Here is a 50,796-nt window from a genome sequence, read left to right as displayed (position 1 = left end):
AGAAATGATGGTCCATAGTAGGTGATGATATGGTAAACTTTGTGATCTATATGCTTCGTCATAACTACATAACTCCACACATCAACTCTACATTCATTGTTCTGGTGCCTAAGAAAACTCGTGCTTCAAAAGTAATAGTGACTCTCTCAATGCTATAAATTAAGTAATCACAAATTGGAAGTGTACCTAGGTTTACCTCTAGTCTCTTCTAGATTGAGTAATCACAAATTGGAAGTGTAATCACTTGAGTCATGCTAGTAGACTCCAAATCATTCAATTTATCCTTTAATCCTTCCACTCTTATTGGGCAAGAACATTCCTTTTGTCTAAAAATGTACTCTTGCAGATTTCAAAGGTGTGCATTAAATTCTATGGTGTGGCCCTCAAATGGCGAACAAAATGCATCAGATTGACTAATAGAGCAAACTTACTCTATAACAAGCAAAAAGGAGGTCTAGGCATTGTTGATCCCATTATATGGCACAGAGGAGCATTATGTGGTATGGTTTTCAAACTGGCAAGAAAGGGATAATGATTTATGGAACAAATGGATATGGAATGAGCAGATCAAACACAAGTTTTTCTGGACTATGAATATACCATCTAACTGTTCTTGGTCTTGAAGATCAATTCTAAATCATAGAAAATATACCCAGAAGTTCACAAGATGCATTATAGCAAGAGGGTGTCAAACTTTCCTATGACATGACATTTGGTGTGAGGACTCACCATTGCATATGAACACTGTAGCGAAAGCTCTTATCACTCTCCCTGATGATGTAAGATCGAGTATTTGAGTTAATTAATCAAGGTAAATGGAATGACACCATCCTCAATCTACTTGATCGAAGGACATATCAAGAACTCCATCTTGAGTACTGACATCTTTAATGAGCTTTCTAAAGACCAAATTATATGGACCCCAATTGCCTCGGGTGATTTCTCCACTAAGTCAGCTTATGATGGTCTGAGAAGAACAAGAGCAAAAGTAACTTGGTATAGTCTAGTGTAGGGAAAACTAGTACTTCCAAAGTACTCCTTCAATGCATGGCAACTTTTCTCTGGGAGTCTTCCTACCCACGACAAGTTAGTATATAAGAAAGTTTTACCATCATCTTCTTGTTGTCTATGTCAAGGAAATAGAGAAAACTCAAAACACCTTTTCTTTGACTGCCTATATGTATGTACCACTATATTCGTACCCCTATAAACATAATTTGTCGAGTACCACTATAGCGCCACTCACTACTAGGTGCGATGCCCAAAATTATGGCAAGCCAGTACCGCCCATAATTATTGCAGGCATGTGTTGTCCAAAATTATGGTGTGCCTGACTTGCCCAAAATTATGGCGTGCCCTGCCCAAAATTATGGCGTGCACCTGCCCTGCCCAAAATTATGGCGTGCCTGTGCTGCCCAAAATTATGGCACCATAAGCTAGATATGGCAGGTTCAGATTTAGAAAACATATTTGTCAAGATAGGCTTCCATATTAAGACTTTACATAATTACATTAGATTTTCTAGCAATTAAGAAAAGGATATTTCTCATTATTATCCTATAAATACCCCATTCCTTTAAAACAAAGAACTACGTTCATTTGAGAGATTTGATTCCAGAGAACGATTTGGATATGTAGGCAGCCATTGAAGGTACAGTCTCAACAATTCTACAACAATCTCCCTAACAAGATCGTTAGTGTGTTCGGGTGAGTTCTTACCCAAACATAATTGGAACCGTCTGCGGTTCTTATCAATGGGCCCTCTTCCACGGTTTTTCTTCAAGCTCCATTAATGGCGACAATTACAAGATCTCAAGTAAACAACCAGGCAAGAACACAACAGTCCGATGGAAACAACTTAGCAAATCTTGAAGATCCAGTCAATCAATTAAATTCTACCATACCAAAAGGCATCACCTTTGCAGCTTCAAATACCACGAAAGCCAGATCTAAACTTCCACGGTCTCACTAGCCAATATCTTCAATTCTCCTCATAATGGCACAATTTTGCGAGATGTAGATCTAAAAAAAATATGGAGACAGATGATAAAAGCCTGACCCTAGAAGTGTTGCGTCAAAGGCTCATAAAAACAAAGAAACTTAACGACAACTTGTAGAAGCAACTAAACAAAGGGAGGCTAGTACAACTATCAACAATGGCGCGGTGAAAACACAAGAGAATTTCCACAAGTGCTCCAAGATGTTATCAGATCTCACGCCCTTACAAAGAAGAACACCGAAGTTAACCATGGCAGAAAGCAGAATGAAAAAATTAAACAAACATTCAAATTTCAACTATCAGTCGAAATAGATTTACTACTTTCAAGTTCCATCAACGGTTGTTACTCGATATCAGACAAGCAGGCAAACAAGAGTTCATCAGTTTAACACAACAACTCGCTAGATCAAGAGACTCTATAAGCCAAAAGGCTCAATATTAATTTGCATCCTCTACCGCCTTCAATAATGGCCACCACAATGCAGATCCAGACCTTTACAGTCTAAAGTTTCAATTTTTGCTTTTCACTTTTTCTTCGTTTAACTCTTTTGTTACCATTGATTTTTGTCCTTAGGCTTCATCAATGGAAAACATAACTGCACACAAGACAATAACATCCCATTTGAGGAGGCGATCCAGATCTTGAAATTGTAGGAACCGTTATGGTTGCATCGAATGACTACGAACCACGAAACACCATGCGCAGCAGAATAAAGGTGTTCACGGTTTGGTTAGAAATGATACCTTTAGATCAGCTATGATAACTCTGAGAATCCAAGCTCTACGAATCAGCAACCTCTTGATCTTTTGTTGTATTCCTATCCTTAGAATGGACGTTGTGTGGGAAACGATCTACCACCCTCTTCTTTCCTTCTTGGCATCTCTCTCTCACAAAATTGAAACCGATTTTCGATCTACTTTTCTTGAGCAAAACCTTGAGAAAAACAGCCAGAGAAAGAGGTTTCTATTTATAGGCTACAACAAGGATCATGAGGAGAAATCAGGGTTAGGTCTCCTAACGGGCTTGGGTTTCCCATGTTCCCCCAGAACACACGTCCCAAGTCCATCAACAAATGGCTTATTCCACTAAAGGCCATTGTTGCAATACGACCCTAATCCCAAATTACGTGTTACGTTTATGGGCTCCATATTATATACTCGTTGATCTCCCCGTGTTTAAGATATCGAATGCCCGTTGATTAAGTCAAGTTACTGACAACTACATTAATCAACTTCTTATGTCCTTGAGTAGTACCACTCAACCTCATTATCATGTCAGATTAAATCCACCTACAGGGTTTACATGACAATCCTTATGAGCTCCTCAAGGGGACATCATCAACCCGACTTTCTGCGGGTCACGGATTCCTTCTATAATCAACAGCACACCCTACATACAATGTCATTATCCAATCCATCGAGTTTGTTGATTCACAAATGAATCTCACTCATTGATGATTTAAAGCAATGTACAATGCACTTAAGTGCCCGTTCTTATATCCGAATTAAAAGGACAAGCATCCATAATAACAGAGGTGTTTGTTGTCTTATATAGTCAGTATAAAGAGAAACAATCTCACTTGGTTCTGTTCAATACACACAAAGTGTACTAGTGTAATCTTGTAGTCAAGATAGACTAATACCATATTATACTACAACCGTACCAATGGTTTGTCCAAATCCATCTAGGTTGTGAACGTTTACTTATACTTTATAAGGTACTGATGATATGATCTTCTATGTGTCACCACACACCATATCATCTACAACATAAAGTATTAGGACGATGCATATAACTAATAACATATATAATATGCATAACATTTGCCTATATGATTCTCATTCAAAATATAAAGAATTAGAGTTAATACAAAAGTAATGCTTTTACTATATAACCCTATCAATCTCCCACTTATACTCAAAGGATTGCTTTTTAGTATACTACTAACAGAACTCCCACTTATACTTAAAGCTATGCTGCCAAGCATCTGATTCCCATCCCCTCAACATGCATGTCAAAAGACTTAGCCGTTAAGCTTTTTGTAAAGGGTCCGCTAGGTTATCTTCTGATGCTATCTTGGTAATAGTAACATCTCCTCTTTTTACGATTGATCGTATCAGGTGCTTACAAGAAGTTCTGGAGCCAAACTGACTCTTTGGCTACCTCAATGGCTGCCACATATTCAGCTTCCATGGTGGAGTCAGACACGCATTTTTGCTTGACACTCCTCCATATTATGGCTCCACCTCACAAGGTAAACATACAACCTGAGGTAGACTTACTCTTGTCCCTATCTGACTGAAAATCAGAATATGTATACCCTAAATGAACCAAACTATCTGCATGGTATACTAACATATAATCCTTAGTCTTTTTCCGGTACTTCAGAAAATGTTTTACCGCAGTCCAGTGCCCTTGTCCTGGGTTCTTCTGATATCTGCTAACCATGCCAACGGCAAAGCAGATGTCTGGCCTCGTGCATAGCATGGCGTACATTAAGCTTCCTATGGCCGAAGCATAAGGAACTACTTTCATGTCATCTATCTCTTTTGGTGTCTTGGGATACATATCCTTTGATAGAGGAACTCCATACCTGAAAGGCAAGAAACCTTTCATGGAGTTTTGCATGTTAAAACGAGTCAACACAGTATCAATATAGGTAGCCTGAGATAAGCACAACATCCTTTTCTTGCGATCTCTTATAATTTTGATCCCAAGGATGTGACCCGCTTCTCCCAAGTCCTTCATATCAAATTACTTTGATAACTATACCCTTATGTCTGACAACACTTTCACATTATTTCCAATGAGTAATATGTCATCCACATAAAGCACAAGAAATACCACTACGTTTCTGTCAAATTTCTTATACAAACAAGATGCTCTTGACCTTTTTCAAATGAATCCTTCTGGTTGCTTCATATAGATGGTTTCCTCAAGACTTCTATTAAGGAAAGCTGTCTTGATATCCATTTTATAGACCCACTTGCATCCAATGGGTTTTACACCATTGGGTGGCTCTACAAGCTCCCAGACCTTATTAGAATCCATAGATTCTATCTCAGAATTCATTGCCTTTTGCCAAGATTCTACATCTCTATCTTGGAGTGTTTCATTGTAGGTCCAAGGATCAAGATCTTGGTTATTAGTGGTTATGTCTGAAGACATTTCCAAACCAATCCACTTGTCAGGTTGTCTAACAACCCTCCCACTACGATGAATCACCTCTTGTTTTTGTACGTCATTAGTGACACGTTGTGGTTCCTATTCTTGCACTATTGGTACTGAAGGATTTTAATGTCTCTCCTCTCAATACTTCTAGAATAATACTACTCGGGGTAATAATTTAATGCACTGTGGGTGGAATAAGATTAATGATGTATAAATTGCCTTCTAATGCACCAGAACAGATAAAAAGTTTATTTTTCTTAATGACGATCTTGTCATTTAAAAGAAACAAGATACCCATCCTTAATTAACATAGAAACTGAAATCAAGTTCTTTCTAAAATTAGGCACATAAAGACAATTCTTTAACACCATAGTCTTATTTCTACCAAAAGATAAACAAACATCTCCCACTGCAATAGCTACTACTATCGTAGCATCCCCAAAGATATGGTAATCTCTCTAGTACTAAGTTTTCTTATTTCCTGGAACCTCTGCAATGAAATGCAGACATGGTTAGTGGCTTCCGTATCTATACACCAGGTACTCGTAGATAACACCACTAAACATGTTAAACGACTAATGCATGAGACATACCTCCATTTTTCTCTTGGTTAAGAAGAGGACAATCTGGCTTCCAATGTCCTGACTGCTTGCGGCACTTGAAACACTTGCCCTTAGGCTTTTTCACAGCTCCTTGAGGTCCCATGCCCTTCTTTGCCATATTCATATGCTTTTGAACATTATTCTTCTTCTTACCGCCATTAGGCGTAGAAGTAGAAACCTTCTTAGTAGCATAAACCTGAACATAACTCTGCTTAAAGAGACTCTCAGCTAACTGAAGTTCTGTCATAAGTTCCGCCAAAGAATACAACCTTTTGTTCATGTTGTAGTTAAGGTAGAATGGTTCAAATCTTTCAAGCAGCATCATGAGAATAACATCGACCTGCATTTCCGCATCGATATCAGATCCAAGGATCTCCAACTCATTCAGATAAGCTATCATCCTGAGTATATGATCCCTTACAGGAGTCCCTTTAGTCATAGTTGTGGTCATCAAGTTTTTCATGGCAGTTTGCCTAGCAGCCCTATTATGGTGTCCGAAAAGTTCCTTGAGATTGGTCATCATATTATAAGTCGTGGTCATGGCCTGATGTTGATTGATAAGAGCTCAAAACTGTAGTTTTAACCCTTTAACAGTCATACTTTTAGACCAATTATGTGAGTAATAATTAAGAGTTAACACTGATTACGTGTTTTTATGCATTTCAGGCTTCAAAGTCCATTATGTGCAGAAATGTGCTACTTTAGCGAGATAGAGGAGCAAAAGTCGGTTACTAAGGAGTTCTGTGATTAAAGGCCAAGATTCAAGAAGACAAAGCCTTTCTAAAGCCCGGTCAAAAGCTGAAAAGTCGACGCGGGCAAAAACAGCACACAAAGTCAGCAGAACTTCCGAAGGCCATATCTTTGGACTCAGACCTCGGAATGGAGCCTACCTTATGTCAAAACGACCGGCTCGGAAACAGATTTCCAATGGTCTAAGGCTTGATCCAATCAGAGGAGCAGAAGTGGACGAAAAGTCTGTTGAAACCAACTGCAGCTGAAGAGACCTTTTTGGACTGAAAGAATTAGGTTTTGGGCCTGATTCTCTGGACCAAAACATGGCTCCAAGCCCATGCACGATTTTTGGATCTGAAAGTATAAAAACAAAAGCTTAGCTCTTTGTTAATGGTAGATAGTTAATGGTAAATAGGTTAGAGTAAAAAGTAGCCATTAAAATAGCTTCTAGATCTAGTTTTTATTTAATTGTTTTTAATTAAGTTTAATTTCAAATCCAACTCTTGTTTTAGATTAAATTATTAGAATCATTGTTCTTAATTAGTTTGATAAATAAAATAGCTAGTTTGTCAATTTCGATTCTTGTCATTTACATTTGTGTTAGATCTAATTTCATTTATTACTTGTTATTCAATTCTTAGTTATTAATTAGATTTTAATTATTGTTTAAATTAGATTAGTAAATTGCAATTCTTTATATCATGTTTAGTTTAAATTTAATCGAAAATGATTGCGGAATGATTCTCAGCTAAACCTCCATTTGAGGGGGTTGAGAAGCCTTGATGAAAGCTTGATTCCGACTATCGTAGAATCGTCGTAATTTCCTTTCCACTCTAGAAACGATTAGTTCACCATGAGAATGAGTTTAATTGTTCACATGCTAGTTATGAATTGGTAGGAATGCCATGTGTAATTAGGGATTAGGAAGAACCAATTGTTACAAGCGATTCAATTCGGATTCTGACGATTATTCGTCGTTAATAGGATTAAGTCGAGTTGAGGTGGAATCAATCCCCCTCTAACTCCTTATCATAGAATCAATGTAGCATTCCCTTAGTTGTTCTGATAGTCGACTAGTGCATCTTGTGGGTAGTTGCATCGTAGTCTAGTTACCTTTTCGTAAATCTCTCATTAGACTTAGAGATTGAATACTTATACTTAGAGAACATTAACATGCGGAAGGACTAGGAGTGGAACGAATCACTCTACTCCACTATATCTCATAGGATTGAGAGTAGAAATCTTTGATAAAAATAGACACATAAAATTAGTTTTAGTTTTACTTTCGTATAGAGTTTCATCGCTTTATTTCGTAGGTAAGACTATTCAATTTTATCTTTTATCAAATGGCGCCGCTGCCATCTTAGTTGCACTTTCGCATTGTTTTCGTAGTGTAAGTACCTTTTTTAAAGTCCCATTAAACCTACCCACCCTTGTTTGATTCATACTGTGGTTTTCGATTGGCGTTGAAAAGTTCGAAAAAAAATACACCGAAGCGACCGACCGCCTATAAAGGGCGCACCACGCTCTATAGCTGGAACTTCGAAAGTGCGACCGCCCTAAAAACACTGTAATTTGAAAATTACACGGAGCGCGACCGCGCCCTATGATAGCGCACCCGCGCCCTTTGTTAATTTTTCCGGAATTCTATAGTTTTGACTCGAACTTTGATTTTTCAAATTTTTCAGTATTCTAACTTGTTATATACACTGAACACGCGTAAACAAGACGTTATTCATAAGCGAAGCAAGGACGCAATCAGGTATTCCTTTCTTCCACACCTCGTATCTCCTGTTAGAGGTTTATACTAGTATATCATAATTGTTTGGAGTGTTGATGTGTTTAGCTAAATTTGGTTTTAGCCTTGTATGAGATTAAAGTCTGGCCGAACAAAAATAGCGAACGTAATTACACAACAACGTCAACAAACAAGTCTATCTAGTATACCACCCACTACACCTCTAGCTACTATTTCACACACATCACCTGACACAATGCCCCCGACGAAGAAGAGACTCCTCTCTCTGACTTCTACAAAGCCTTGAGCGATAACCCCAAATCTTGCATCGTTCTAGCAGACCCAGTGGGGGATTTCCGAATCCCCCAAATATTTTAATTTGTTACCCGCTTTTCATGGATTAGACTATGAAAACCTTATCAAGACATCGTGGGATTGAACAAGTCCTAACAACATTCCACCATCCCTACGGTTGGTGCGGAACAAATTAAACTCGGGGTATTCCCTTTCACCTTAGCCGATAAAGGCGTCTTGGTTAGCGCCCAAACGCCTAATTCTCGTGGACTCGTGGGCTAAACTTGTTCAATTTGTTTATGGAACATTTTACCCACCCCTAAAGACGGATGAGATGTTTTCCAAGATTCATTTCTTTCGACAAAATCCTCATGAATCATTTTCAGAGGCTTGGAATCGTTTTCACCGATCTCCTTATAGAGTGTCCACATCATAACTTAGCTTAAAGACACGTTAGTTCGTGCCTTTTTCAAAGGACTTCTACACCACCATAAAGAAGTCCTAGACATAATGAATGGGGGTAGTTTCTTAAGTAAAGGAGCCGGAGGCTTATAAATTTTTAGAGGATCAAACTAAAGCGAAATAACAAGGGGGTAGTGATGATATCCACCGCTCGCTAGTTCATCAAATACTGATTAAAGGCCGGTATGTTTGAAATTAAACACGATGCCGAGCTTAAAACTCTAATCGAATCACTCACTAAAAAAGTAGAGGCCATTTCTGTTCAACAAAAGTCTATCCCCGTGATGAATGTAAATTCAAATCCATGTAGTTTCTGTTGGAGCCCTGAGCATCCCGACTCCCACTGTCCTATAGCCTATGAACAGGCTTGTTCCATTAATAGTTAACCTAACGCCCCTTGGAGATAAAATCCCAACTTCGGTTGGAGAAATAACCAACACGTCACACCTCCAGGGTACAATAATCAATATGTTAGGCCAACACAAAGTTTTAACCAAACTCCACCACGACAAGGACAGGGTTAGGGTAATTTTAATAATTATAACAACCAAGCGCAACCTCGACAAGGTCAAGCACAAAGTCAAGGTAGTTATAATAATTATAATGCTAATAGAGGTATCGTTCCGGTAAATAATAACTATCAAAATCTACCCATAAATAATTCACGGAAATAGTTCGGTCCACACCACCCGTGACTACTACACCCACACAACCGGATCGTCTTAACACCTTCATACAAGTGAGCCAAAAACTTTTCCAAACCATGGCTCAATCTAACCAACAGCTTCTACAATCCATTAATAATTTAACCCAACAGTTGGCTCAAGATAAAGCCCAAACCAAAGGTGTGTTGCAGTCACGCAATACCTAATCCTAAAACAACAAACACAGCCTTTGAGGTAACTGATAATACTAGTAATGAATATGAAAATGTAGGTGAGCTAAAGGCCATCACCACTCTCCGTTCTGGCAGAGTGGTTGATAACAAAGTAACTATGCCTATAGTTACCCCACCAGTAGCCCCTACACCTGCTATTTTACTAGATACTGAAATAGAAACTGAAGAGCCTACCACTGTAGAGGTACCAGTTACAACACAACCTAAGAAACAGAAAGCCACGGTTAAACATCCAGGTGATATCATTGCTAAATACAAACAGAAACCACCGTTTCCACAAAAATTAGCCGTGTTAACTAGGGATACAAATTATGAGGAGATTAGGGATGTTTTCAAGAATCTAACTATAAACCTTCCCTTCCTCGAAGCTATAAAAAAGCTACCACACCATGCTAAGTTTCTTAAGGAATTGTGTACTACTAGCTTAAAGACCAATATACCAAAAGACGCCTTTTTAACAGAACAATTCCCAACTCTATCTGAACATAATGGAATTGTTAAGTACAAGGACCCTGGTCGTCCTACCGTATAATGCACCTTAGGAGATTCTTATACGACGACCGCGTTATTAGACTTGGGGGCTAGTGTTAACTTACTCCCGTTTTATTTGTATAGACAAATAGGTCTAGACGAGATGCAACCCACTAAAATGACGTTGCAATTAGCTGATCGGTCTATTAACTATCCTAAGGGTGTCGTCGAAAATGTTCTGGTAAAAGTTCAGGATTTTTACTATCCGGCTGATTTTGTCATCCTCGACACAGAAGTCGTTAACGACTCTGTCGATCATCTTAGGCGTCATTTCGGCGAAAACGCCAATGCGCTCATTAATTGCCGCGATGGTTCAATGTCCATGTCTTTTGGCCATCTTGTTGTTGAAGTCAATGTTTTTAAAACAAAGACACAGTTACCCGATTCGTCTATGGATGGAGAGGTAAACATGATCGAGTGCTTTGCTCGAGATTATTTCAACAACACGTTCCCTGATAATCATATGCCCAAATTTCTTTCCTTTGGAAGTTCAGAGTCCAACATTTCCATCCCTACACTAGTCGATACACATATTACGGATGAGGATGAGATAGATGACTTTCTCAAATATGTAGAGGACTATCATAGTAACGAGGATATGACCAATCTAGATGAGCAATTTGATGAGTTTCTTAGAGCAGGTGATGATTCACCCTATCAAGAACTACTTTGCATAACACCCACCTCGACTCCCCTCCTTCCACCCTTTCAAAGGAATCTCGAGTTTGTACTCGATCCTTTTGTTTCTTCTGTGCTTCATAAGTTTTTAAATCCACCTAGTAAACAAATACTTCAGAAGACAAAAGCGTTTGACACCTTCATTTTCGACCGAGAGCGGTCCTACCTACACTATGAATGAGTTTTGTGCTAAACCCACATCCTCATTTTTTCCATGTTTTCCTTCTACAACTTACCCATATCCACCATATTCTCCACAACCATTCACTCTTTCCACACTTATTCACTAGAACACCCACTCATTCAAAAATGAAAAGAAGGTGCATGCTAGGTTACATAATAAGGTTATCCGATTTCGCTTTCATTTTACTAGGTTGCGTCATAGGAAATTTTGGTGCTTGATTGTGTTTGGATATATTTTCTGTGATATTTATTTATGGAATGATCCACAATTATTTCGGTTGTTGATATATGATAAACTGCATGTTCATACATATGTTTATATAAGTCTCGACTATCTGACTATAAACGACTCAACTTTTGTGTTTGGTGCATTTTCTTTCATTTCCATATATTGGTGAGTGCACCATTAAGGTAACCGGGCCCTCCCTATGGAGTGTGTGGCTATAAGTACCGGATCCTAAGTCCACGTTTAAACATAATTCACGTTTTCCACTCTTGCATGTTTTCTCGGATTTTTGAGTCATGTTTCTCTATGGGGTGAATTATGTCTTTCTTGTTTATTGTTTTCTTTTTAAAATTAAAAAAATATATATATATATATATATATATATATACGGTTTGTCTAGAGTGCCACTCTTATAGTGACACTCTTATCTCACACTTCTTCTGGTCCCTTGGATCTCTTCTCTAGATCATCAGATCTAGATCTAATTCAGTCAAAAATCACGAAATTTCAAAATTTCAAACTATTTCAAAAACAAAAAAACGAAAAAACGCAAAATTTGTTTTCTTCTTCATCTCGGTCTTCTTCTTCTCCAAAACCCAAACCCTCTCAGCTCGCATTACAAACAATCGAAACTTTCAGCTCATTGGAGTTAACTCGTGTTTTAGTTCACAATTTTGTTCGTATCAAGTAAACAAAATTAGAACATTATGAACGAATGTGAACAACGAGATGGGAACTCATCAGGTCATCATTGGATTGCGGTAAGTTAAATGCATCTTACTTGTTGGTTTTGATTCATGTGCAAAGTTTAAGGCTCTGTTTTCTGTTTTAGATGTTTTAAAGTAGATAAAATCGTGAGCCAATGTGCCTCTAAACTCTTTCAGCAGTCTAACCTGGGTGTGTGTGTGTGTTTTCCCTCCTAGATTAATGACATGATTATAGAGGATCCACAATACTAGGGTGTCGTTCATATCTCGGCAAAGGCTCTAAACATCACCTGGGGAAATGATAAAAGATTTTGGCAATGGATCAATCTATGTAAAGAAGAAACTATGTGAGCATTCTCCTAACATTCTCTTCTTATTTAATCAAGTATTTGGCATTGCTTAAATTTTATTCAAAACTCTTTGATTCATTTGTTCACTAGTTCAAATGATATTTTATCTCGTCGAATATTTGATTCTATATTGGTCCCCGATGATGTTGTGTCATGGACTTCATTGATGTCCGGACTTGTTAAGAGTGGTTTAGATATGGAAGCCTTGGTAACTTTCATGTCTATGGATGTTAGGCCTAGTTCAGTAACACTTGTTACAGTTTTATCAGCTTGTTCTAACTTAAGAGCTCTTAAATTTGGAAAAGCTGTACATGGTTACAATTTAAGAAACTTGAGTGGAGAAAATAACATATTTGTGAACAATGCAAAATTGAGTTTGTATACTAGTTGTGGGTCTATCACAAGTGCACACAGCCTTTTTGAAACAATGGGTAAGAGAGATGTTGTCACTTGGACTGCTATGTTGGGTGGTTATGCACAAAGAGGGTATTATGAAGAGGCAGTTAGGATTTTTCAAGAAATGTTACAAGGAGGAGAAGTTCAGCCTAATGAAGCTACTTTAGTTAATGTTTTACATGTGTGTGCTTCACTAGGGGACTTAAGTTTAGGGAAGCGGGTGCATTCTTATATGGATAGTAGGGATAACGTTGAATTTTGTTTTTTTGCAGGTCTTAAAGCTACAACAAAAGATTCAAGCTCTCCAAGCAGGAAAGGCAAAGATTCAAGCTCTATGGATTGATTTACTGCTTATATTAGGGTTTCCAATATTATCCAAAGTTCCTTTTGCATTGTGGGTCGTCCTGTTTCTGGGTTTGGTTTTTAGAAAAGGTCATCTACTTGCATAAATTTGTTAGAACATTTTCTACTGTTAAAATTGTGAGACTTTTTACTGTCGATGTGTATAATATGGTTTAGATTCCTTTGGTTGATGACTGAGGTAGAAATTATTTTTGTGAACTTAAGTTTGATTTTTGTTTGGGTATTGAGTGGTTAGGTACAATGATTTCCAACTTAAATATCCTGACTACATCCTTCATCATTTTGGTGAACTCTGTCAGAGTTTTAACTAGTATTTTCGGTGAACTTTGTCGAGTTCATCGAGTTTTAACTAGCATTTTCGTGAACTCTGTCGAGTTTTAACTAGCATTTTCAATTGAACTCGCCGAGTTTTGAACTAGCATTTTCGGTGAACTCTGTCAGAGTTTTAACTAGCATTTTCGGTGAACTTTGTCAGAGTTCGGTGAACTCTGTTATAGTTTTAACTAGCATTTTCGGTGAACTCTGTCAGAGTTTTAACTAGCATTTTCGTTATGAGACACTTTCCAAGATGATATTCCTTACCTTATGGAATCAAGCTGCAACGGCTGTCTTGGCAGTTTTGAGCCTGTAATTTCATGACAACTGGAAATAAGACCAAAGAACCAAACCACCATTAACTTTTATTTTTATTAACACCAAATCCAGACCCGCTGCTAGTAAACATCATGTCAAAACTCAAAACCCGCTAGTTGAGTTTTAGTTCGGCTTCTAACTTGGAATTTGTAATCACAATTACTGTTTTTGTTTATTCTGTTTTGAAGCTCATTAGAAGTGCGCTGGGGACTAATAAATCTCTATGGCCTTTGGATACTAAATTTTGATGATGTAAATATGTAATCAATAGAAGTTGTATTACAAAGCGTGACTTGGAATACTAAAAATTCATAATAAGATCAACACAAGTTAAAAACACCAATGAGATTGCATTACGCGTATGAAAAACCTTAATATTCCAACCTGAATTTCACATGGTAATAATATTTCAAACACACCATAAACAAATGAGAATGCCAGTAAAAACTTGTCTCATCAAGTATCTAATATAAAGCTTAACAGTGAAGATGAGTTCCTCCGATCAGTCAAAGTATGACAGCATCTTGATTAAAAAACAATTTACCATACCATTCAAGGTTACGAAGGCCAGGATGAAATTCCTTACCTTCTCACATAAGAGAATTCAGAACAATCAAAACAAACACTCCCTACTATACCAAGTCTGGCATTTTAAAAGGTACCTTACATTACATCAAGTATTTATGCACCTTCAGAGTATTACAACACTAAGTATTACAATCTTTAGTATGTATCTTCAAAGTATCTTCTAGTCTAGTCTACTCCAGTCCGAGTTGGATCCTTAGTTCTTCTGGCAAAATACACTGGTAAGAGCTGTCCTAGAGGTTAATGAGGCCTTGAGAATGGAGCGAGCCTGCATTAGAAATCAACTGGCATTAAGCAATCTTCAATAATATTTGGTGACAGAAAGCTTTCAGATACTCAAACTAGACTATTAAACAATAAGCTTCCACTCAGGATATTCCCTTGAAACAACTCTGTAAGTCAGAGTATAACAACCTACCATAATGCAGATGTTGTTGGTTTGGTACAGTGTGAAACATTGCAACTGCAAAATCCAGATACACTAATTATGTAAGGGAAACTAATCTAATCGGCTTTGTTTTGATTTCTCTGGGATGATCTAGATAGCAGTCACACTATAATGTACATACAATCTCATGATTATGTGTTATGTTTATATATATTGCAACTACTGGCTACTAAAAATTTAAATAATTTATGCAAACTCAGATTCGCTCATTTGCCATCTGCCAATGTTGTGAGTTGAGAATTCTTATACTAGTATCCCATTTACCAATCACTTTTGCAGTCTACAAAGCATGGTGGCAATGCAACATTTACTCAAATTGTAGCATAACTTAAGTTATTGCTGATATATATAGAAGTAAATACTGAACCGCTAGTGCTTTCGATATAGGAAGCAATTGGCGCTAGATACAAGTATTCTCAAACAAGTTCATAGAAAAATTATGTTCACGAAATCAAGATCAAAGAACACAAAAAGAAATTGCTATTTCAAAGTATAGTGAGCCTTCTTATACATATAGTATTCCATTAAGAGAACTATACGAGATTAAGGGAATAGCATTACTTGACGTCTTGACCAGTATATGGAGAGAGTGTGTTATTCACTTATCCATTTCATATAATACATGATTAGCTGGGCAAAATAGAGATTCTGATATGGATGAAATTTGAAGTTTACAAGTTAAGTATTCTACAAGTAGATGCATTTTGACACAAATCATTTCATATATGCCAAATAATTCAAAGAATAAAATAATAATTTTTAGTGATTCACATAAATGAATCCAAATCCTCCGCGTGGAGGGAAGGTTGGAATGCCCTCATCCTTCAATGAAATACATGCGATAGTTGGGGAACTTGGTGTATTAACAGATAACACGAAATAACAATGGACAATTTCACTTGTCCACAAGGATTTCTAAATTCAAGACCCAACCAAAAGTTGCACTTTAATCAAGTTTGAACAAATAATTTCAAGAGAGAACAAATAATTTCAAGAGAGAACAAATAATTTCAAGAGAGAACAAATAATTTCAAGAGAGAACAAATAATTTCAAGAGAGAAGTGATGACACAATATTTACCTTTTTTCACCCATTGTGACAATTGTTCCTCTAAACAACCCGGATTTCTTAAGAAATCCATTTCCTCTTTAACAATCAGATCAAGAAATTTTGGGTTTCCTCTTTTAACCAATTTGTTTGAATAATTTATGAAATTTGTTTGAAGGGTTTTGGTTTTGGAGAAGAAGAAGACCGAGATGAAGAAGAAAACAAGTTTTAGCGTTTTTTTCGTTTTTTTTTGTTTTGAAATAGTTTGAAATTTTGAAATTTCGTGATTTTTGATTTGAATTAGATCGATGATCTAGAGAAGAGATCCAAGGGACCGAGAAGAAGTGTGAGATAAGAGTGTCACTATAAGAGTGGCACTCTAGACAAAATATATATATATATATATATATATATATATATATATATATATATATATATATATATAATTAAAGAATAACATAGTAATATAGGAAGTCTCGGGAATCGACTTTAAAAGACCCCATTTACTAAAACAAATTTTCTAAGCTCCATTGTAAAAATTTGTTTGGGGGTGGGGTGTTAAATGTTTCCGCCCTAGAATGTTTATGTCCCATTACAGATTGCTTAGGCCGTTTAATTGTATTACGATTCGGGTTGACATAATCCATGAATTTAGAGTTCAATTGTTAGCATAACGTACGTCATGCACGCACTTCGAGATATTTTCCACTATCTTATATGTCATCCACGGTCGGAATAGAGTGTTTTATGGATCATTGGATTGGAAATTCTCTCTTGATCATTTCCATATCTCATTCGCAAAAATCGGACCTGTAACGAAGCGGCAATTTTGATTTGAAGTTTCGCGAAAAATCGAAAAAAATCACAAATTTCGATTTGGGCTTGGGCCCAACCCGCGCCCACCGACAGCGCGACCGCGCCCTTACCTTAGCCCAACAGTCGCGATCATCTTCCACAAACCGCTATTAACGCCAAAGCTTCAAACAAAACCTAAAAAATAAATAAATAAATAAATAAATAAAACAAAAAAAAAAAAAAAAAAAAAACAAAACCAAATTAACCCACGCCCCAGTTCAAATCGATTTCAAATCTAATCTAAAAGCTTTCCACCACCACCACTGTTTGCTTCAGTCGGTCGATTCAAATCCCACCACCACATCCCATTTAAACCCCCATTACATTCCAAACTTCCAATAGCTCAACAAACCGAATTTTACCAGAAGCAAGCTTTTTTACAGCGCGACCACTTCGCTACCGCTTTACAAATGATGTGAAATGATCAGTCGAGACTGGAATAGCTTGTGGTACTCGACTGAATCCTATTACCATGAGGACTTAGTCCGACGGTTCTACAATACGAGGGAGTTGGAAGGGACTAGGATTTTTGTTGTGGTGGCGAAGAGGAGGAAGGAAGTGACGACGGGGTTGTTGGCTGAGATTCACTACACCATAATAGGATATTTGCAACACGCACCTTTTTTGCTTTGCAACGCTTATTTACCGTTAGTAAATTGCCAACGTTAAATAAGCGTTGGCAATGTTGTAAAGCGTTGGTTTATTTGAGTGAATTTCCGGAATTAATTGCTAACGCTTAAAAAGCGTTGGAGAAGTGTTACAAATCCAAAAAACCAAAACAACTTCGAAATTTCAAAAATAGGGAAACAAAAAAGAAATCGCCGTCGGTACGTCAAAATAGAAAACTTCTCTTTCTCTCTCACAGCCGCTGGGTTAGGTTAGGGTTAGTGCGCGATGAGAGATAATAATAATAGGAAGTGGGCGGTGTGCAAAGTGTAAAAGGGGTGGGAAAAGGGTGATTCTCTAAAGATGTTCTTCCACATAGTGTTGGAACGAAATATGCAATTGCATCCTCGCCATTTCGGCCCCAATTTGCGCGAAAAGCTTGTTGCTAAGCTTATGAAAGATGTGGAAGGCACTTGCAGGTATTATTTCTTCAAGCTCAAAATAAAATACAATAACAACAACTAAAAACCCAAGCCTGCAATCTGTCTTTTAACAGGTACATCCTCAAAATTTGATCTTTTACATTATCATCACAATTGTTGTTGTTGTTGTTTTTTTAATATCATTATGTTTACATGTTGGGCCTTTCAATTCAACAGTTTTTTGGTTCAGTATCATGCTTTATGCTTTTTAGCTGATTGGGTGTCTTGAATTGATTAGTAGTGCTTAATTAGCTTGTGATTTTGTACCAAGATCTACCCTTTGAGCTAATTATATAATTCTACTGACGAAATTCATGATTATGATCATTGGTTTAGGGGAAGTAATATATATTGGTGAAGAAAAGAGAGAGGGGGATAAGTATGGCTAATAATGGCCTGCCTCGTGGTCGAGAGGGCAACTAGTGATATGCTGATTGGTCCAGATTGGGGGTTAAATATTGAAATATGCGATATTATTAACATGGAACCTGGGTATGTTTCTACATTTTGTATAATTCAAGTTTATTTGTTATTGATCATAGCTTTACTTATGACAGTGCTGATGATCTAATTGTAATTTGTTTTATTGGAATGTTTTGTTTTGAAATTATAGGCAAGCAAAGGATGCTTTGAAGATACTTAAAAAGCGGATCGGAAGTAAAAATCCCAAGATACAACTTCTTGGTCTTTTCGTAAGTTTACAATGGTTGCTCATATATTTCTTTCTCGGTAAATAAAAATAATATCTATTCGTATAAGAAAGTTGGAAGTATAGTTCTTAAGCCATCTTTTAGCTAAAGGATCAAAGAAGATACAAGACAAACCACTAGTGCCCTGTGATCAAATTTAACAGATTAGGTTCCCCATTTTAAAGAAGAAATCATCTCATCTAATTTATTAGAATTGCAGTGAGGTTTTCTGCATTGTGAAACACTTAATTGATGTTGATAGCCATCCTACATAACCACATTTCTACCTAACTCATATGCTGTTAAGTTTTGTACTGCTCCCCTTCCATACAGACCATAAGTTGGCAAGTGTTGCATAACTTAGAGGCACGATGAAAGATGCTATATATGTTGCACTTGATGTACATTACCACTGTTAACACGGTGGAGAGCTAGGTCTTTCTAAATGTGAGATAATGATGCCTAGAGAATTTGGCACTGCATCTTTTGTGAGATTTCTTGTCGTGGAGCAGTCAAGGTGGTTTTGTTTCAACACTGGAACATATAAGACTCCCATACATACTTTTAGTGACTGGGATGTATGAGGTACCCCAAGAAGAGGGTTGAAAGCTCACAAGAAAAGGCGCATCCAACTCAAAACCAATTGGCAATGAGTGGAGTGGTTCCGTGATAGTAATTGGATAGGCTTTAAACTCACGATGTGGGACTAATAGCCTCAACAATGTTAAATCTTTTTAGCCTCTCTATACTCTTTGAGCTAAGCTATTCAAATAATTTATCTGAGCTAGTTTAAGCTATTATAAGGCTCCCACTTGGTATAGCTATTATAAAGACAAGTGTAGGGGTGAGACTGAGAAGGTTTGGATTAGTCCATGGAATGCCCCTTCTTGTAATCAATTGTTGCCTATAAGAAACATACAACAATCAAATAGTTTAACAGAGAGCAAAATTGCTGACGCCTAAACCCATTTGGCCGACTTGTGCCGTTTTCTAAAAGGTTTTAGTCTCATACATATATCGATCTCCTCTCAGATGAGTAGGTGATACAAATCAACTGGTTTTGGCACATTAGTAGATCCTTATATGCAATCATGACATACTTCTCGTCTTCAGAGTTTATGAATGATGTTACTTGTTCTTGAAATGTCAGGTGTTGGAGACCCTCAGTAAAAATTGTGGAGAGAGTGTTTATCAGCAGATAGTTGAGCGTGATATCTTACATGAGATGGTCAAAGTAGTGAAAAAGAAGGTGGTGTGATTTCTCCTTTATCTTATTCCTTTTGGATTTGCTATTCTTTTTTTTCTTCTTCTGTAGATTTGGTTTCTCTTTTCTCATTTCTTTTTATCAATTTTGTAGCCTGACTTGAATGTAAGGGAAAAGATCTTGATTCTCATTGATACATGGCAAGAAGCTTTTGGGGGACCTGGAGGAAGGTATCCTCAGTACTATGCTGCATACAATGAACTGAAGGTGCTTATTCAAGAGTTTCTCTCCTATTTTTAGTTTGTCTATGCGACACTTATTTCTTATAGCTAAATGTCATAGACCACTAATGGATGCTTGTTTAACATCCAAAAAGTTATTAATTGAGTTGTCAGTATGGTTCTTTTCGCCCCAAAAGAATTAATATTCCCATTTCTCAATTATTGGCAGTCTGTTGGAGTAGAATTCCCACCTCGTGCAGAAAACAGTGTTCCTTTGTTTACTCCACCACAAACTCAGCCTATACTTCACCCTGCTTCAACATTTGAGGATGAAGCTATTGAGGCCTCACTCCGGAATGATGATTCTGGTATCAGGTACTACTCTTCGTGCAACAGTAACTGGTATTTTGGTGGTTCCCTGTGGGTACTGTTTGTAGACAGGAGCAGCTCCTGAAAAATTTGGCCCCTAGGTGGGACCATGGGATCCCAAAAGGGGTACTCAAATGAATTACGCTATGTAACGTGGTCAAAACAATAAAAGACCACATTTCCATAGAAAAAGGAATAAAATACGAAGTTGCTATTCTTTGTTGTTGTTGGGAATAATGAAGAGAGGAAATGAAGAGCTAGGGGTTAATAAAGTTATCAAAGATAAAAAAGAAATGAGAAATGAACTGAGCTCGGAGAAAACTAGATCTTACTGGTGTTAACAGACTAAAAAAACACTAAAAGGCATCTTGGGTTGTACAACTATGAGCCCCCCTATAGGATCAGCCAGCCATGAATATATGTAGTACTTGCTTTCGAGGTGCTTGTGTGGTTAGTGAAGCCCATGCTTAATACAGAAGTTTGTCGGGTACCAGGGTAGCTTTTTAGATCCCATGTATAATTACACACTAGTCCAGTTTTACTAAAATAATAATTGTGATTTTCCAGAAATAGTTTATAAAAAAGCAATCACTAGTCTTTTAATAGGAGTTTTTGTGTATTTCTTTGTTTGTGATGAAAGAGTTTTTGTTACATTTGACCTTTTCTCCTTTCTTTATTATTATTATTATTATTATTATTATTGATTTATTTTCTTTTAAATGCAGCTTGGAGGAGATTCAAACTGTTCGGGGATTAGCAGATGTGTTAACAGAAATGCTTAGTGCGTTGGATCCTAAGAGTCCCGAGGTAATTGTTCTTTACAGTTTTTGTATTTATAATATATTTTTTTGGACTTTTACCAAGCTGTACTCATTCTTTCCACCCTACTTTTGTCCTAGAAATATGTGTCTGCTACAAGTGTTGTACAAACCGGAAAAAACCGCGATTTGCAAAACCGGAAATGTACAACATGTGGTTTGTATCAAATCGCGATTTGAAATTGAAATCTTACGGTTTGGAGAGAGAGATGAGGGGGAAAAACAGTTTTTTTTCAGAAGAAAATTTGGAGAAAGTTAGAAATAGTTCTTATTTACATACCTTTAATTTAATTTTCTATTTTTGGTTTTGAGTTTTTCCATCGGGTTGCCATTGATGGCTTGTGACTCTGCTGGTTTTGTTTCTCCAATCTCCACCCAATGGAGAAGAAAGACTTTGCTTTGTGCACTCTTGTGAAGCAGGACAATAAAGTTGGGACCACTTTAGTTAAAAATTTAGAACATCAAATTGGGGTGGGCCTAACGTTCCCTTTATATTATTATTATTATTATTATTATTATTTCATTAGCTCCTTTTCTTGTGTAATGTGCAAATGGGCCACTTTTGAGGACAAAAAACAATTTATTATTACTTGACTAGTCCCCTTTTCTTGTGTAATGTGCAAATTGGAAAATTTTTAAGGACAAAGTTCAAATGAAATGGATTGAAATTACATGAAGTTAGAATAAAAAATATTCTAACGCATTCATACTTGAGAAAACAATCCAACTACTTGCATTAGATGCATTAAACTTTAGTTTTCTTTGTCTTTTTATGTGTAAAGAACCATCAGTTTTTTCTTTTTTCCACACTTACATTTAACCTTATCTTTTTGAGTTATGTTTGAATTTGAGGGACATTGGGCACTTGTAAATGTTTTTGAATCTGCAAAGCAATGTCCAAGACCATCTTCTCCATTTGATGACCTATCAAAGCAAGGAATAATTTATGAAAATCATGTAACTTCTCCATTTGATGCGTAGTAGTTATTGGAAAAGAATAACTTTTTTTCTCAGATGTGTTTAAAAGTGGTCGGCATGGATTTGTGGTAGCGACATCGGTGTGGATAGCATCGGAAAGGGCTAATTCGTGATGGAGCGGGGTTCGATCCACGTTCCCTCGCCAAGTACCAATGTGTGGTTTTTCGACCTTTTAAAGGAGAGATTTTGGATTTGTGGTTACCATGGTTAATAAGGTACATTCTTTTCGTTATTTTCACCAAAATTCAGTTTGTATGTTTTTGTGTATCACGGTAATTTGTGTATATCTTGAATACTTGCAGATGGGTTTTTTTTGGGGATCCAGATATTTGTATCTAATCCGTGAGTGATTTAACAAAGATCATCATTTTAATAGTTTAACATGTTTATAGTTAAAATGTCCAAGATGTTAAGGAAAGATAATATCATGAAGTATAATTTTATAAAGTTTGGTATTAGATGACAACCAAGATTGGAGGTAGATGTCTAGCTTGCTAGTTTCAGAACGGATGAGCTTAGCAGTTTAGAATGAGTTATGTCCGCAACCAAAAAAAGAAGAAGAAACAGGTTAGACTATCTATCGAGGATATTCTCGCTCTCCAATCATCATCGCTACTCACCTTGACTATCAACATTATTTTCAAGTCTCCAAACAACTACAAGCATAGATAGTCTTATCGCATCCTTGGCTACCCCGCAACGTATGAAAACTTGAATCTATTTAATATAAGGATTGGGATACACATAAATACCAAAGATTGTATGCATGATGATGTGTACCATATATGTGGGTGTAATACTTATTTTGTTTCCATTTGTATCGCGTTTTCATTTTTAGTTGATACCGACGATATGGAGTTCCACCGGTGATATTCCTAATTACACAACATCGGATGGATCGGTAAGTCTTACTTTTGATATCATTACACGCTTTAATACGTTGTAGTGTACACCGTGCCACTAGAGTTTATCTTTTGGGCTGATTGGGTTAAGATACGAAAGAGAGCGAGGTGCGTTTTGAAGATAATTGGAACTCGAGTCGATGCCACGAAATTGTATGCCTTCAAACACTTTTTTCTTTTAGCATGAAATTGCAAACCGATGAGTCCAAACCTACTTAGAGTTATACAATGCATCTTTGAACCTATGGCCCTCTGCTCTACATTTTTGATTGCTTTTGTACTTTCGCTCTACATGATCCCTATGATAGAAATTTATTGAAAATACTCTAGATCATTATAACTTGTTTTTGACATGCCATTTAGAAACTAGATTAGTTATTTAGACGTTCATTATGTCTATTATTCATGTCATTTAGGTATTGGATTGGTGATACAAGAAAAAGTTCCAATAAAATAAATTAAGTGAAGGTTGTTATCCATATACATTATGATTTCATGATTATTTTTTGCTTGAATCTATGTAGATCCAGAGTGTGTTTACTTGTTTTATGTAGTAGTAGTATGTCCCGAAGACATTAAGAGGCTAGTTATGGAACTAGAAGTCCGAAACCTGTTTTCAATTGTAGGGACTATAAGACTATTTAAAGCACATTAGGTCGAGATGGGAATTTTCTTGATTGTGTAGAAAGGACTTCTCACCATTAAACTTTCACTCAAAGATCTTTTGTGACATAAGAGTTGGATGACTTCTCCAACTTTTCATATCCTTCTTCAATATTTTCATATAGTATTGTTTTTGTTTAATGTATTGCATTGTGTTGCTTGGGAATTGTCTTGATTGTGTTTGATTGTTGTTAGTCATTTTTCACTAATGGTGTAACCTTATAAAAATAGATACCGATCGGACTTGGCTACCCGCGAATGGACATGCCCGATTCTAATATTTGCAGAGTTCAAACTTTGGTGTACACAATGGAAATCAACGATTTAGAAGTGAAACTAAGATATCCATCCATTTGTAATTAAGTCGGCTAGATTACAGGTTGAAAATTAGTTTCATAAATCATAATATAATAATTATGTTGATTGTGGGTTGAGTTCCTTAATACATATTCTATGTGCCTTGAATTGATTCGGCTTAGTGAGTTCCTTTTAATCTTATGGTGGAATAATCTTGCACGCCGCAGCACTTATCCGCTTAGTGAGTTCCTTGTAATCGCGACACCCAATATGCTCTTTATATTATAACGGTCACCGTGATGTTCAAGTTTCGGTGAACTTTTGTGATAAGTGAATAAAGAACACACGTTTAGATATCCCTTACCCATAGGTATATTCGTCTCAATATAATCACATAAAAGTGAGAGTGGCGAACCCACGGGTTATTACTAGTTTAAAACATTATGCAAACCTACGTTCCATGATATGAATTCCTTTGATCTAACCGCAAATTGCAAACCGTGAGGTTTTCCTTTAAGCTCGATAGGCCAACTATATATCATATATTTAATTACTCCAGGAGGTAATTATTGCGGTAGGATGGAGCTTAAGTGTTGGTAACGTTTAGACTCCATCCAACCAAACATTGATCTTCCGTTACCTTCAAAGATCCGTGGTCATGAACATGGTTGTTGGCGAAAGTGCTCCCTCGAGGAGTTACTTTCTCCTTTGGTTTGTTCTATATATCATATATTTACAATTTTTATAATTGAATCCTTTTGATTATCATCGACATTTTGTTATGCCCTTGCAGCTCGCATTGGTACCATAAAGGATGATTTCTTGGGTGTCATCAATGATCCCGAGCGGTGATAGTGGATCTTTTGGTCGACCTTTTTTATGTTGCATGGAGTGACAAACCGGCAGGTATCTTGTTCCCTAATTTGTATCTTGTAGTCACGAAAAAACAGGCTCATCCATTTAGACTTCTTTCCTTTTCCTATCCAAGTGAAATGATGTCGTTGCTTTCGGTTATATGTTCGGTAATGGCTATTGAAATTGAAACAACTATTTTTTAGCATGTTGACTGAATTCGCTTTAAAAAAAAACAGGTTCATTGTCTTTTTTCCTTCTAAAAATTCATTTAATTTGAAGTGGAGATTCCTCATTGTTTTGGTGTTGTAATGGCAGTCGGTGGAGAGCTTTCCAAAATTTAAATTTCTACTACTTTATCGGTTCAGCTATTTGAATCTCGAATTTTACATTTCTTTGCTATATGTTTGTCTCATGTGTAGAATTTCATAGAATAAGGCGATGCAATTTTTTACTTGAGTTTAAATGTTGAAAGCAAGTTGCTTTAAATTTTGGATTTTAGAATTTTGATGAACTTGAGTTGAATTTTTGCAGATGTACTTAGAATGTTTGGATAAATGTTTATATATGGGACTTATTGCATCCGTTTTCTCGGGCAATTATTCTATGTTTGATAATGCATGTTGGTAAGGGATACCCCTATTATTAGTTGCAATTAGGGTAAAGAAATAGAGAGAGTAGTAGGGTATCCCCCGACTTAAATTAGTTGGTCGAGCTATGCATATGAAAAATTGTTTGTTTATTAGTTTAGACTTTGGAAAATGCTAAAACTACTAGTAGAGAAAATTTTGTATTAAATGTTACACGTAAGTTTGCTCCAAAACATTGTATTTTTCCCTCAAGTCAAGTGCATTAAATTAAAGCAAACCAACGATGTGGTTGTTATTTTAAGTGGGCTAATTATACATCTATGATACGTCAAATTAATTTTTCTTTGTATTGTTATTTTCTAATGACTACTCATTGTATTGATAATCCAGTCGGAGAGTGCATAAGGAGATGCTACTGCTAGAGCGATGGGTTGAGGGTGGTATGGGCGGGGTTTTCGTGGCGTGGGAAGGGAATGAAGGCATTGAGCTTTTTGGGTTTGAAGATGCCAAGGACTTCCTAGAGTGAAAGGAAGATTTTGAAAGCAAGGGTGGTTTGTTTCGTGGGAAGTTTGCTTTTTGTCCTTAATTTTGTTTGCTTTAATTTGGAGTGAGTTTGTAGCTATATATATATTTGTCTAAACCATTCTTGTATTCATTGGATTCTTGTATTCATTGGTTATTGTAGGTTTAGCTGGTCTCCCTACAAAATATGAGAATTTTTTTTTTTTATTAGCAACCCATCAGCAACGGTTTATAACCGTTACAAATGAATTTTAAATTTTTTTTTAAATTAACTAACAACTTTGCAACGGTTAAAACCGTTGGTAAAATTTTAACAAATTACCAACGCTTAAAAAGCGTTTGTGAAATTTCTGTTTGCAACGCTTTGAATTTCTGTTTGCAACGCTTTTTAAGCGTTGGAAATTTCTATTTGCAACGCTTTTTATTTCCAACACTTTACCGACGCCATATTTGCAACGCTTAAAAAGCGTTGCAAAAATTATTAGCAACGCTTTTTTGCCGTTGCAAATAGCCTGTTATGGTGTAGTGATTCTAGGCATTCCGCCTAGAATCCATCTGGATGTCACGTTGCAGGAGTCCCAATATAATGGGGTAGAGAGCCATTGATGAGCGTGGACGGTTACGTGAAGGGAACTACAATGCGAGGTCGCGATTGTGTTCGTCCGCTTTCTTCCTTAGAACCAACCATACATTTCGATCGGGTTCGGAACGCCCCGGGAAGGAGAAGGTCACGACATCGGCCCGAGCGCCTCCACATCTTATGGATATAGAGCGTAAGTATGAGTTCTCGTGATCTTGAGTTTTTTACTTAGCATGATAGGGGAGTAGGAAGTCCATTTGCACCTCTCCCCGCGGTTGATAACCAAGATCATGCCGAAGTTGAGAGAAGTACTCGTGCATCCGATAGGTCGTGATATCACCCTACACCAAACCCACGATGGGAGTGTGTCCAACGAGTTTGGAGGTTACCGAGGAGAGAAGAAGAAGAGGAGGATGGTGGAAATGAGAATGCCGAGGAGGATGGGGAAATCGAATGCCCGGAGGATGAGGAGGATTTGACTTGTTTTCACGCGGATGCCTTGGAGAGGTGTTGGTCGACGCAGTAACGCATGGTCTGGATTCATCGCGGGCACGCGTTCGCTTCAACACTATCTGCTAAGACCTCCCGGACTCGACAGCAACGATTCATCATAACTTCGAGGTCCGTACCCAGAGAGAGGACGAGAGGTGGGAACAGATGAGGGCCGAGCTAGAAGCTCAGTGCCAGTTTCGGGCCGAGATGCTTACACGATTCCCACCTCACAGGGATTCTCCTTCTAAGGACACACCAACGAGGCACGAAGCCGTCCGTGAAGGACGGATGATGGTGCCGGGCCCATCGGGGAGCCGGGGAGCCATCTCCGGACCGTATACACTCCGCTACCAGTACCGGAGTTGTTAGGGATAGCATCGTTTGATGTTCTATGTTTATTTGTAGTTTCATTATTGTCATTTATTTTAATGTAAGTTTTATTTCCGTAATTTGAATTTTGTAGTGAAATGTACTTCGAATGAAAATTTTAATATAATGCGGTTATTTTCATTATGCGTGGTTGTTTAATATTGATCCCACCTTCCCAAATTGTTTGGGGGTGGTTTTATCTATTCCAGCATGATTTTTATATGACCCTCGTTTTAGAATTTATTGCGGAGTCAAGGTGAAAATATGGTCGTTTAGGCATATCTATGAATAAGTATCATGGTAGGATGAAATATCAATTAAATAGGTAGATTCTATCATAAATTCAACCTAAAAGATACTAGGTTTGATTTAGAATTAAGAAAATAATTTGTTTCCGTTTTCGGGTTTGGAAATTTTAGGATTTTCGGAAACTGCCGTAAATACTTTTTGGCAACTTCCCGATCCGTTTTAGCAACTTAAAACCTATATAAACTTCATACATTCTACACTCACAACTCACACTACACCTAACCTCCATCACTCACCTTTCACTCCCACGATTCCCACGTTTTGGCTCATTTTCCGAAGTTTCAAGAACTCCGAAGGCGACTTCAAGGCTTCTACAGAGGCGCGACTCGCGGCCTGATATTTTTTCTGAATTTTTGTCGAGCGCGACTTTCGCCGAAAGTTCGAAGCGACCCGCCAAACACCGGAAATTCCAACTATTCAGAGCGACTTCGCTCTAACTTCCGTGGGACCGAAAAATTTCCGCTTTTTGCGGGAAGTATCCGGATCATTCGCAGCTATTCCAGAGCGTAAGTTTGAGATGACATCTCCAACATTGATACCGAACAGTCTTTTCAAGATTTGTTCCAAAGCACTACTTATGGTGCTTTGGTTTCGGGTTCGATCACATACGCCGGGCGGGAGCCGCTTTTATGGTAAGACGATGCACTTTATTCTCCAACACTAGCATCTTATTTTTACGATAACTGCATTTTCTTTGAAAGACCGGATGGAGAACAAGTGTCTCCATCAACATTGATAATGAACCAATGGAAATTACCGTGTTCTTGCTAGCATTTGTTCTTGGACTTGCTATGCCCAATGAAATACAAGACCCATGGTGCTATTGGGTAGATAATATGTATGTCTACACTTACGAAGTTTTGCATGAGTCGATGGGCGAGGCATTTTTTCCGTGATCGAGGACCCGCGGGACTATAACGCCGCTTTTGGTAGCTTTGTCCATGAACATAGGAACTGTTATGTTTTGGATCATGCTAAACATTTTAGGGAATGGCATTTTTTTCTTACGTGAATGATGCCACCAGCAGCCGTCTTCCTTGCTTTAGCCACGGACGTATGTGTCATGACCTCCCCGAACCTTGATGTCTAGTTTAGCTCGATCCCATATAGCATGAGGCATAAGTACCTTCTTATGCCCGTTTCTAATTTCCGTGATTATGCTATGTTTCTTTCCTTTTTTTTACACGCTTCACCGGATTGGATTACGGTCGACACTATAATCGACCCACCAATAGTATTATTTGATCCTTCCGCGTAATGACTTGGTAAGGGTGGAGGATACAACCTCATCAGGTTGCACCCTACACCCCCCGCCGGACCAAGTGGCTCTTAATAGATTAGCAATAATAGATGATAAATGGGGAAGCCCGGCAAATTATCATGGCATGGCAGACCTTGAAGGAACCTCACTTCTTTATAGAAGAAGAGGATGAGGAAGATGATAAGTAAAGCGGGAGATAAGGTAAGTTTTAATTCTAGTTAGTATCTGCTTATGTCCCAAGCAATTTCATTCTTGTTAACCCCATAATGGGTAGAACTCGTATAGAGTTGAGTCAGTTTTTATTTCCTATATTAGTACGTTCTAACCTTGTTTTGCAGATGTTTCTAAATTTCACGCGATTCAATGGTATTTTTCCTACCCTCTTTATTTAAAATGCTTTGAGGACAAAGCATGTTTCTTGTTTGCGGGGGGCATAGAAACACGTGTAATTAAGGCATCTGTTAGGATATAGATAGAGATAATATGCATTTGTTTTCTAGTTAAAAATTCAAAAATATAAATAAATAAGTTTATGCTATACACTTAGGAATATTGGTATTGTTTTCTTTCTCCATGCTCTTAACAATCTAGAAATCTCACGTAGCTTTTGCATCAGAATAATTTTTAGAAACTTAGGTTAATATGTAGGTAATAATCTTTTCATCTATCTATAAATATATTACATGAGTATCTATGATTGTTAGCAATAAGTTTCTGAAATGTAGGCTAGAGTACTTATTCTACAAATTCTGTGAGAATATAGCCTAAAGCCTTATATGAGCGAAACATTTGAGAAATGACACAAAGGAGAAGTAAAATCCGGATAGAGATATCACACGTCCACTTGCTTGATCACTATGCCATATCCTAAGCGAGAATTTAGGCCCTCTTTGGATCGATACAGCCAGAAATTCAAACCTATGAATTATTTTCCGCTAGTTAAGCCCCTCGAGCCTTTCTTTTAGCCTTTCATAAACCACAAATCCTTTACCCTGTTACAAAACAAAACAAAATAAAAAATTCAACCTACCCAATTTAGATAAGTCTGAAAGTAGAATGAGGAAGAAAGAAGAAGAGAAAAACTTGTGTAAACAAAAGTTAGTTAATGGCTTCAGAAAATAAAGAAAAGAAGTTTCCATCCAAAGAAAAGAAAAATAAAAATAGAAATAAAATAAAAACTCCAAAAATAGAATAAAAGGGAGTCAAAAGCCAAAGAAAAGAAAAAAAAAATATATATGGCTAAGGATGGAAACAAAGTATAGAAGAAAAAGAAAATAACAAGGTTTTCTCTAGTTACATAATCTGAAGACTCTATTATCTCAGACTTGTCCTTTTTGAATATCTATTTCCTTCCTTCTTAAACCATCTCCTAATCCCCGTAACACCTAATAAAGACCTCTAGCTCAATTAGGAATAGGTTAGTGTGATAGTAAGTGGCAGATGTATTTGATCGACTCCGGCTTCCTTGTTGTCATTGAGATTATAAGGTAAAGTGTGCCCACTGCACACTAGATAAGGGTGGTAGTTTTGTACACGACCCGCTAACCCGACACGAATCCGACACGAAATTAGCGGGTTTGGGTTGGAAAAAAAGGCTTTTGGGTCATTTAAGGGTTGACCCGTCAAACCCGTCAAATAAATGGGTTGGGTTAGGGTCACACATGTTAACCCGGGTAACCCGTTAGTATACCCGATTAGTTCCCAGGTCCAATGGGTCAGGTCATCAACCCGTGACCTGTATGACCTATTTTAAGTCCTTAAATATATATGTTTCCGAATTTTATTAAATCTCATAATCCCAATTACCTAAAAGAAAATACTAAACAGAAAATGATCAACTAGATTTAGAAGGATAAGCCAGCAATCCAACATATAGAATATTATAGATTCATTCAATAAAATATATTATCACGTACACTAACATTGAACCCTTACCCTAGTCTCAATTATATAAAGAAAACAATGAAGCCGTCAAAGTCACAATAATATTTGCATTTATTTAATAATAGGTTTGCCCACGAAGTAGCAAAATGGATAAACTGGACATGCATAGTTGTTGTTTCTAATTTGGTTATATTTTTTGTTTGGCTAACAGGTTGTTTCACTTGTTTGGTTTAGGCGTTCAGCAGATGCATGTGCTTCAACAACTCTGCGCACTTTTGCACGTTCTTTTTATTATTTAGATTAATAAATATTCTTTATCCAAAAAAAAAAAAAAAAAAAAACTTACGGGTTATCTGTTAACCCGATCCAAAATTGACCCGCTGGCTTAGCGGGTCACCCGTTGGGTAACCTGTTATATATGTGGGTTGGGTTTGGGTTTGACAAATTTGACAGGATTAGTAATTGGGTCGGGTTTGGGTTTGCTCTCCTAACACGTGACTCGAGTATGACACGACACGAACCCGACCCAACACGACCCATTTCCACCCCTAACACTAGAGTAGCGAAACTTGAGTGGAAAAATCAGAGTGTTGTATCTTGACTATTATTGAGATAACCTACTTAAGGACGCTTATTCCGAGTTTCAGAAACGGACCTGCTATTGCATTTCATAGTATTACTCATTGTATATATGTTTATTGAAGATGATTGATTATTATGCATATATTAGCTTAGGTTTCGACTTGATTACTCTATATGCATTGCTAGTGAGAGGTATAGTTAATTTAGAGCATGAATAAGGAAACAATAGTTTTCTTTCTTTGTGGATAAGATATAGATGAAGTTTGTGAGTACCTTCATCGAAAAACTCTCACGAGGCTATAACTTCGTCCACTAGGGAATTCCTAGTGGTTTAAAGGCCTTGTTGCATATGGTCAATGCAATCGCGACTCAAATAAACGAGAGTAGTTAGAACTACATTTTTGGTCACTTATTCTAATTTCTCATCTTTGCTTGAGGACAAGCAAAATGCTGTTTGGGGTGGTTTGATAAGAGCCCAAAACTGTAGTTTTAACCCTTTAAATGATCATACTTTTAGACCAATTATGTGAGTAATAATTAAGAGTTAACACTGATCACGTGTTTTTATGCATTTCAGGCTTCAAAGTCCATTATGTGCAGAAATGTGCCACTTTAGCGAGATAGAGGAGCAAAATTCGGTTACTAAGGAATTCCGTGATTAAAGGCCAAGATTCAAGAAGACAAAGCCTTTCTAAAGCCCGGCCAAAAGTGAAAAGTCGACGGGCAAAAAAAAAAGACACAAAGTGAGAACTTCCGAAGGCCATATCTTTGGACTCAGACCTCGGAATGGGGCCTACCTTATGTCAAAACGACCGGCTCGGAAAGAGCTTTCCAATAGTCTAAGCCTTGATCCAATCAGAGGAGCAGAAGTTGACAAAAAGTCTGTTGAAACCAACTGCAGCTGAAGAGGCCTTTTTGGACTGAAAGAATTAGGTTTTGGGCCTGATTCTCTGGCCCAAAACATGGCTCCAAGTGTAACGCCTGTATTTTTAAATACGTATTTTTCTATTTTATTAATTAATTATTTATTTATTTATTTTCAAAATTCGTCGGATTGGACTCAAAATACGTGGGCCTGGTTTTTTGGGCCCGAGTCGGTGTTGGGCTTGGGTTTCGGACCCAAGTATATAAACACATTTTTCTAGAAAATAGGGTTCAGAGAAAAATAAGATATTAAAAATGGAGGCAGAGAGGTTTCGGGTTTGTCGAGTTGTTGAGCCGAATGACGAATCGGGCTAGGAGGATTCGTCGAGCTGTTCATACAGGTGAGTAGCTATTTTTGCTATTTCACCGGATTTATAGTTTTCGGGTATACAAACAAGATTTTTACTGTCTAAGGTTTCGTTGATTTTCTGTAGTTATTCTCTATAATGTCCGAGTGTTAAACGGGCTAATGTTAGCATCGTGTTGTTTTTTATTATTGATTCGAACCGCCAAAGGTTTGAAGAGCAAAGCTTCGAGGAGCCGCAATGGGCTCCTCCGTCGCCCTGCGTGTCTGTTAAACTTTGATGGGTTGTTGGGGTTGGAGTACGGTGGTTGGGCTGTTGGGAGCCTTGAACAGTCGCCAATGGCGCCGAACGCCCATTACCGCTAAGCATTCTTGAAATTGTTGGTTGTGAATTTATTGGTGCGGGTTTGAGCTGTTTTGGTATGGTGGGTTGGTCTATGGATGGGTGTGGATGTTGGAGTTGTGGGAGGGCTGCCGGAGGTGGTTGGCGCCATCAATGGCCGGGCCGCATCGGCGATCCCAAGAAATCGCTTTTTTTGTTTATGTTTTGATTGTTTTGTTGATTGTTTTGGTTAGTGTTGGTTGGGGTTTGATGTATGGGTGTGAGGGCTGTTGAGTGAGGGCGGTGGGGAGCTTGAACCAAGCTTTAATGGAGATCGAAAATTTTAGATCTAGATTGAGGAGTATAGGAATTGAATGATTTGGGTTTTTGTGTTTGTTAAAGTTATAGGGTTTGTGATTTGGAGTCAAACCGCCAGGTTATTTGGGGGTGACGATTTGGAATTTGGGGTGGTCGATTTGGGGGGTGGTGGTGGCTGTTGTTGGTAGCTAGAAGATGATGAACGATGTAATCCGAATTTGGGCTTGGGCGGACGGTTTGGTTCAGTTCAATGGGGCGGTTTATTTTGGTTTTGTTTGGGCCGATTTTGTTTGGGCGGTTCTATTATTTCATTTGGGCCGAAATCTAATTTAAGTTGTTATGGGCCGAAATTTAAATGTTTGGTTGGGCCCGGATTGTGTTTAGTTTGGGCCGGATTAATCCTTTGTTTCGGACCAGTTTCATATTATTTTGACCAGTTTAATTAAGTTTTGTTTAGGCCTTCTCCAATACGTTTTTGGGCCAGTTCAGTAAACGTTTGTGGGCCCGTTTCTAATATTGTCTGAGGCCAGTCCATAGGACTTAAAATAGATCCAATTGGGTCAGGTAGAATAAATAAGTGGACTTCTAGAGTTTCGGGTTCTAAGGTTTGGGCTTGGCCAGTTGGGTCCGAACCAGGACCGTGGTCATGAGCCCATGAGCCATGCACCTTTGTCCTTAGCCATGAACCATGGCTATGACCATGAACCTGTCGAACACGAAAACGGCGGTTTGACTTTGACTGACTAGACAGTTTGACTTTGACCATCGAACCGTTGACTTTGACGGTTGACTTTGACCTTTGACCATGGACGGTTGACTTTGACTTTGACTTTGACTTTGACGGGACATGTTGACTTTGACTTTGAGTTTGACTTTGACCAGGACATGTGGACTTTGACTTTTGACCAGGACATGTGGACTTTGACCTTGACCATGACGTGTTGACCGTTGACCATTGACGGTTGACTTTGACCATTGACTTTTCCAGTTTTTCACATATTTGATCATATGGATATATATAGTAAGAAAATATTGTTGATATTGTATAACTTGGTTGGTCATTATCTAATTAAGATTTGGCGTGAGTAGTGTGTGTAAAGTATATAAATAATTGGGCTTTGATTGTAGACTTTTTTGACCGCCTAATTGTGCTAACGTTTTATGTTGTATATTGTATGGACAAGCCATAAAATAAAATGGTACGAAAACCTCAAGATAATTGGTTAGTCACCGTCTAAGAAAGATTTGATGATGATGTTGTGTATTTTGACACGTGACGATATTGAGATGTTAGGAGACATTATATTCCTAATACGTTATAATAAATAATGTATCGCGATAATGGAAGCATTGTGACATGACATGATATAATACGTTATAATATATTGATGCAATATCTTGGAGAAATGTATATACACTCCATTATTTTATATGTGAGATGCTAGTATAGCATCGGTGAATATTTGCCCACGGGAGTGTGGCGCCAGGCAATAATATATTGGCACGTGAAAGAATGAAAGTGAATATGAGATATAATTGAGATATTTCTAGATATTATGGCTTAGTGCAATAAGGTAATTGACACCGACGTGATATAGTAGAAATGTTTATGAGTCATTAATGTATGACACCGAATAAATTACATAACGAAAATCCTAGAACCCCGACTACCACAACTCATGTGATTGGCCCTTCCGGGTTTTTAAGCGACTGAATGGCCTTCGGCTGCCCTTCCGGCGCTTCGCTTAAGTTTGAATGGCTTTCGGGCCCTCCGGCGAGTCTAATAGTGGTTTGATTATTCCGTTAAGAAAAAATAGAACGATGATGCGCAATATTTTATGCCGAATAGTGGGCAAGTGCTTACATAGATTTGGCTTCCGTGTGAGGATTTACGGTATGCATCCCGCCAGTGGTGGTTACGCACGGAGTGGCTCATTATTATGTGGGAGGCATGTGGATGTACATGTACATGTTCGGCGTTGGGTAGCGATTGTGGTAGCAGGGAAACTAGGTAAGACATAGATACGACGGATTTTAGGGACACACAAAGAAAGCCTGAAATAATCTAATTATGGTAATATGTTTGGTTGGTTATTTGTTTAGTTAAAACCTAAGGCCTCGATGGAGGAACTACATGCCTTATTTATGATCGTATTATAGTATGTTGTGTGGTTAGTGGGAAGTTAAAGGCCTCGATGGAGGAACTACCCGCCTTAATTATTGTACTTGAGTATGTTATATTAGTCGTTGAAAGTTAAAGGTTTCGGTGGAGGAACTAACTGCCGTGATGGATTATGTATATATTTGTATAAGTATATGTTGTTTTTAGAGCTACTCACACCAGCATTTTTATAATGTCAACCGATTTGCATGTTTGCTTATCGGGTGTGTTCATTCAATGAACATAGTTGATAAGTTTTGACAGGTTTAGTGTTGAAGAAGATTGGTTGCTGCTTGTGGTTTGCGTTAGCATTGCATCTCAGGATAAGTTTTGTTTTCCCTTGAGGTGATATAGATTTTCAGTTGAGATAAGATTATTTGCATTTTCATTTGTAAATTGTTTTTGGTAATGAAGATGACTGTTGTTTAAGTTAAAATTTTTATTGGTTTTTAATTATCCGCATATTTTAAACTGTTTATGGGTTTTTGGGAGTGGAGAGTGCGTCACACCTCGGAGATCGAAGAGTCGGGAACAAATAATGTTTTTTCCGAATTCTGTCGAAATTCGGGGCGTGACACCAAGCCCATGCACGATTTTTGGATCTGAAAGTATAAAAACAAAAGCTTAGCTCTTTGTTAATGGTAGATAGTTAATGGTAAATAGGTTAGAGTAAAAAGTAGCCATTAAAATAGCTTCTAGATCTAGTTTTTATTTAATTGTTTTTAATTAAGTTTAATTTCAAATCCAACTCTTGTTTTAGATTAAATTCTTAGAATCATTGTTCTTAATTAGTTTGATAAATAAAATAGCTAGTTTGTCAATTTCGATTCTTGTCATTTACATTTGTGTTAGATCTAATTTCATTTATTACTTGTTATTCAATTCTTAGTTATTAATTAGATTTTAATAATTGTTTAAATTAGATTAGTAAATTGCAATTCTTTATATCATGTTTAGTTTAAATTTAATCGAAATGATTATGGAATGATTGATTCGGCTAAACCTCCATTTGAGGGGTTGAGAAGCCTTGATGAAAGCTTGATTAGACTATCGTAGAATCGCCGTAATTTCCTTTCCACTCTAGAAACGATTAGTTCACCATGAGAATGAGTTTAATCGTTCACATGCTAGTTATGAATTGGTAGGAATGCCATGTGTAATTAGGGATTAGGAAGAACCAATTGTTCTGCGAAGCAGTTCAATTCGGATTACGACGATTCGTCGTTAATAGGATTAAGTCGAGTTGAGGTAGAATCAATCCCCCTCTAACTCCTTATCATAGAATCAACGTAGCATTCCCTTAGTTGTTCTGATAGTCGACTAGTGCATCTTGTGGGTAGTTGCATCGTAGTCTAGTTACCTTTTCGTAAATCTCTCATTAGACTTAGAGATTGAATACTTATACTTAGAGAACATTAACATGCGGAAGGACTAGGAGTGGAACGAATCACTCTACTCCACTATATCTCATAGGATTGAGAGTAGAAATCTTTGATAAAAATAGACACATAAAATTAGTTTTAGTTTTACTTTCGTATAGAGTTTCATCGCTTTATTTCGTAGGTAAGACTATTCAATTTTATCTTTTATCACTGATGTTGCAACACACCTGACATAGATGCTAGAATGTAACACCACAACATCTCATCTGCCTTGATCCACTTCTTATATGTTCCTTTCTCCTCTTCTCCAACATCATCTTTAGGCTTAGGTGGGCATTCCTCATAGAGTACATATTTGTACTCTTCAGCAGTCAACCCGATATCCAAGTTGCGTTTCCAGTCTATGTAATTAGGGCCAAAGAGTTTGTTTTCCTTAAGAATAGTTGTTAGTGGATTGAAAGTAACCATTTTGAAAACCTGAGAATCACATAAAATTAACTATTATGTAGGACAAAAACTTCTTGAGTTAATAACAAAAATTAATTAATTAATCAACCCGTCAGCACCCTCCACACCAAGAAGTAGTAAGCCACAATAGTGTGGACGTTTACCATTCTACATTCGTGGAAATACTTTTGGAGTTAACTTAAAAATTAATTAATTAATTAACAAGACCCTACACACCGAGAAGTAGTAAGCCACGATAGTGTGGACGTTCACCATATCTACATTAGGTAGAGAGGTTTTTCCTATTAGTTCTACTTCGTCAACTTAACAAAGACACCACTTTCGTTAAAGTGGACACATGCCATCTAGACAAGTAAAACTAAAATGCTGACCTTTCTTTGGTCCTACAAATAATAGCAGTGGCTCCGATGGGGAGGATACCATTACTTGCATCTAAGTGTATACCATTACTCAACACTAAGTCCATTATTTGTAATGAATCCCTTCAGATGGAGAAGTGAATCCAGTCATTAATAATTTCACATAGTTGTCCTTTAGAAGTTTGTTCTGGTAATCCGTAATTAGACTCATCCGATATGGAGGAAGGCACTAAAACCGACGCGCAAGTATAATTATATTACCAACAAACCAGTAATGGAGACCGTGGGATTTATACGAAACAAATTCCCGCTCCCACTTAGTTATTTAGAACTAAGGATCATTCTGTTTACTAGTCAGGTCTATGTCTATGTTATCTATTATTCATGTGAGCTTAGTTTTTAGCGCAAACATCCACAAATAAAAACATGCATATAGATAAGCAAATATGAACAATAAAATGGAAAATAAATTCCCAACTGTTATGGCCCATATTCATTGTTCCATCCTATTCACCGAACTCTTTTAGTTGCCTTTGCAAAGTCTGGTGGGATTCGACCTGCCCGGTCAGGTCGCGGGGTTCGAGCAGCGCCCCAATTTTTTATTTATTTTAGAAATCGTGGCCTATTTCCTTCACTGGAAACCTCACGAAATCACCGCATAGACCCCCCGAACAGCAAACAGATTTCCTCTTTCTGGCGTTAAGGGCGACCCGCGCTCCTTTTATGCTTGAACAAGGCGCGTGGCGCGCTCATGCCTTCAATGACTTCCAGGCGCATCAACGCGACCCGCGCTCCAGCAAGAAAAACTCAGGTTTGGATTTCGACCAATTCAATTCTTTTTTTTGAAAGGCAACCAATTCAATTCTTAATCTTTTGATCTTACAAAAGATTACATCATGGATAAAAAACAATAACACGATATATACCGTGATTTAAATTACATCCACTAATAAACAAAAACTGTAAAATCGATCACTTTTCATAAAAACAAAATCGATCCATTTCTTTCCAGAAATCATTCTGACCATAACAGTTGGGCTAGATGCTTGCAAAACCATGTTAGAACAGTTCTACATCTACCAACAAATCTACATGCTCTGATACCAATTGTAGGAACTGTTATGGTTGCATCGAATGACTACGAACCGCAAAACACCATACGCAATAGAATAAAGGTGTTCACGGTTTGGTTAGAAATGATACCTTTAGATTAGCTATGATAACTCTGAGAATCCAAGCTCTACGAATCAGCAACCTCTTGATCTTCTATTATATTCCTATCCTTAGAATGGACGTTGTGTGGGCAACGATCTACCACCCTCTTCTTTCTCTCTTGGCCCCTCTCTCTCACAAAATTGGAACCGATTTTGGATCTACTTTTCTTGAGCAAAACCTTGAGAAAAGGGGCCAGAGAAAGAGGTTTCTATTTATAGGCTACAACAGGGACCATGAGGAGATATCAGGGTTAGGTCTCCTGATGGGCTTGGGCTTCCCATGTTCGCCCAGAACACACGACCCAAGTCCGTCAACAAATGGCTTATTCCACTAAAGGTCATTGTTGCACTACCACCCTAATCCCAAATTACGTGTTACGTTTATGGGCTCCATATTATATGCTCATTGATCTCCCTGTGTTTAAGATAGCGAATGCCCGTTGATTAATTAAGTCAAGTTACTGACAACTACATTAATCAACTTCTTATGTCCTTGAGTAGTACCACTCAACCTCATTCTCATGTCGGATTAAATCCACCTGCAGGGTTTACATGACAATCTTTATAAGCTCCTCAAGGGGACATCATCAACCCGACTTCCTACGGGTCACGGATTCCTTCTATAATCAACAGCACATCTTACATATAATGTCATTACCCAATCCATCGAGTAATCCATCGAGTTTGTTGATTCACAAATGAATCTCACTCATTGATGATTTAAAGCAATGTACAATGCACGTAAGTGCCCGTTATTATATCCGGATTAAGAGAACAAGCATCCATAATAACAGAGGTGTTTGTTCTCTTATATAGTCAGTATAAAGAGAAACAACCTCACTTGGTCCTGTTCAATACACATAAAGTGTACTAGTGTAATCCTGTAGTCAAGATAGACTAATACCATATTATACTACAACCATACCAATGGTTTGTCCAAATCCATCTAGATTGTGAACGTTTACTTATATTTTATAAAGTACTGATGATATGATCTTCTGTGTGTCACCCCACACCATATTATCTACAACATAAAGTATTAAATGCATGTATATAACTAATAACATATATAGTATACAAAACATTTTCCCATATGATTCTCATTCAAAATATAAATAATTTGAGTTAATATAAAAGTAATGTTTTTAGTTGTATAACCTTATCAGAAATAACAACGGCGATGGGCGTAGCAAGGGTCATAACACAAGGCATGAAGAACAACAAAACACGTTGTCAGGTAGACATCATACCTCCTATGAGATTCCAAGATCATCATGTGTTGATCGCAACATGTCAAGAAGATCAGAAAAATAGACAACATCAACCATAAGAGGCGATGTCGGACTACAATGTCATGACCTCAGACACGAATTGCAACACGACCTAAGACATGGTTTGAATTAATGCAGCAAACCGATACATAAGGTTTAACAAAGATCAGCCCAGAATGTGGCCACATCGAATAAACTACTCCCTAATTCGACAACTTAGCCTGTATTATCGGCATAGGTCTTGCAGTCCAAGGAACCAGCAAAATCTAGAAGTAAGCAACAAGTGTGGGGGACCACATCGAAAGATGCAGTATAGCGAAGTTACTCCTCAAGTTGAAAATCAAGATGTCGTAAGAGCAGCATTCACAATACAACAATCAAAGACATTCTCAAGAAAATAATGAACATTGCGGGTGTGGCTTAAACTCGATGGAAGAATCTTGTAGTAAACGAAGATGTCGTTGGGTGATTTTCTTTGATGATATAAAATATAGAACTGGGGGCGACTGCAAGAAATTGAATTCAAAAAGTCGTATAATATGGCGTAAGACAGTAGAGAACCCCAACTTGCTTATACTGACCAGCAAAACAAAGACACGGTCAAAAAGTTGTCCTTGAAGAAAATTGAAGAAATATCGAAAAGTCGATATTACAACAAAGCTCAAGTTTCACCAATATTTTATACACAACTTAAAACTGTGGGCGAGCACTTGTCGACATTAAATAGCTGGAGCACCTATCCAACTGTCGTAGAACAGGGTTGTTTCTCCAGTGAATTGCCAACAATTGGGGGCTACTGCAATATGCTTAACGCCCAAAAGTTTCTTCATTTACTGTTGAGCATTTTCATACTACAGGTGTTACCTGAACCAAACGACAAACAAAAAACAAAATGCAAGGAGCTACAACCAATAACAATGAAGCGAAGACTTGATTGCTTGAAGGAAATAGACGAAATGAAGATGTTACAGCCACAAATCATGGCTGACCAACACCACTACAATAAATTTGAATCGACCTATAATGAAGCCTTAAAGCTAGCATTCTGACAACATTGTAAAACTGGGGTGACCAATGAAAGGACTCTAGCTCCAACACACAATTGGGGGCGACTGCAACACACTTACTATCCACAAGTTTCTCCATTTCATTAGTATTGAGTGTTTTCATACCATTGGGGTTGCCTGAACTAAGCAGCAAACAAAAACAACGATCAATAACAATGCAACACACACTTGATTGAAGGAAAAAACTATAAATGAAGATGTTCCAAGATATTTCTCTTTTGGTGAATAAAAAAGTCTTCCTTAGTTTGACGGCCATGTTACATGTGATCTGTTCTTGAAGGCAAATGATGAAAGTCAAGAGGACAATTTTATCATAAGTTTCAAGCTTCAACAATACTTGTATGCAGTAACTAAGAATCGAAGGCGACCACTTAATTAGTGTATTTATAAATAACGTCCATCGACGATCTGGGGGCAGCGATCGAGCTAAGTCGTATAACATATGTCAAAAGTCGTGGAGTTTGCGTTTGCAACACCTTACTCCACGCATCTAAAGTCATAGAGTTTGCATTTGCAACACATTACTCTATGCATCAAAAGTCGTGGAGTTTGCGTTTGCAACACCTTACTCCACGCATCAAAAGTCGTGGGGTTTGCGTTTGCGACACCTTTCTCCATGTATCAAAAGACGTGGAGTATGCATTTGTGACACCTTACTCCACGCATCAAAATTCGTGGAGTTTGCGTTTGCAATACCTTACTCCACGCATCAAAAGTCGTGGAGAATGTGTTCATGCCAACTTACTCCACGCATTAAAAATCGTGAAGTTTGTGTTTGTGGCACATTACTCCACGCATCAAAAGCCGTGGGGTTTGCGTTTGCAACACCTTTTTTCACACATCAAAAGATGTGGAGTATGCGTTTGGGACACCTTACTCCACACATCAAAAGTCGAGGAGTTTGCGTCTACGACACCTTACTCCACGCATACAAATATACAAAATAATGATGTTTTTCATCACTTTAAAATGATATTTATGTGTCTGCCATAAATTTTCCTTCATTTAATTCTATAGCTTGAGCTCCTATTTATATATGCAACAATTTTTTATTCTTTGCCGCAAGAAATAAATTCCATACAGCAAAGAGGGGGCGATGTATGTACCACTATATTCGTACCCCTATAAACATAATTTGTCGAGTACCACTATAGCGCCACTCACTACTAGGTACGATGCCCAAAATTATGGCAGGCCAACGCCGCCCATAATCATGGCAGGCATGCGTTGCCTAAAATTATGGTGTGTCTGCCCTGCCCAAAATTATGGCATATCTGCCCTGCCCATAATTATGGCATGCCTGCCCAAAATTATGGCGTGCCTGCGCTGCCCAAAATTATAGCACCATAAGCTAGATATGGCAGGTTCAGATTTAGAAAACATATTTGTCAAGATATGCTTCCATATTAAGACTTTACATAATTTTATAAGATTTTCTAGCAATTAAGGAAAGGATATTTCTCATTATTATCCTATAAATATCTCATTCCTTTGAAACAAATAACTACGTTCATTTGAGAGACTTGATTCCAAAGAACGATTTGGATACGTAAGCAGCCATTGAAGGTACAGTCTCAACAATTCTACAACAATCTCCCTAACAAGATCGTTAGTGTGTTCGGGTGAGTTCTTACCCAAACACTATACTCAAAAGAAGTGTGGTCTTGAGTTAAAACTTTCATTGGTCTAAATGCAAATGTGTCCCACTTAAACAAAGAATTGAATGGTGTGATATCATGAACACTTAGCTTGTAGATGTAGTTCTCCTTCAGCAGAAATCTATATGGTCTTTGTTTGTGCAACAATTGATCACATCTAGAAAGAAAGAAATAACAAGAGGTTCAATGGTGAATCTATGGAAACAAAGGATGCAAGTCAACTACTTATGTCTGAGATGAAGCACTATATTTGTTACACCCCGAATTTCGACAGAATTTGGAAAAACAATATTTGTTCCCGACTCTTCGATTTTCGAAGTGTGATGTACTCTCAACTTCCAAAAACCCATAAACAGTTTAAATATGCGGATAATTAAAAACCAATAAAAATTTTAACTTAAACAAAAGTCCTCTTCATTACAAAAATTCACAAATAAGATTAGGTTACAAATCTCTTTTCAATAACTCTTTATTTAAAATTACAAATAAAAATACAAATAACATTGTCTTAACTGAAAATCTATATCACCTCAAGGGAAAACAAAACCTATCTTGAAATGCGACGCTAACGCAAACCACAAGCAGCAACCAACCTTCTTCAACACTAAACTGTCAAGACTTATCAACTATGTTCATTTAATGAACACACCGATAAGCAAACATGCAAATCGGTCAAGATTATAAAATGATGGTGTGAGTAGCTCTAAAATATAATATATACTTATACATATATTTACACACTAAATAAGGCAGTTAGTTCCTCCACCGAGGCGCCTTAACATCCAACAAATAATACAACATCCTTAAGTACAATAATTAAGACAGGTAGTTCCTCCACTGAGGCGCCTTAGCTTCCCAACAATAATACAAAGGTATTTAGTTCCTCCACCGAGGCGCCTTAGGTTCTAACTAAACTACTAACCAGCCAAGCATATTATATACTTACCGCATTTCATGCTCAATTACAGAGTGGGTCGTCTCTGACAAGTAATTAGTTTGACCCACCCTTCTGCAAAACTCTATCCAATCATACATTTAAAGATATATCATTAACCAACATATTACTATAATTATATTATTTAAGGCTTTCTTTGTGTGTCCCTAAAATCACGTTATATCTATGTCTTACCTAGTTTTCCCTGTCTACCACAATCGCTTTCCAACGTCGAACATGTACATTCACATGCCTCCCCTCACATAATGAACCACTCCGTGCGTAACTACCCTGAGCGGGATGCCGCACACCAGGTAACCCTCACATGAAAGCCATTATGTAAGTACTGCCACTATTCGGTATAAAATATCGCGCGTCTCGTTCTAAATTTTGTGAACGGAATAATCAAGCCACTATTCGGCTACGCCAGAAGGGTCATTCAGATTCACCGAAATGCCAGAAGGGCCAATCAAATTACTTACGCCCGAAGGGCCATTCAGATTCACTGAAACGCCAGAAGGGCCAATCATATCACATATGCACTTCACATGGGCCAATCACATGAGTTGTGGTAGCTAGGTTTCAAGATTTTCGTTACGTAATTTATTCAAGTGTCATACATTTATATCTCAGAATAATTCTTATTCTATCTCATGCCAGTATACTTAATTGTACTGAAGCTCAACGTTTCTCGTTATAAAACAATCCACATTATCACGTGCCAATACTATTCATTGCACGATATCCAAATATCTCTATATCAAATCTCGAAACTTATTATTTCACGTGCCAATTATATATTGCACTACACCATATGGAATATCAAGCCTTCATAAATAGTACAATTCATTTAAGTAACAACTCATAATAGTAATCAATAATGTAATGTATGCGCTCAATATATTTATGTGAACTTAAGTCACCATCAAAGGCACGCATTATTTCCATGTGTGCACAATATAAATAGTATATAAATAATCAAAATATAAGTCCATTCCACCAAATATCAAAATGAAACGACTTTAAAAAGAAAGAACAACTCAAGTCCAAATATCACGCATAATTATTCGAGTCCAAATCACCAATCAGGTCAAACTGATCAACCATCAAAAATCCCAAAACTAAAGTCTATGAATCTAAGTCCGTATGTAGTTTAATTCTCCTAAAACGTATATATCTAAGTCTTATAAGAATTCCCCTCTTGTTACGTCCAACATTTATATTCTTTACACACTACTCACGTCAACTCTTAATTAGATAATGACAAACCAATTTATACAGGCTTCCGCACCATTTTAGCATTTGATTTGTCCATACAATTTACAACATAAAACGTAGCATAATTAAACAGTCCACAGCCCACAATCAAAGCCTAAAAATCTAAATATTTAAAGACCTCATTTTTTTATCTATATTAAGTTATATGAACCGGCCCCAAAACCAACTTAGAAACTGGCCCAAAGAAAACACTAGTTAGTTTTTGCCCAAGCCCAAAAGTCTAAAACCAACTTATTTATTCAACAATTGGGGACATAAGGACCAACTCACATGAAATTAGAAACCGGCCCAAAGAATACTAATAGAACTAGCCCAAAATAACTAATGTGGTCCGGCCCAAAACAATAGAATGAAACTGGCCTAAAACCAAAATAACTTAGTTCCGGCCCAACCAACAAAACTAAAGAATTTGGCCCAAAGCCCAAGCCCAACCGGTCATCTTCCTCACTAGCTCCAGCACCAGCAGCCTCCACCACCGGGTTCTCCTCCTCCTCCAACTTCATCACATCGGTTTGACTCCTATTGAAAAACCCAACACCTTTAATTAACACAAAAATCTCAAATCATTTAATCCCCCATCTTCCTCAAAACTAGATCTAGAATCCTCGACCTCCATTAATGACTTCCACAAGCTTCGACAGCCCCCACCCAATCCAGCATTCAATCCCCCCACTAACTCCCAACATCACCCAACCAACAATCAAAACATAACACAATTCAAATAATACATTTCCAGTCATAAACTAGGGCGATTTTATTTGGGCCACCATTAACGCTCCTCCGGAGCTTCAAAGCAGCACCATCTCACTACACGACCCAATCACCCTTCCCCCAACCACAGTTCAATCAATCCACTTCACCCATACCCCCGACAGCACCCATACCGACCACTCACCCTTCACCAAATTGCAAAGACGCCATTAATGAACAGTGCAAGCTTCACAGCCACACCCAATATCAATAACCAACCTCAAATCCACAAAGTAAAAATCATAAAGACAAGGGTTCAAATCAAAAAGTTCCGGACAGGCGACGCCATTAACGCCCTTCCAAAGCTTCGCCAGCACCCATTCGACAGTTCAACCACCAATCCGAAATCAACCCACACAACAACACAGTATAACAGTTTCAAACAATATACAGGACAATTGTTTGTTTGGGCCCGCGCCGCCGTTAACGGCCTCCAAGCTTCGATAGTTCAAATAAGGATTTCAATGATTTAGTGAATAACTATACTAACATCTAACCAGTCCCAAGAATTCCGCAGGATGAAAAAAATAACCCGACATAGGAAAAACAGAAACTGAGCGAGAACAAAAACTCTGACAATAAATGTTTTATTCTAAAACTCTAGTTTTTATGAAAAGGAAAAAAAAAACATAACTACTCACCTGTATTAAAAGCTCCACGAATCCCTCATAGTCCAAATCCTCGTGCTCCAACTCTCTAGAAATCGAGCTTTCATCTCCTCTCTATTTTTTATTTTATTTTTATCTCAAAACCCTATTCTCTAGAAAAATATGAATATATACTTGGGTTTGAAACATAAGCCCAACACATACTCGAGCCCAGAAATCAAGCCCACATATCCTAAATCCAGTCCAACAAATTTTAAATTAATTAATTAATTAATTAATTAATACGTATTTTAAATACAGGCGTTACAATATTGAAGTCAAGGTTGAAGACATCAAGGACTCGATTACTAGCTATCAAAGTTCTAGCAGACAAAATTGGGTTAAAGCTCAAATACAAGTAGATGAAACAAGCCATCCAATGCAACTGGATTCCTCCTCCCCCAAATATCATTAAACTAAACTACGATGGTGATATGAATGTTGAAGGAGTTGGCTATGGAGGGACAAGGAGAGATGCATAAGGAAATGTGATTTTTTTTATTTTTCTGGAGGTGGTTCAGTGAAATTTGTGCTATACCGGTCAGGAATTGAAAGCAATTCATGTAGGGTTTTATGTAAGCCTATCCATTAATATATATATATTTAACAAAGGTGGTAGTTAATTCTGACTCATTGAGGGCAATCAATATCATGAAAGGCATAGAAGATGCACCCTAGTGCTAGTGGAATCTAGTCACGGCTATAAAAAGATCCACTACTGTCACAGCCCGAATTTCTAAACAATTAAAAAAAATGAATATTTGAAATATAAATATCTCAAACATCACTCAGTTCAATTGTCTAAAAACCCAGGCTATGACGGGGTGGATACAACACATGTCAAAACCTAAAACCCACATCATAAAAATCTTAACAACAAAAATAATCTCCAAAAAAATTTCTTTATTTCTTTATGAAAGTCTATCTTCCATCCAAAAATCATCAATATAACATTCTAAAAATAATAGGTCATCAACATCGTATTCTCATGTCATATGAATAGGAAACTACGTTATTACATACTTCCAAAAGGTCAGACCTAATAAAAATAAACTCCCGGATTGCTCCAGATCAAATCCAAATCAAATGCCGCGGTTCCACTGCCTTCCACCTATGTTCCCAAGAACACACCCACATTGCCAAAACAAAGCAAACATGGGTCAGCAAAATGGAATTTGCTGGTATGAGTAGACTAACCACATATAAACATTATCAAACTTTAATTATCAAACTATCACTTTAAATATATCCTAACTTAATCATTCTCAGCTTGGAAGATAGGTAGTTCCGTCATTTCAACCGGCATAGTTTCTTCCCAAGCAAGACTTCCATTTTATTAACTCATTATAATAACTTGTTTGAATAACTAAGTCATTGAATTAAAACTTACCGATATATCGGCCAGAGTATAAGGGTAAGACCACGCCCCTCAAGACAAAATATTATTAAGTCCTACTCTTCTGCAAAAGAAAGTTAGAACTTCTATATAACATATGTAGATATCCTATAGGTATTCAAAAGTAAGCCCAAACACACTCACATAATCAAATCAATACCACTAACCCGCAAGGCAAATACCTTAGTTCCTCTCTAGGGCAGTCCAAACAATCTGGTCATTCATGGCACATTCAATGAATACCCGGGTCATTCATGGCACATTCAATGAATACCCATAGATAACGCTAACGGGCCATTTATGGCACATTCAATAAATGTCCACCTAACATATGACATCAACAGTCATAAATCTCAATTCCAAAACTTGAGGCATGGAGAGTTCTAAAAGAGTGCGGTAAATTTGTTTACGCATTATTGAACTTTATTACATATATTATTTCAGAGAACGAAATATGATCTTGATTCATGGATTTTTGGTTTACGCGTTATTAATTTCATGGATGTATAAGGGTCATAACGTTGTATAACATAAAAACTGAAATATCACACAGTAGTTAATACACGTACATAAGTATATTTAGAAAGGTCTTAGCCTAAAGCCAAGCATGCTAATACTCCTAAACTTATCCTAATAGACCGAATCATAATCTGAGTTAAAAGTCAACTCTGGTCAACTAGTCAAAGTCAACTCTAGTCAACGGTCAAAGTCAACTCTGGCCAACAGTCAAAGTCAACCAGCCCGAAACTCCTCTAATCCAAAAGCCCAAAGTCAAAGGCCCATAGTCTAAACTTAAGTCAAAAAATAAAATCTAAAATTTAAAAATTCAACATTCAAGCCCACCCACAAAATTCGGGCCCAAGCCTAACAAAACAAAAAATAACTTCACTGTTCATCTTCCTCACCAACGCCTCCACCAGCGCCTCCACCTCCAGCCACCACCAATCAGCCACTCGCCACCACTAGTGAACCCAGCGGTTTGGTTCCTTTTTCAAACCCCTACCTATCTATACTAACAAATCATTATTCCCTTATACTGGGTAAATCGAGGTCGGCGCCATTAATGGCTCCTCCGAGCTTCAAATGTACCAACAACCACAACAAAATCAACTCTCCACTAACCGAATTTAACCTACAACAAAACCCCATCTAACCATACAAAGAAAAACGCGATTTCCTCCACTTCTCAAAATACAGCCGACTGCCATTAAAGCTCTCTCAGAGCTTCCATTGTATCGCTTCGGCACCACTGAGCCATGTCCACTCAACACACAACCCTCAACACCTTACCCAACATCCTCCATGTTCAATTCAATCGACAGAAAACAAATCCAAGATATAGAATTCATCAGACATCAATGAAAACAGTTTACATTCTCAACAATCAATAAGTTTTTGATTAAATCTAAGCACGATGAAATACTTAATTCCATGGAAACTCGATTCCATTTATGGTTAAACAGAAAGACAACGTCTTCCATTTTCCCTCAATATTCGAGGACGAGGTTGCAGTATATCTGTTCCTCTGCGTTATACATCTTGTTTTCCTTTTATATACCATATAGTTCAAACAATAACATGCTTATACGACCAAATTTCCACAACTTTACAGTCGAAAACAAAAACGACGATCCAGCAGATAAAAAGCGTATTAAAGATTTTCAAAGTGTAACATTTTATATCTTTGAAAGTATCTACTCACCTTTAGCGCGCTCCGACTATCAACCAGCTACCAGAAAAATCTTCCTTTTCTACTGTCAATAAAACCCCCTTTTTTTTTTTCTCTCCTCTCTATAAAACTCTCGCTGTGTTTTTTGACCAACCCTATTCTGTTTCCTTTCTGTTAAAAAACAAAACCCCCGAAATAGGGAAGAAGGTTTATCCCATAAACCCACGTCTCCTATTTCCACTAACACTTATCCTATTTTAGTTTATCTATTATCTATTATTGTTATTATTAGGAAAATAAAAGAATAAAAACACGGGGTGTTATAATATACACACCTTAAAAGGATCTCGTCCCGAGATTCAAGGTAGAGTGTAGATTAACCAAACAACAGTAAGTCAAACAATAAATCTTTATAGAGTATAAAGTTAACAGATTATATCCCCACAACTAAACTTTAATAATGTAGAACATGTTAGCAGGGAGATTAAATTAAACACATCATTTACAGCTTGCACCCAATGATCATAGTAAACCAATATAAAAATGAGACATACGTGTATACGCAAGTATACACACCTTAAAAGGAATAAACGTAATTAGTTTTCTTCAATTGTCAACACTTAATTAAAAATCATTCTTTCACAATTCAACAGATTCATATCATCAACGACTTATACTATGTCCACTATCACATAGGATCAAACATCTACAATGTGATGCATGCACACTGGCTCACACACCAACGATATGCAAGTATACACTGGTTCACACACCAACGATGCATACAAGCTCTCTACCATCACATAAGATCAAACACCAACAATGTGTGGTATGCACACTGGATCACACTCCAACGGTGTACATGTATACACTGGATCAAACTCCAACGATGCATACAGAGAGAAGTTATGTATATTGGATCACACACCAACGATATACATAACTTGGACAATATATAAAAAAAACTTTCAAATCCAACCTTTATCAAAAGGGTTTTCCTTATTCCTTGGGTAAATTCCAAATTACTCAAATATGAAATTTTAAAATAACAATTTCTTCTTTAGCCAATACTTACTTAAAATAGAAAACTCCGTTAGGAAAACAA

General features: G+C 37.4%; 1 protein-coding gene and 2 long non-coding RNA genes across 3 annotated transcripts; 2 read left to right on the top strand and 1 right to left on the bottom strand.

The window, feature by feature from the left end:
• The first annotated feature begins 12,021 nt into the window (after positions 1-12,021).
• LOC147488873 (uncharacterized) lies at positions 12,022-13,509 on the top strand. The gene is made up of 3 exons (XR_015202984.1): positions 12,022-12,276; positions 12,439-12,569; positions 13,241-13,509. It is a non-coding gene; the product is annotated as an uncharacterized LOC147488873 (long non-coding RNA).
• A 967-nt stretch (positions 13,510-14,476) lies between these two features.
• LOC147488872 (uncharacterized) lies at positions 14,477-15,275 on the bottom strand. Its single transcript, XR_015202357.1, has 2 exons — positions 14,968-15,275; positions 14,477-14,817 (listed from the first exon to the last, which is right to left on the bottom strand). It is a non-coding gene; the product is annotated as an uncharacterized LOC147488872 (long non-coding RNA).
• A 2,569-nt stretch (positions 15,276-17,844) lies between these two features.
• On the top strand, positions 17,845-21,648 carry LOC147488871 (TOM1-like protein 3). The gene is made up of 8 exons (XM_086571284.1): positions 17,845-17,984; positions 18,324-18,479; positions 18,601-18,679; positions 19,827-19,925; positions 20,034-20,147; positions 20,331-20,476; positions 21,196-21,277; positions 21,601-21,648. Exons 2-8 carry the CDS (start codon positions 18,379-18,381, stop codon positions 21,631-21,633), a joined length of 654 nt encoding a protein of 217 aa, XP_086427410.1. The 5' UTR covers positions 17,845-17,984; positions 18,324-18,378; the 3' UTR covers positions 21,634-21,648.
• Positions 21,649-50,796: the final 29,148 nt, after the last annotated feature.

The sequence above is a fragment of the Coptis chinensis genome, chromosome 7 (assembly GCF_015680905.1).
Source record: "Coptis chinensis isolate HL-2020 chromosome 7, ASM1568090v1, whole genome shotgun sequence".
NCBI lineage: Eukaryota > Viridiplantae > Streptophyta > Magnoliopsida > Ranunculales > Ranunculaceae > Coptis > Coptis chinensis.
This window is presented reverse-complemented; position numbering and strand designations above follow the sequence as displayed.

Excerpts from the sequence above, each read along its gene's own strand:
- LOC147488871 (XM_086571284.1), top strand. The coding sequence starts at position 18,379 with ATGGCCTGCCTCGTGGTCGAGAGGGCAACTAGTGATATGCTGATTGGT. Across the intron at positions 18,680-19,826 it reads TACAACTTCTTGGTCTTTTC|GTGTTGGAGACCCTCAGTAA; the intron begins GTAAGTTTACAA and ends TTGAAATGTCAG. Across the intron at positions 20,148-20,330 it reads CTGCATACAATGAACTGAAG|TCTGTTGGAGTAGAATTCCC; the intron begins GTGCTTATTCAA and ends AATTATTGGCAG.